Source organism: Populus nigra, chromosome 1 (genome assembly GCF_951802175.1).
Source record: "Populus nigra chromosome 1, ddPopNigr1.1, whole genome shotgun sequence".
In the NCBI taxonomy this organism is placed as follows: Eukaryota; Viridiplantae; Streptophyta; class Magnoliopsida; order Malpighiales; family Salicaceae; genus Populus; species Populus nigra.
Genome location: NC_084852.1, coordinates 12,563,257 through 12,635,345, shown reverse-complemented (window position 1 = coordinate 12,635,345; position 72,089 = coordinate 12,563,257). Strand labels below are relative to the sequence as shown.

At 32.5% G+C, this 72,089-nt stretch overlaps 3 protein-coding genes across 3 annotated transcripts; all 3 read right to left on the bottom strand.

Annotated features, from left to right (window-relative positions):
- Positions 1 to 29,652: 29,652 nt before the first annotated feature.
- Positions 29,653 to 36,653, bottom strand: LOC133700640 (glycerophosphodiester phosphodiesterase GDPDL3-like). Its single transcript, XM_062124229.1, has 9 exons — positions 36,319 to 36,653; positions 34,975 to 35,268; positions 34,175 to 34,284; positions 33,502 to 34,003; positions 33,036 to 33,074; positions 32,642 to 32,926; positions 31,830 to 31,972; positions 30,645 to 31,128; positions 29,653 to 30,304 (listed from the first exon to the last, which is right to left on the bottom strand). The coding sequence occupies exons 1-9, from the start codon at positions 36,428 to 36,430 to the stop codon at positions 30,006 to 30,008; spliced, it is 2,268 nt and encodes a 755-aa protein (XP_061980213.1). The 5' UTR covers positions 36,431 to 36,653; the 3' UTR covers positions 29,653 to 30,005.
- A 10,401-nt stretch (positions 36,654 to 47,054) lies between these two features.
- On the bottom strand, positions 47,055 to 54,600 carry LOC133688718 (glycerophosphodiester phosphodiesterase GDPDL3-like). The gene is made up of 9 exons (XM_062108300.1): positions 54,319 to 54,600; positions 52,934 to 53,227; positions 52,133 to 52,242; positions 51,460 to 51,961; positions 50,993 to 51,031; positions 50,599 to 50,883; positions 49,203 to 49,345; positions 48,018 to 48,501; positions 47,055 to 47,684 (listed from the first exon to the last, which is right to left on the bottom strand). Exons 1-9 carry the CDS (start codon positions 54,428 to 54,430, stop codon positions 47,392 to 47,394), a joined length of 2,262 nt encoding a protein of 753 aa, XP_061964284.1. The 5' UTR covers positions 54,431 to 54,600; the 3' UTR covers positions 47,055 to 47,391.
- Positions 54,601 to 56,765: 2,165 nt separating this feature from the next.
- On the bottom strand, positions 56,766 to 63,838 carry LOC133688711 (glycerophosphodiester phosphodiesterase GDPDL3-like). Its single transcript, XM_062108288.1, has 9 exons — positions 63,498 to 63,838; positions 62,115 to 62,408; positions 61,302 to 61,411; positions 60,629 to 61,130; positions 60,165 to 60,203; positions 59,771 to 60,055; positions 58,960 to 59,102; positions 57,773 to 58,256; positions 56,766 to 57,432 (listed from the first exon to the last, which is right to left on the bottom strand). Exons 1-9 carry the CDS (start codon positions 63,607 to 63,609, stop codon positions 57,134 to 57,136), a joined length of 2,268 nt encoding a protein of 755 aa, XP_061964272.1. The 5' UTR covers positions 63,610 to 63,838; the 3' UTR covers positions 56,766 to 57,133.
- Positions 63,839 to 72,089: the final 8,251 nt, after the last annotated feature.

The window sequence follows — 72,089 nt, the reverse complement described above, 5'->3', positions numbered from 1 at the left end:
TCATTAAATTCCCTAACTTAAACATGTTTTATAATAACAAATCTGATAATATAAAATAGCTTTAATTTATGGTAAATACTCATTTTAAATGCAGGCCTATCACATAAATCAAAGGATTGATTGATGAGTTCAATTACTGAAACTGAGAAGACAAAAAGAGGGCTAAGCTTAGAAAAGAGATGCTGGTTCAGTCCAAATTAGAACACTATTCAGTCATTGGGTCATATCTAGAGCTGTAGATCTTGGATTTCAGTTTGGTTTATATGGCTAGAAAGCTAAGACATAGGCTTAAAACATTCATGAGGAGTCCAAGACTCAATTCTGCCTTTTGGAATCCAAATCTTAGCATCAAAAGAGAAGTTTGAATCTGTTCTGCAGCCCAGACACTGTTTAGTGTTCAGCCTATATCTCGAGTTCTAGAAGTCTAAATGCAACAATTCTTTTTTTTTTTTTGAAAGCTGAGACAATTTCCTAAAACTTTCATGAAGACAATTTGTTCAAATTCTGACGTTAGCAATGATGTTTTGTTCAGACAAGAAGATAAGGATTGTCACCAAATGAAGATGTGGTCACCCACTCAACAATTAGTCATCAAATCAATTGTTCCAAATTTTGGCCTATAAAAGGAGGCATTTGCCATGCATTGAGACATCTTGATTTTCAGATCAAGATCATGTTCTTACTCTCTCTCTTTATATTTTTGCAATGCTTAAGTTTTGCTTTCATTAATCTCTTGTTTATACTTTTCATTTCATTTCCTTTACTTAGTTAACTTATATCTTATTTATGTTCTTATTTTGTTTATTTATGTTTCTCTCTTTCATTATGTTTAGTTAAGTTTATTATGTCAAGGTGAAAAGGTTACACTAATGGTGTAAGAATAAGTATAGTATAAACTCAACATGGACTTTAATGTTTGATACTAACATGTTTTGTATTTGTTATGTTGTTCACTTTTAATACTTTGCTTGTTAAATGATTAATCTAGATTTATGTTGTATATTCCTTGGTACAAGAAATATTTGTCACTTTCATAGCCCAACCGTATGGTATAAGTGACACCTCTGCTATGAAATGAACTTGATTTGTTGTTAACATAAGTTATAATCATGAATACCTGACAACATTTACAAGTACTAGCATTATTCGAATAAGATAACTAATGTAATCATGTTAACAATTTATAATTCGATTGGAACCTCCTTTGTGTGTGGTTTCCAGTTGAGTAATAAAAATAATTTATACTATACTTGTTTGAAATACCATTAGTGGATCCTCTCACCTTGACAATTATTTTATCCTTGTTTAATCCTTACATCAATATCACATCTCAAAGCTCTCTTCAACTCTTTTTCTGTTATTATCTTTTTTTGACACGACCAAAAGATTGATGTCTTCTCCCAAGTACAGGAGTGTTGAAGTAATAAATAACCCGGCAAGACCAGGGTCGAACCACAGGGAGGTTAATTGTATAAATTATAAACAACAATAATACAACAACAATAGTAACAATAATAACAACAATAATAATAATAATAATAACAATACTAGTAGTAGTAGTAGTAGTAGTAGTAGTAGTAATAATAGTAATAGTAATAGTAATAGTAATAGTAATAGTAATAGTAATAGAAGTAATAATAATAATAATAATACCAATAATACTATTAATAATGATAATATTATATATACCATTACCAGTTTAGGCATGACATTGACTTATGTGAGGAGTTGCATTGGGAGATGAAAATGATGATGACTTTAGGAATGTTAAGAATAAGGAACAACAATGCTAATCTTGAAATAGGCATAGTGGCATCTTAAAAGGGGAATGATATACTGGTTAAGGTTAAAAATGAAGTGCAAAAACAATAGGATGCTAGGTTTTGTTTTTTATTAAAAAAAGTGGTCAAATACCTCCAATAGGTATCTAACATCATAGAGGTCCTTAAAAAAGATAACAATATTATGGTATGTGTGGACTTTAGAGGTATGAATAAACCTAGCTTAACAGATGATTTCCATTAGCTCTATATAAATGTCTTTGTGGATAATGTTGCAAAGGCTCCACTCATTCCATTATAAATGAATTTAGATACAATCAAATTAAGATGGATGAAGAGGACAAATACTACATTTGTTACCTATTGGAGAACTTTCTGTTACAAAGTCATGCCATTTGGGTTGATGAACACTGAAGTGACCTCCAACGAGCAATGATGATTTTTTTTATGATATGATGCATAAAGAGATCAAAATTTCCATGGAGAAAATGATTGCTAAGTTTAAAAAGGGAGATGATCATGTTCAAACTTTGATGAAGTTATTCAAAAAACTAAGGAAATATTATTTGAAGTTAAATCCTATGTAATGCATATTTAGGGTAAAGTCTAGAAATAAAAAAAATATTCTAGGATTTATTGTGAGCAACAGAGGAATTGAAATATATCCTAACAAAATTAAGGCTATACAAGCCATGCTTGCTTCTAAGACCAAAAATAAAAATAAAAATGAGAAGCTTTATAGGGTAGTTGAATTATATAACCCATTTCATTTCTCAACTGACAACTACATATGAACCAATCTTCTGGTTACTTTAAAATAAGAATCCTAGAATATAGGATGAAGACTACCAAGAAGCCTTTGACAAGATTAAGAAGTATTTGCAAAAATCATCTTTTTTGGTACCACCTATACCTAGAAGACCTTCATATTGTATTTGACCATGATTGAAGTGGCTATGAGTTGTGTATTAGGCTAACATGATAATTTTGGAAGAAAAGAGCAAGCTATTTATTACCTTAATAAAAAGTTCACTGATTATGAGTATTAGTGAAGTTAGCTAGATAAGCTATATTGTCGCCTGGTATGAAGCGCTAAACAACTTCGATAATACATATTGTATTATACAACTTGGTTGATCCCAAAAATAGATCCTCTTAAGGGCATCTTTAAAAAGTCATATATGTCAAACCAAATAGCAAGATGACAAATGTTACTAGCATAATATGTGACTTCATCTATATGATGATAAAGGTAGTAAAAGAAAGTGCAATTGCTGATCACCTTGTAAATAATGACAGTAATGACTACAGACCTTTAAACTTTGATTTCCCATATGAAAATGTCATAATAGTGGAAAAGAAATAGAAAATGAATGGTGGATGATGGACTTCAATTGCGCAATAAATATACGTAGAGATAGAGTTGGCACTATGATAATTTATTGAGAAAAATCTAATCTACCAGTATAGCTTACCTAAAATAATAGTGACACATAATGCTCATACCTTCAATAGGAAAGTGGAAAGTCAAACATACACTAACTTTTCTCCATACAGGTTTGAAATGAATGGTGTTATAAAGACAATAAATAAAAACATCAAGAAGATCATCTAAAAGATGGTGGTCATATACTAAGACTGGTATACGATACTTTCTTTTTTTATTTATGCATACTGTATTGTGGTAAGGACATCAATATGAGCTACATATTACTCACTAGTTTACAAGATGGAGGCGGTGATGCCTTTATAGATAGAAATACCTTCACCGAGATTCCTAATGAGATTTGAGTTGGAAAAATCTGAATGGGCTTAAATATTGTATAAACAACTAAACATGATCAGTGAGGAAAGGTTAGCTATAATTTGAAACCATCAATTGTATTGGAAAATGATTGCTAAGGCAGATAATAGAAAGGTCCAACTAAAAGAATTCAAAGATCCTGCCATTAAATGGTTAATCTAGATTTATGTTGTATATCCCTTGGTGATGCCTTGTTAAATGGTTAATCTAGATTTATGTTGTATATCCCTTGGTACAAGAAATACTTGTCACTTTCATAGCCCAACCATGTGGTATAATTGACACTTGTGCTATGAAAGGAACTTGATTTGTTGTTAACATAAGTTATCATCATGAATACCTGACAACATTTACAAGTACTAACATTATTCGAATAAGATAACTAATGTAATCATGTTAACAATTTATAATCCGATTGGAACCTCTTTTGTGTGTGGTTTCCAGTTGAGTAATAAAAAGAGTATACTATACTTGTTTGAAATATCATTAGTGGATCCTCTCACCTTGACAATTATTTTATCCTTGTTTAATCCTTACATCAATATTACATCTCAAAGCTCTCTTCAACTCCTTTTCTGTTATTATCTATTTCCTTATTTGTAGTTTATACAGTTAACCTCCCTGTGGTTCGACCTCTGTCTTACTGGGTTATTTATTAATTCGACACTCCTACACTTGGGAGAAGACATCAACTCTTTGGTCGTGTCACTCTCTCATGCTTAAATGATTGCACTCTATCCTTCTATCCACACTCTCCGACACAACCAAAAGGCCCTCACTCCTTTCCTTGTCATCATTTCTTTCACCACTACCCCTCTCAATACTAAAAAAAACATTTGAAATCGCTATAAAAGAAAGGAGAAGGAGGTCACTCAATTATGATTTTTATGACGGGAGAAATGATATTAAAGACTAGGATTTGTTCCAATGGACCAAGGGTCAATCAATCCACCTAAGAAAGCTTCTAGAAGCCCTTCCCTTTCTATAAATAGAGGAAAAAGAAAAGAAAGAACAAAACTTAAAGGTGGATAAAGAAATTGCCAAAATAGAAAGAGAGAAGGAGAAAAAGAGTTTATATAGAGAAAATGGTGGTTATTTGAGCCAATATATAAGAGAGGAGAAAAAAGGAGGAGGGAAGAAAAAAGAAGGAAAAGAAAGATAATAGGTATCTCGTTGAAAGCAGGCGAGAAAAACCCCTCTATCATAAACACCATAATAGTCTCCGCCACCAATAGCAACACTAGCAACTCTGCCTTGTATGGAACCCCCTAAGCTAAACCATGGTCTTTTTTCTTTTCTTATGGATGAAGAAGAATTTTACTATTCAAAGACGCAAAACAATGTAATATTACACTATTCATGCATGATTGCTATTCATCCCTGTATTTTTATACACTTCACATTAGCTTCAATTCATAAATTGTGTTTTTGCCTTTTTACGTATGCATGTGCATATAAAAAACCATTTTTTGAAAGTAGGTTACTATTTAAAATGCAAACTAATGAATTTTTCACTATTTATGCATGTCACTATTCATCCGCATGTTTATTTTATTTTTATCGACTTTGCATTTGTGTTAGCTTAATTTTGTAAAACTTTGCTTTCTCATTTCTACGTATGCAAGCACACATATAAATTCATTTTTGAAAATAGATTACTATTCATCCATGCAATTTTTTTTAATTGGCTTCATATGAAAGTTAGTTTCATTTTGTAAAACTATATTTTCATCTTTTTATGTATACATGTACATGTAAATATTTATTAAAAAAACAATAATATTAATAAGCTTTCATCTAATTAGCATTGTGTTTTGATTATGATTGGATTTGAACAATTAAGTCAACATGTCTCCTTGTTTTTAAGGACCAATGTAGGCATATTGCGACATTGTTAACTGTTACACAACTTTAATAATGAGTCGATGAATTTTCCTGAAATCAAGGACCAATGTAGGTTTCATATCCTTATGTGAAAATTAGTTGAGTTGCAAAACTCTTGATCCAAGGTTTGATGTTAGCTCAACAATCATCTATCAACAATAAATAACTTGTGAATAAGTTTAGAAAATAATTGGCAATTAATGGCCTACATGAAATGAATTTAGAAAAAAATATGGCTAAGATAACATTTCATTTGAAATTACCTTTTACTTAAAATTACCTTAGAACTAATGTCTATCTTAGGATTCTTAGTCTCCTTAAAGAACTATAACTAACTCTAGCCATTAAACAACCACAACGTATACACTAGTAATTTAATTCAATGACAACCTTAAGAACTAGATAGGTTGATAAATCTAAACAACATAATTGTATGTAGTCTATATTTGATTTAATTGAATGTTTTCCCTAAGATTAACAATATAGATCCACCATAATTATTAAACGTAGTCGCTTCACAAGTTAAATATCACAACTCCAGTTTTGATAGCAAACTTAACAATAAATTAGTTCGAATAATAACTTAGAGTCCGCTCTAACAATCCAGCTATATAATCATATGAAATAAGCATAGGAAAACATTTATGCTCGTCATATAAACTAAAAATAAAAGATAAGACAAATCTCATAATTTTTGAAATCTGAAGGCTTCTGTATCCTTTTTACTAGGAAAAACTAAAAAAAAAAGATGAAAACATAATTTTGGGTGTAGAAAAAAAAGTGAGAGTTTCTTTCTTCTTATTGGTCGCCACCTTTTCTTTTCTTTCTCTTTTTATTTGATCAAAAACCCTATTCCCTACACTCTGACTAGTCTTTTTGTATCATAAAAAAATAGGAGTCCTTCCAAAGTAGATAATTAATATTTAAGTATTATAATAACTACTTTTCTATAAAGAAAGAAAAGTAGTCTTCCATAAAATCTTCAAGTTTTGACTTTGGACTTAGTGAAGTCAATTTGCCCAAATAAAGACCTTTTCCATACAAAGAAATAATTGTCATGTCGGTTTGGATGCTTGGGAAGTAAGTTAAACTTGTTTCTTCACAAAACCTATCTGGTGGCAGAATTTATGGGTTGTCTTAGAAATATTATATCTCTCATATGAGCTCATTTTCTGATGAAATTTGATAAGTTGATAGGTCTTTGAGTCATAAATCTAAAACAATTGAGTTTTCATCAAACAAACTTCTCTAACTTAAGATATTCAAATCAAAATGACTGAAGGTAAAATTGACAGAATGCAAGACTTGTCTTTGAAGACTGAGATTTCCATGCTCTTTTTTTTCTTCCCCCCCCCCACACAAAGATATAGATGTTAGCTTTCTAATGCCAATTCATTTTGATCTCTACAGCTCAAACTCTGCGTAAAACATCAATCGAATGTCAAATCTACTCATATTCAACACGAGTTGGAACATGGTCAGAATTTTATCTTCAAATTACTTCCTTTTGAATCTTACATCCAAAATTACCTTCAAAACATAAAATAAAAAATATCTAGGTATTTTATATATAAAACATAGGCAAAATACTAAGTAAATATGAGTAAAACTATTGAATGTTATGATTGCATCAGCTATGAACAAGTATATGTTATAGAATTATCAATAGTTTATGAGATATGCATCACACCATATATCATACATTTATCAATATATGGGTTTTTATCAAATAATAAAGTACATAATGTAATTAAAACAAACTTAAAAGATAAAAGAATGTCTTAGTATTATCATTAAATAATTGTACTATAATTATACCCATAAGCTAATATCTATTGGCTACTAGGAAGTAACATTTTCAGTGTTATCCTCACTACATCAAGTCTTAATGTTCTGGTTACTTAATGGATCCACTAATATCATTAAAGTTGATGACAAACCATTTATGATAAATTTATGAATGACATATGCATGGCTCTATAGTCGTGATGTTGGTCTAGACTAGTTTATATGAATCAACCATATAGGTCGTCTTATTGACTTTATTATAAGCAAGAAAATAGTGCGAATGAGGCTATAGAAACACAAATTTTCTACCAATCAAATTTCACCATGTGTTATTTTATTCTTTAAAAGAAAGGATAAAATAAAATTGAAATAAATGACATGGAAAATAAATGAGCCTTCATATATTTCTTGTTCAATGAAAAGTTGACACTTGGTATGAGATATTCAAGATATCTTGTCATAAATACAAGATCTCAACATATATCTTTTCATAAATGCAAGATCCCGTCAATAAATATCAACCAATAAAATTATGCCATGTGGCATTGAAAAAGGACATGAGAGCCCCTACAGATCTCTATAAATAGAGGACCTCAACCTAAAGGGATGGGATTCCTGGAGATACAAATTTCCTCAAAGACAAGCTCTTCAAGCAAGGAAGTTCTCTATCTCCCTTCAAGCAAGGAAGCTCTCTCAAAGAGTTCTCAAGCCTCCTTTATCTATGCTTGAAGTCTACAAAGAACGAAGCTCTGTTGGATCAAGCCTAAACGTCCCATAAGAGTTCTTCAACAACACTTTGAAGACAAATCAAAGGTACTCTTCAAAGCATCAAATCACCAAATCTCACTAAGCTCTATTGAATCAAGCTTAAATGCCCCATAAGAGTTCTTCAGCAACACTTTGAAGACGAAACAAAGGTACTCTTCAAAGCATCAAAACATAAAATCACTAAATCTCGCTTCACAATACACGCCCAAATTCACGTTCTTGCAAAGCACAAATCTTGGCTTGATTACTCAAATAAATCAAGTCACCATACATCAAATCCAAGGGAAGAATAAGAGGATTGTCTTGTTCTTTTGAAAGAATATATTAGATAGAGATTGTACCCATTCATATATTTAATAAAATCATATATTTGTACACGTGTGCTTGTTTAATTTCAGGTGCATAAAATTGTGTCTACAGAGGCAATTAATAGTTGACTTCGCAAGGCCAAATTCTTTACAAGTGGAAGATGATGGCCAAGAGTTTGAAATATGAGATTAAATAAGTCATAATAACTTATTTACCTATATAAAAGCCTTAAAAAAGGCCAACAATAAATATTAGGCATTAGAACACAATTTGTTCATTATAATTGAGCGAAGATGGTTAATCGACTATAATTGATATAACAACTCTTTCTCCAACACCACTAAAGATGGATAATAGAAAGGTTGAGTTCAAGACCCTTCACTCTTTCCTCTCTTTTTCCCCTTTTAATCCATTCCTATAATCAACAGAAACTATCGATGTTCAATGTTTGCCCAAAAAAAAAGTTGTGTCAAAGAAGAAATCCCAGTCATTGATCTCTCTATTTCCACTAGAAAAAAAGTTCGCCCAAAACTGATGAAGGAATCCCAAATCTCTTTGTTTCCACTTCAAGTGACACAAAAGAAGTTTTGTCAAAGATTGGAGAAGCGTGCAAGAATTAATTAAGACTAGTTTGCCTAAAACTAAGGAGATGCATATAGAGAACTAACTAGAAAAGCCAAAATCCACAAAAGCTAGAAAGCCACAATGAAGATCCATTGTTGATTTAATAACCAAAAGAGAGATGGGGACAAAACCTGGTATGGCTTGCCTTGAAGTTTTTTTCGTGTGGCTTAAATTCCTCTACTCTTCTTCGCAATTGATATAACAAGATTGAAGAGATTAGGTTTTTTGTCTTCATCATTTTAGCCTTTTACTGTCAAACTATTTTACAGTAAAATGATAAAACGGTGATGTTTTATTTATATATATATATATATATATATATATATATATATATATATATATATATATATATATATATATATATATATAGCTGGGTCTCACCTGGGTTTACCCAGGTCGACCGGGTTTGGCCGGGCCAAATCCCTGACTGGTTTTTTCATCAACCTGGCCCGGTTCTAACCTCGAGTCAGCTGGGTCCTGGGCCGACTTGCTGGGTCGGTCTAGGTTTTAAAACACTGATCATTACTCTATACTTATAAAGATTGTTTCACTTGGGATTAAGATAAGATGCCTAGGCTAGATAGAAGCTTGGTCGAACATCTATTTCCAACCAAACCTGGATTTAAGCCATATAAGCAAACTTTAAGAAAAATAACTAATGTGATCCAACCATCAAAGGATCCATTGGATGTTCTAATTGGTCCAGTTACTAGACTTAGGGCTAAGAAGTTCAAAGAAGCTTTCAATGGACTTCTTCAAGAAATATGAGCTAAGGTGGACTTCAAGAGGATTTGTAATAATAAAGAGCAATCCTTGATTAATCTTATTCATGTTTAAGAGGGGCTTGTTGGTGGAACCAAGACCATTACACAAGGATTGGGAGAAGAAGACTAGATTCGGACAGTTTGACCTTTTTTTACTCTTGTGGTCATAAATAAAGCTATAAATATAATTTTGATGTGATTCTAGTTGAGTTGGAAACTAGACTTTTATACCTTTCCGACGGTACATGGCACACTTTCTAATTCATTAAGACGAGAGAGAACCATCCGTTTTAAGTTGGGATTTTACTGTTGCTAGACAAAATGCGGAAACAACGAACTTGTCTTATTTAATTAGTTGGGCTATCAAACTTTATTTATTTTGAGAGGAGACATTTTATTTGGGTCTTAGACTTGTTTATTTTGTTTATTTTAATTAGTTTGGGCTAGTTTTAGCATGTGTTGATTATTATTTAAATTGGGCTTCTTTGAGACCCATTAGAAAAACTAGGGTTTTGGCCTTGAGTTTAAATACTCATTAGAATAATTTTAGGGCAGACTTTTTTTTATGATATTTTCAGAATTGTAGTCGACTTCTTGGTTGCTCAATCTTAGTTCTTGATTGAACTTTCAACTCTTAAAAGAACTGACCATTCTTTGTTGTGAATTTATATTTTATTTGCTTGTCTCCAAGTATAGGCATTGTGATCGAGTTGGTTTATAGTCTTGTTGCCTTGGAGCAAGTCTTCCATTATGATAAGCTCATTCAAATCTCAACAAACTTAGATTAGATTGATCTTGGGGTCGTGAATTCCATTAAATTCTGCTAGGGTTCGCATCAATAACTATAGATATGATTGATCATGTAAATGAGGAATTAAAATGGCTATTAAAAGTTAGTTTTATTAGTCCAATAAGATATGTTAGATAGATTTTTAACATTGTGCTAATGTTAACTAGAGAATGGTAAACTAATACTGTATATAGATTTTAGAAACCTTAATCGTGTAACTCTAAAATATGAATATTCAATATCAATGGCTAATATATTTATCAATTTAGTAGTTGGAAGCGAGAGCTTCATAGATAACTATTAATGTTATAGTTAAATTTTCATTATAGAAAAATGATATTGCTAAGACTATTTTTAGATTTCCTCGCTCATTAGAAACATATGAGTGGATATTATTTTATTTTATCTTAAGAAATGTTGGTTCCACTTAGCAAAAAGCCATGAATTTGATCTTCCATAATATGATCAATCACAACTTAGAGGTGTATATTGAGATATCATGGTAAAGTCAAAATTTAAATAAAACCACTTTAATGAGCTATGTCTACCTTTAAAACAATATGAATAAATAATTTCAAGAATAATCTGTTAAAATATACCTTTGACATGCAGGTAGGGAAATTATTAAGATTTATAATACACCAGGATGGCATAAAGGTAGAAAAATCATATCGAAGGCATTGAAGCATGACCTTCACAAACAAAAAAGAAGTTATGAAACCTTATTAGAAAATCAATTTTCTAAGAAGGTTCACATCAAACATTGCAGGAAAGATCAGGCCATTTCTTGAACTCTTAAAAGAAAATAACATAGATAAGTTTCAATGTATTGAGAAGTGTTGTAACCCAATTTTGGCCCATTGGCTTTTAATTTAATTTTTACAGGGTTTAAAATGAAAAATTAAAAGATCAGAGATTTATTTCGATGAAAAGTGTGATTTATCAACTTCCATGAAAACTAAGGACTACAATGTGCTTTTATCATTCTATCTTTATCTTCAAGATAATCCCTATCTTCAAGATAATCCTTATCTTCGAGATAATCCTTGTCTTCAAGATAATGATAGTTATCCGCTTTCAAATTTGATTCTTAATCAAATTCAAACTTCAAATAAGAGAATGAGTTTGATTGAAACTTGGTTTCTCACACGCGAAGGGACTCTGGCACTATAGATACAGATCTCAGGGTATGAAAAAGAGGGGGAAGATTAGAGAGAAAAACCCTAAATGAAGAGACCCCAGAGGAGGCCATTACCAGAAACCCTAAAAGAGAGAAACATAAAAAGAGAAGGGGGTGGCGAACCCTATACTAGCCGCCCCCCCCCTCAACCCTTCTTTTTTTAACCCAGTCTCCCTCGACTTTGCCTCCAACAGCCGCATGCCTAGGTAAGTTTCCTTCCTTCCTTGTTAAAATAATTAGCTGGTTACGGTTGCATGCATGTGTGAACCTTTCACGCATGGCTCGGCTAGATCCAGCCCAAAAAGAATAAAAAAAGAGAGTGGACTGGGTCTGGGCTTTAGGCCTAACCGACCCAAATTGTGTTTGCTAAGGGTGTGCTTGGCAAAACACACCCTTATGCCTTGGCCATAATATTTATGCCCATTCTAATTTGATATTTGACCAAACGAACCCCTTTTCGATAACATAAAATTCCAAAAATATTTGGGGCCTTCGTTGATTTATTTGTGAGCCCCTCACACTTTGTTTTACTTTTTTTTTTCTTTGTGTTTGTATTTTTTGTAGATGTGCTCAATCTGTGGACTATTACTATTAAATGCAAATATGTCGTGCAATTTTTTTTTTAACTTCCATCTAAAAAGGGCAAATAATAATAAAGAATAAACAAGAAAAAATGACATAGAAAATTTCTTCTTCAAATTCATTTTTTACAAAAATATTCATTGACGCCAAAGTCAGGAGTATCGTATTTTTTGGATTTGTGCGATATTTACCAATGCCAGAGTTGGAAATATTCATAGGAATTGTTCATTGACGCCAGAGTCAGGAACATGAAAGGAAGAATAAAAAAAGGGAAAAAAGAGAACAAATTCTTAGCAATTTTAGACAAAACCAGCAATGTAGCCTGTCTTAGATAGGACGCTTAAGGGGTGATAACATCTTTCCTTTTGCGTAACCAGTCCCGTACCATAGAATCTCTGTTGACTAGTTAGGGTTTCTAGTGACCATAATACTAGGTGGCGACTCCTTGAACAATATATTTTCCCCTAAAAAAACAAGATGTCATATATGTGTTCCTTTTCCAATCGAGAGATTATTTTTAATTGGTCGTTGTGATGTCCGGGTGTGACATAATGGCTACTCCACTAGAGACTTTAGGACTAAGCTTTGCTATTTTCCTTTTTTATTGCAAAACTGTATTTGTCGTACTGTTTTTTTCCCTTGTTATGGCTATGTTGAGTTTATCAAGTTTTATTTATTTATTTATTTATTTTTGCTCTTTTTTACTGTTTTAACATGCATTGTTTTTCATGTTTATCATGCATATATATTGGATATGGATCTAAGGTCTTCACGCATCACTTATCTCATTTTTAAATACATGTGGTATCAACTTTAAGATAAGTGGAGTAACGACACCCCAATGGCTTTAGCCTGGGTAAGGCTCGCGAAACTATTCAACTCTCACATGATTGTTTACTCGACAATGGTTGATATGCCGAACTGATATTACTCAGAGCCTCTATCTTCACGCTGCTTGTAAACCTCATATCAACCTTTCGAGGGTGATTACTGAGCATGCAAAAGATTGTTGAGACTAGATGGCAAAACTACCCTGATGCATTTAATGACTATAACCTATCCTTTAGGTTAATCCTTGCGTAAATTCACTGAGATAAGCTTAAACGTGCTTTCGGGTGATGTAATGACCGTTATTCTTAAGATAACAACTGTTGAGCATAGACTCGAGTCTGAATCCTTACAAATGACTGAGGGAGACTGTCCTAGACTGGATGTCGATGAGATACCGCTACTCAAAGACATTAGATGCATAATGAAAGACACCAAGAATGTGGCTGAAAGCTCAGATGACAAAATGCTAAACAGATCTCCTCTCGGCATTGCAATGAATATGGGATTCAGATCTGACCACACATTTAAATAATAGCGATCGTTATGTCACCCCCCAAAAGGCGAATCCATACCCAATATGTTGTATTCATCTTCATGCATGTTTGAACATATAATTATGACCTGTCATAATACCGCACACCAGGTGAAATATAGGTCCCCCATACCTATAACACTTGACTGGAAAAAAAAAGATAAATGGAAAACGAAGAAAAAAGCTCAGTTGGAAGCCCAACACCAAAAATAGATGGAAAGTCTTAGAGAAGAAGTGCAAGGCTTATTAGCCTACACGAATAGGCCTTGAGATCTAAACTCGAAGAAGCAAAATTTACAGCTTAGCCTGAACCTATACTCGCAAATCCACAGAATCTGAGGGCAAATAAGGCGTCTCAAACAGGCTATGTAGTCCCAATTTGCTCAACCAACATATCCCATAAGAATGTCATCTACCATTGACCTTACAAAGAAGGAATCTCAAAAGAACAAGATGGTAAAAGAAGATGGCCTGGACAAATGAGTTGCCCTTGAACAAAGGCTGATGGCATTCGAGGGATCTAACCTACATGACTATATAAAGGTTGCTGAGATGTGTTTGGTATCTAACGTAGTCATTCCTAAGAAGTTTAGGGTGCTAGAGTTTGTCAAATATACAGGAACTTAATACCTTGTAACTTATCTCAAGGGATACTGCAACAAAATGGCTGAGGTGGTCCATGACAAGAAACTGTTGATTCACTTCTTTCAAGACAGTTTAAATGACGTTACCCTTACTTGGTATATGTGCTTGGACGATACCAAGATAAAGAAATGGAAGGACTTAGTTGATACCTTCATTACGCAATATAAGTTCAATATGGATGTGGGCCATGATAGGTTAAACTTGCAAGCTATGGAAAGGACATCAAGAAGTCTATAAGAGAATACACTCAAAGGTGGCGTGAGGCTGCCACACAAGTTAATCATTCTTTATTAGAAAATGAGATGATCAATTTGTTTGTCAACACTTTCAAGGCCCCGTACTTTGAATACCTGTTTGGAAACTCTGCACAATATTTTTCTAACTTGGTCGCTATAGTTGAGAGGATCGAACAAGCTATCCATTTAGGAAGGGTTGCTGACTCGACTGAGAAGAAAACATTTCTCTAGGAAAAAGAAAGAAACTGAGGTTCACAATATGAAAGGTGGTTACAAAAACGTGAGAAAGAGCTACCAAAACAAAGACATCTAAAGGTCACTCGTCCTGAAGACGAAGCTATAGTGTCACTAAGCCAAGAGTGGTCTATGTGTGACCTTAACTGACTATTGAAAAGGTGCCCCTGTCAAGGAATTCAAAAGAGAGGGATGGTTGGAAGATTCTAGAAATTCCAATCGATGATTACTAGCCCTTTTTATGTGTCACCTTGCTAGTATAAGGTCTTTGTTTTTGTCCCTCAATTGTGTCTCTTCTTTTGATTTACAATCAAAATATCCTGAAAGGGATTCCCCAAGCACTCACAAATACACTTTTGAAGACTCGCGTGATCTTATAGACTCAATTTATCTCTTTTACCAAAATCAGTTTCCACATTGGAATTTTGAAAATTGAACTTGCATTTTGATTTCAAAAATAATTTGATGTTTATTTAAAACGATATTTTTGACATTCTACTTGTAGAATGACACATGAATCAAACAACTCTTTTATTGAGGTGACTAAACTCCGAGTGCACGAATAGAAAATGAATTGTCATCCTCACACCATGACTCTTGAGACATATTGTTTTAAATGTATGAATAATGGTATATAGTAAACTCATTGCTCATAGACTCATGAAATGCATCTCTTTGCAAAGCCCAAAACATCACATTGGACAAGGCCAAAGTTTATTGATCTTAACTACTTGCGTTTGAAATGAGGAAAGGCTATCTTTGTTATTTCTTTCACATTCTAAAAAGTATATCCCTTGCAGTCTTTTTTTGAGCCTGAGTAATTTTTCTTTCATGAAAAATCCCGACTAGGATCACACCCCACACTGGGGGCAAGTGAAAATTTCAAGGAGAAAAGATGAAAAAACCTTGAAAAAGCCGAAAAGGCAAAGCATAAGAAACTCAATGACTAGGGGGCATGCCCAAATCACAAGAAAGAGTGGTAACCAAGTTCAAGTGAGCATGCCCTAGAAAAGCAAAAAAAAAAAGGCGAATAAAAGAAGAACGGCAAAAGAAAAGATGAATGACACAAAGAGTCGAACTGCTGATAGTGATCGTTTGTTTTTGAAACCCTGAAACACTCTTTGAGCCTTATGAATCCTTTTCTTTTATAGCAAAAAAAAAACCATAGCCTACATTACGTACCTGTAGAAGTCCTTTCTAATCAAATAAGCAAGCAACCTGGATTAATAAGCAATGCTCTCAAAATACAAAGAGTACTTCTTTATTAAAGTCATGACATTGAGAACAAGCTATTCATTATTATTCATGCTGATAAAATAAGTGTTTAAAAAGAGACAAGTTTTTCTCAAACAAAACCTCGAGTTTTTTCTCGAGCCCTTCACTTTGGAAACCCATAAGAAACAGAAAGTCACCTCATGACATACTTTCACCAAAGACAATATCGCCAAACACAAGAGCAAATAATCTCTTTTCCAAGAAAAAAAAAAAACAAGGAGTTGCAAGAATTCAAGAGCAAATTGTTTCAAACTTTACATCAAAATAATTTTTGTTTTCAAAATGCAAGATCAAGATTTCAAGATTCATTCTGAACAGATATTCCTTCACCAAACTAAAAAGGAGAGAAATGAGATAATGGTTACTTAAAACCATTATTTGTCTGAGTCGTTGACAGAACACACTTAGAGGCAATGACCAATACAAGGGGGCAACATCATGTTTAGAAGGAAAATCGATCCCTTATAGAAAAAAAAAAGAAAAAAAAACAGAGAGAGGAACATTTCCTACAACAAGACAAGGGGGCATTGTTGTTTATAAAAGGCAATTTGATCCTTTCAGCAAGTGACACCGAATGTTTTTAGCAGTGAGACTGGGAGTAATGAATGATCCTCTCAAATTATTTGACGAGACAAAAAAAATCTCTAATAAGCAAGTAGGTCACGATGGGCACTATGAAGGCTGAGTTGTGTAAACAAATCCGGGAAAAGACTTACATGGGTCAACTCGAGTAGGTTAGAAGCTAAACGATGAAAATGACCCAAATAAGAGATAGCAAGTCCTTATCCATCAAGCAAACAAGAAGATTAAGAAGAAATGGGGACCTATATTTCAAATCAGGTAAAGATGCATGCATATCATCTAAACTTTGTGACATTGGACAACAAGTTTTGCAAATCTCACAAGAGAAATCTCTAACGAGATCCATCAAATGGAAGGCCACCTTGAAATGGCCAATATTGAAATTGCTTTTGGAAATTTTAACCTCGGTAGGCCGCCCACGAGAATTAGGCAAATTTTTTTTTTCCACCAGCTTTTCTCAACCATCCAAGGTAGTGCATTTCCTAACCCTACCTCCTTTCGAACGTGCCTCTGAGCCCTCACTTCCTTTTTTAGCGTGCCTCTGAGCCCTCGTTTCCTTTCGAGCGCGCCTTTGAGCCCTCGCTTCTTCCGAACACGCCTTAGAGCCCTCGCTTCCTTGCAAGCGTGACTTTGAGCCATCGCTTCCTTTTGAGTGTGCCTTTGAGCCCGCAACCATTTAAGGTAGTGCATTTCCTAACCCTACCCCCTTTCAAGCCCTCGACTTTTCTTTTGAGTGCACCTTTGAGCTCTCACCTCTTTTTTGAGTGTACCTTTGAGCCCTCATCTCTTTTTGAGTGCGCCTACAAGCCCTGACCTCCTTTGAAGGCGCCTTCAAGCCCTCAACCATCCTTTTGAGTGCGCTTTCGAGCCCTCAATTTCCTTTCTTTTTTTACTTGGGTAGGTCACCCATTACAATGAGACATTTTTTTTGTATTTTTTCCACCTGGGTAGGTCACCCATTACAATGAGACCACTTCAAAAAAAAAATTTCTCTCTGTATTTTCACCATCGAGCAGGTCATCTGGAACAATGAGACCACTTGCGAGTTTTCTCGTATTTTATCATCGGACAGGTCGCTTGGAAAAATAAGACCACTCGCGAAACCCTTTTCACATTTTATTCTTCATCTGGCAGGTCACCTAGAAAAATGAAACCACTCGTGAAATCCTTCGCGTTGCTTCTTCCTATCGGGCTGGTCGCCTAGAATAATTAGACCACTCGTGAAACCCTTTTCGCATTTCATTCTTCATCGGGCAAGTCGCCTGGAACAATTAGACCATTTAAAAAAAACCCAAAAAAAATTAAAATTAAAAATAAAAAAATAGAGAAAAAAAGGAAAATAGGAAGGGTTTTCACAATTATTCTTCTTTACAAAACTTACTATACAAAGTCAAAAGAAAATAAATTTTCTAATGCATTTGCACCGTAAGCATTGTAAAGAGGAGGCAACTGTTGTAATCCAATTTTGGCCCATTGGCTTTTAATTTAATTTTTACAGGGTTTAAAATGAAAAATTAAAAGATCAGAGATTTATTTCGATGAAAAGTGTGATTTGTCAACTTCCGTGAAAATTAAGGACTACAGTGTCCTTTTGACTTTCTATCTTTATCTTCAAGATAATTCTTATTTTCGAGATAATCCTTATCTTCAAGATAATGATAGTTATCCGCTTTCAAATTTGATTCTTAATCAAATTCAAACTTCAAAGAAGAGAATGAGTTTGATTGAAACTTGGTTTCACACACGCGAAGGGACTCTGGCACTATAAATATAGATCTCAAGGTATGAAAAAGAGGGGGATGATTAGACAGAAAAACCCTAAAAGAAAAGACCCTAGAGGAGGCCATTACCAGAAACCCTAAAAGAGAGAAACATAAAAAAAGAAGGGGGCGACGAACCCTATACTAGCCGCCGCCCCCCTCAACCCCTTTTTTTTAGCCTAGTCTCCCTCGACTTCGCCTCCAGCTGCTGCACGCCTAGGTAAGTTTCCTTCCTTCCTTGCTAAAATAATTAGCTGGTTACTGTTGCATGCATGCGTGAACCTTTCACGCATGGCTCGACTAGATCCAGCCCAAAAAGAAAAAAAAGAGTGGGCTGGGTCTGGGCTTTAGGCCTAACCGACCCAAATTGTGTTTGCTAAGGGTGTGCTTGGTAAAACACACGCTTATGCCTTGGCTATAATTTTTATACCCATTCTAATTTGATATTTGACCAAACGAACCCCTTTTCAATAACAGAAAATTCCAAAAATATTTGGGGCCTTCGTTGATTTATTTGTGAGCCCCTCACACTTTGTTTTACTTTTTTTTTTCTTTGTGTTTGTATTTTTTGTAGATGTGCTCAATCTGTGGACTATTACTGTTAAATGCAAATATGTCGTGCAATTTTTTTTACTTCCATCTAAAAAGAGCAAATAATAATAAAGGATAAACAAGAAAAAATGACATAGAAAATTTCTTCTTCAAATTCATTTTTTACGAAAATATTCATTGACGCCAGAGTCAGGAGTATCGTATTTTTTAGATTTGTGTGATATTTACCAACGCCAGAGTTGGAAATATTCATAGGAATTGTTCACTGATGCCAGAGTCAGGAATATGAAAGGAAGAATTAAAAAAAGGGAAAAAAAAGAACAAATTCTTAGCAATTTTAGACAAAACTAGCAATGCAGTATGCCATAGATAGGACGCTTAAGGGGTGATAACATCTTTTCTTTTGCGTAACCAGTCCCATACCATAGAATCTATGTTGACTAGTTAGGATTCCTAGTGACCATAATACTAGGTGACGACTCATTGAACAAGACATTTTTCCCTAAAAGAACATGATGCCAGATATCTGTTCCTTTTTCAATCGAGAGATTATTTTTAATTGGTCGCCGTGATGTCCGGGTGTGACAAGAAGCATCATTTAAATAAATGAAAACTTATCTAGTCAAACATCTAGTTTGGCTCCACCAAGGCCTAATAAGCCTTTAAGGCTATACATTTGAATTGCACAAAGGTCAATTAAAAGCATGTTAGCATAGAAGAATGAAGCTAAACATAACAAGTTGTATATTATCTTAGTCCTTACAAAAGTTGAAAAATGATATACTTTAATAGAAAATGTCTATCTATCATTGTACTTTATATGTGTTAAGTTATGTAGATACATATTACCATTTGATGTATATGTAATCTATAAAATAAATATAATAAAATGGATGTTGTCTAAATCTTTCTTAAGAGGTCAGATTGGCAAATTAACATTAGTATTGTTTGAATCTGATGAACATTACATGCCATAAAGAGAATTTAAAGGATAATCTTTAACTAATTTCTTTGCTAATCACTTTTATCTTGTTTCATCTTCCCATGATTTTTTTAACAACACCTTAAGTTCCTAAGCTTCTTCATAACTTATTTGTAACTTTAGTACAAATGGTATCTTGGCCTAATGATTTTATGAATCCTTGGGATAGAATGTTGTCCACTAGTTGTTAAAGATGCTATATTTTGGTTTGGTCGCTAAGGATATGCATTTATTGCCTAGGAAACTCTAAAATCTCCTTGGCATTCCCCACTAGAGCCTTTTTTTTTTAATCATCCTTAAAATCTACTTCTAAACTAGACATCTTCCATGCAATTATAGGATCTAGGAGAGCTATTAAGTCATTCAAAGTTTCTTGGCAAGACAAAGGAAAACAATTTTTATTAAAGATGATTGTTACTTAAAACTAAATAAAAGTAAACTTAACTAATAAAAATGAATTACCTTTTGATTTGAATAAAGGGATGCCATAATAGTCTTCTTAGCACTCATAGCCAAGTCATACTCAATCTCCAACACAGTGGAGGGACCAACATATCCAAGGGAAACAATTAGTTTTGTAGCTAATTCTTGCTCAACAAGGGATGAAACAACAACAATTGCTAGTTTTTCTTTTGCAATAGGAGCACTTTTTACTAGATTGTCTTCCATATCCATCTCATGTTATGGCAACAGTAGAGTATGTCTACTTTTATCTTCACATGATAAGGGGATTATAGCAGCATTAGTATATACTTCTTTAATTTACCTTATGAAAGTTCCATTGATGTTAACTCCTTAGACTTCTTCCTCACTAATATCATCCATGCTGAAATCACTAGTTAGGGAAGATTTTTCTTCTAGGATCACATCCAAATTGGCATGGCTATAGTCAGTGGCTAATGAACACACTCTCATAGGCTCTTTATAAACAATAGGGAGTAGCTACAAGTTCTAGATATCCATTTAAAGATGACGATGGTGATCTAGCTTTAGCTTGTGAAAGAGTAGTTAAAGGAATGGCTTTGGGAACTAGTACCTGAAAAAAAAAGTGATAATGGCTAAGTACAAATGTTAGAGGAGTAAGAAAAAAGGAATTTATCAATAAAAATACTAACCCTTGGTCTTTTTTTCAACTTATAGATAAGAGCATCATCTTTTTCTTTTTCAATAATAATGTGCTATAAATAATTGGTAGGTTGAGGACCTTTAGAGAAGGAGCCTTTATAGATTATGATGCTAAAAAATAAGAAAATATATTAGAAGACAAGTTATCCAATAGGGTATAATGAATAACTAAAGTATAAAGATTTCTCACCAAAAGTTTTTTTTGCTCAATTTCCTAGCTAATCTACTGGCTAAATTTTTGGTAGGCCTTATCTTACTGTCTTTTGTAAAAGGTTCTTCATCATATAAAAGTTTATTATCCATCTTTTCTAAAGAAGGGTTTAAGATGACATATATATAGCTTTCTTGTACAATAGGAAAAACCTTAATGAATTTCTTAATATTAGCATAAAGTCTCTTCCACTATAGAATCCAAAATTAAGTTTTGTTAACTATGTTACATTTTTCACTTCTTTTAGAATTTTGAAAATTATTTTCTAGATTAGAATTATTAGTGGTATAGTATATTAGAAATGGAACATATTATACAAACTTTGATTGTCTTGCCACGAAGTAAAGGTTGTAAGGCTTATAAGAACAATAGTTTTTCCTTTATAATAAATCTATCACTAAACTAAAGTCTAGATCCTTATAGGTTAGAATAATTTTTCACACTATAGTGTTCTCCTCTCCCTTACAATTTATCCTTTGATGTTTAAGAATCAATAGCCATCTAGAGCATGTTCTCATTGACACTAAAATGACCATGGATCGGTCACTCCTCCTTGTCATGGATAGAAAAATCTTTAGGTATCTCTTGAAAGGAAAGTTATGGAAAGGGATCATCATCAAATTTTGTCCTCTATAAATTAATAGGGAGTCCAAATTCGACTGCAAGATACTAGATTCATGGAAATTTATAGTTTCCCATGCTTAAATCCACCATAAAATTCAATAAAAGTTTCCTTGTATCATGGAAGGGTGGTTGGTCTTCACCTCTCACTTGGCATTCCTCTAATACCGTATATATATGATTTAACATAAAAGGTCTTAGGAAAATGGCCCTACTATTAGCCAAGGTCACCACTATATTTAACTAGGCTTTATTTCATTTATAAGACCTAGAAAAAAATTAAATATCTATATACCCAAAAGAGAAAAAATGCCACATGTTCTATCTAGAAAGAAAATTTGGTTCCTTTCTTCTCCTTCTTAAAAAGAACACTATATTTAGGAGTACTTACCAATAAATCTTTAAATTTACCTGTAATAAATTATATGGATGCACAAAGCTAACCTTTTGGGTATAGGCTCCTATTAAAGCCAAATCATATAGAAATATAATTTGCATCCTATACCTAAATACAAATATGTTATTTGATTAGACTAAAAAATGATAAAGTTATCACATCTCCTTGCTACGCTTAGTGGTAATCCTATATAGTTGGATTACGTCAAAAATCTATTAGCATTTTCATTCTTTGTCAAAGTGTAGTTCTACTCTCTTTATATATTAAGGTTCACATGATTTTTCTAGAGTGGAAGCCTCTCTTTATATATCTAAGGCAAACAAGTTATCTTCTTCTTATAGAATTTCTTCTTGATATTGCCCAAAGACATTTTTGACTTAGTTTTTTTTGGGAAATATTGATGATATATTAGTGTACATTAGTGATACAATCTATGTAATGATAGAAGTGGGTGATAAGAGAAGGATTTTATTTTGCAGAGCTTGAAGATGTCATTTATGTGTTTAAAGAGAGAAGGTTAAGGTTTATCGTTTTTTTAGAAATCTTTGTTTTCTTCAAATATGGATTGGATTGAGGGCTTTTTAAAAAAGATGAAAGAATAGGAAGTTAATTGATTGAATTGATAAATGAACTATAAATCAAAATTATAGTTATTGTAATTGTAATATCATGTTGAAAAGCTAGAAAACATTTTATTTTAAAATTTCTTAAATGTCGGACATGTTAGACAGTGAAATATGGTGGACATTTTGGAAAAACAATTCTTGATTTTCCATGTCATTCATGGTCAATTTTTTTATCGATTGAAATATAAAAGGTAAATCAATATTCTTTCATTTATATTAAATAAAGAAATATGGATTCATTATTTATATTACATTTAAACCATTTATGTATCATGTGATTAAGAACAATACAATTTATTGTTAGTTTTTAAGAAAAATAGTGAAGAAAGATAAAATTGACCATCAACTAGTAAAGAAGGGTGAGCTCAAATATCGTCTAGGAGATTAAGTTTCACATTAAGTGATTGATTAATCAAATCCTATATGTTGAAACATTTGAGGGAGAAGGGGGTTTCAAGGAGCAGAAAGCACAACTAGGACAAACCTAAGATCTTCCTGGAATAATTTCAAACGTTCTGTGTAAGTTGCATGCAAGAAAACAACAGCCCTAGGTTAAGTTCTTGAGAAAAAATGAAGCGGCAGTGAGCGACTCTTCTTCTCCCTTGTTCTTTCTTTTCTATCGTTAGCTCTCTTCCTTCAAGGGATGACAATTTTCTTCTCACCCCCCCCTTTTTTTTAATTTTTATCCCTCATTTATCCATACCTTTTAAGTCTAGTCCTCCCCTCTTTGTTTCTTCCACTTTAGGTCTTCAAATCTCTCTTTTCTTTTTGTGTAGATTGCCAACTATCTTCTTTTTCTTTATTTAATTACACTATTATTATTATACTCACCATATATATATAGTGTGTTTCTCAGGATTTTAATTGATATGAGCATATGTGACTAATAGAAAGATGTGTGCAAGTAAATGAGTGCAAATTATGCTAGAATTAAGATTGTATAGTCTTTATATGTTATAGATTGTTTGTTTAAGATTAGGATTTGCTGTTTATGTGAGATTTTATCTCTATAAAAATATAAATAGATCATTTAATAGCTTAAAACAATAATCAGTCTCATATACATAATTTATTATACAATTTACTCATAATTTTATGCTACTTATTGCTTTCTTTTACCTATGACAATTTATTTCTTTTCCTTACAAATTTTACTAGTCATCTTACACGTACTTCAATTCGGTTCAAATCGAAAGTTAATTATTAACATGAAAAATTGTTCAAGCATTTTAAGTGTCTTTTAGCTTAAAGAAAAAATTTATTTGTTAAATAAAAAGTTAACACATGAGTTTAATAAAATAAATAAAAAATTATATGTGCAAATAAGTGTTAAAAAGAGTCATTAACGCTAATTAAAAAATAAACAGGAAATTCAAGTTATAAATACAAATTAAGAAAGTTGATCTTGTGCCAAGAGGAGCTAATCAATTTTTTTATTTAATTATATGTCAATTTTTCTTATAAGAAAATTAATAATTTAAATTTCATTGAAAAAAAGTAATTTGCTTGTATAATTACTTCTTTTCTTATAAATCTATTTTTCTCTAAAAAATATAGTTTTGTTTTTCATTATATGCTTTATTTGATAAAAATTGAAAGCAATTAGAATAATTATCAAAAACAAATTTGGACGATTTGAAATAATGATAAAAAAGGTATTTCTTCTATTAAAACCTATTCATCTTTTTAATGAGCTTTTTGTTTTTACCATAATACTTATTTTATTTAAAAAAAAAAGCTTATTAGAATCATAAAACACAAGTTTTAATTAAATATTTTTTTTGATAATCTTGACATAAACATATTAAAAAAATATAAGAATAATACATTGCTCAAGTGATTTCACAATGAACTTTTTAGGTCTATTTTTTATTTAATTATACAATAATAAAAATAGACATGTATAGAAAAGTCAATGAATAAGAGTTTTTTAAAAAATCATGAAAGAATGTATAAAAAAAGCACTCACTAATATTATAAAAAGAACACTATAGTCTTAGTTGAAATCCAAGTAAAAATAGAACAATATTTAATAAAATGATGTCCTTGATATATTTTTAAGTAATTTATTTAAATAAAATTTAATTAAAATAGAATGAAAAAACCATAAAGACCTTAACAAAAAGAGGTTGTGTAATTGGGCTTGGGTGGCCAACACACTTGGCCAATAACAAAGGAGGCCAAGTCCACATGCTTGGCCATCTTAAAAAATAAAAAATAAAAAACAAATAAGAGAACGATGTGGCGTCTATAGTGGTAAATGACGCGTCACTTACTAGTAGGTTTTAGGCCACTTGATGCAACTAGAAAGTTAGGTCCTTATTTATTAGACCAAAAAAAAAATCAACCCGTTTTTTACTTGAAAATACCAAAGAAACACCCTATAAACCCTTTATTTGTCAAAAAACCAAAACATCATCCTAAATATAAATAAAGATCCAGAGATCTTATCTATTTTTTCTAGCAGGATCAAAGGTAAGAAACACCTCAATAAAGCTCCTTTCATAAAATAGAACTCATTGACATAAAGATTAATTTTTTTATTGTCAAAATATTATTGATCGATAACTTTCTCTCACCTCCCTCATTTTCCTTTGATTTTTCTCTTATTGCAAACCCAATGACTAAAACGTGAAAAAAATAGTTTTGGACCAAAACATAAAATGTTAAAACTAAAGGAACCAAACGAGGAGTTAATGGAGAATATGTGAATAAATGATGCAACCATATTATTTGTTAGTTTTACCCACATTTACCTAGTATTTTGCCTATGTTTTATATATATAATACCTTGATATTATTTGTTTATATTTTTAATGTACTTTTGGATGTAAGATTTTTTTTTAAAAAAAAAAGTAAATTGGAGATAATTCAAACCATGTCTCAACCCATGTCGAACATTGATAGATTTGACCTCCGATCAATGTTTTGTGCAAAGCCTGAGGTCTAGAGGTCGAAATGAAGTGATTCTAGTAAAATTAGAAAGCTAAAATTCATACCTTTCTATACATATATGGAAAGAAATTTTTTTTTTTTTAAAAAAAAAGCATGGAAATCACAGCCTTCAAAGATAAATCTCACATTCTGCCACTGTTGACTTTCAATTATTCTGACTTAAATATCTTGAGTTAAAGAAATCTATATGATGCAAACTTAATTTTATTGGATTCCTGACTCGAAGATCTATCAACCTACCAAGTTTCAGCAGAAAAGGAGCTCAAATGAGAGAGATGTGATTTTTCTAAGACGATTTATAAATTCGACCAGCATACAAGTTTTGTGAACAAACAAGTTCAATTTACTTCCCAAGCATCCAAACTAACATCCAAGTCTTTATTTAGGAAATTTAACTTCTCTAAGTTCAAAGTCAAAGCTTTAAGATTTTATGCAAGACTATTTCTTCTTTTTTAGAAAAATAGTTGTTGCACTATGTAAATGTAAATTGTCTACTTAGAAAGGACTATTTTTTAGGGAAGTAGGGATTAGGGTTTCCTATCAAATAAAAAAGAAAGAGAAAAGGGAAGGGAGGGCGGCCAGAAAGAGAAAAAAAACTCCACCTTTTCCTCCTATACCCGAAATCATGTATTCATCTTTTCTATTCTTTAGTTTTTCGATAGATATGCAAGGCTAAGTTCTTTTTCTTGATTGCAAAGACATAAAAACCTTCTGATTTTAAAAACTGTGAGATCTATTTTACCTTTTCTTTTCAGTTTATATGATGAGTATGTTTGTTTTCCTATGATTATTTCCTATTATTGTTTAGTTTGATTGTTAGAGCGGACTCTAAGTTATTATTCTAACCCATCTATTACTAAGTTTGCTATCAAAATCAGAGTTGTGATATTTAAACTTGTGAAGCAACTAAGTTTAATAATTATGGTGGATCTATATTATTAATCTTAGAGAAAACATTCAATCAAATCAAACATAGATTGCAGACAATTATGTTATCTAGATTTATCATCATATCTAGTTCTTAAGGCTACTATTGAATTAAATTACTAGTACGGACACTATGGTTGTTTAATAGTTAGGGTTAGTTGCATTGCAGATCGGTTAACTAACTAATGTTAAGAAAAGATAAATATTCAGAATATAAATTGATGTATTGTTTCAATGATCAGTTCTGATTTTTATAGGTAACCATTTACTTAGACCAAGATTTTTCTCTTGATAAGTTTCAGATTATTTAATTCAGCCTGATTGTTTTATTTTGTTTACCATAGCATAACCTATATAACTTCAAAACCCTTTCAATTTCATATTATCTAGCGTAAAAACTTGAATTAAACCTTTCTCGTGGAATCGACCTCTTGCTTACTTATACTATCTTGTTTATTTAAGTTAAAATAATTAATTTATGTGACCGTAACATCACAATAATAAAAGTGAAATTCTTCACCCAAATTTCAAATGAGCCACATTTGTTTTTAGCTCGGTCATTTCTCTTTTAATTCAAACTTTATCTCATTAAATCGGCCTCTAATCAAGTTTGAAAATCCGACTGAAACCTTGAACTTCCGAGAATATACAAATAGAAAAGACTATATATATAAAAAAAGAGCCATAAACTACACATGCAAAGTTGCAATAAAAAAAGTTTTGAGGACAAAAAAAAAACTAATATAATCCACTGTGAACTATAAAGAGATGAGTAGTAGAGCACGTTATAACGAAATCATCACATCTTTTAGTATTTCTTGTAACTAGAATTTACATGCTTTCTTTTCCCTGTGTTGTGGTCAATTTCTTGAAACTTTATATTTAAATTTTAAATTTTTATTTAAATTGAATTGAATTGATTCGGATCGGTTCGTATAAATACTCATTAATTTAGATAAAATTATCATTTCTTTCTAGAAATTTGCATGGAAAGATCCAATCCCCAGGATGAACATTACGAAGCTAAGCTAGTTGAGGGCCAAAAAGATAAGCTGTCTTGAATGGACAGCCAACCTGCTATTTGGGCTGGCCTAAATGGCTTGACTGTTCTTTTATTTATTTATTTATTTATTTTGGCCTCCTGCCATTTGAGCTGGCCCAAACGGCGGTAGCGATCGATTTTTTTGTATTATCGATTTCCGAGAAAGAAGTGTTTATATATGTGTGTAGATGCCCGTGAAATAACCTCAAGGACGATGTTTTATGTAAAATTATACGAAGAGTTTTTTTTTTAATTTGTTTAAAAAAATTTAATTATTTTTATTTTTTAAAATTAATTTTTTATATATTTTCAAAATATTTTAATACACTGATGTTTAAAATAATTTTTTAAAAATAAAAAAACACTATTTTGATGTATTTTCGAGCTAAAAATACTTTAGAAAATAACAACTACCACACTCTTAAACACCACTAAACGATTTTTTTTGCCTTTTCTATCCATTTGTGTTTTATTTTTAACACAACTTTCAATTTATTTTCATTGAATACTTTAATATATACACACTCTAATATATAAAAAAAATTACATACACCCTCAAATATATATTTTATATTTTTCATATTGAATAATAGTATTCAAATAATGAATTTTGAGTGGATATTTGAAACCCAATAAATCAATATAAACATTCAAATTTCTTATTCAATGGTTAATAAATATGAAATTAATATTAATCTGGATTTTAGAAACAGGGATGGAACCACAAACTTTCTAAAAAATAGTTTGGGAACGCGGTGTAACCTGTGTTTTTAAAAAAATTATTTATTTTTTGTTAAAATTTAATAAATATATTTTAAATTATTTTAACGTGTTGATGTTAAAAATAATTTTTTAAAAATAAAAAAATATAATTAACATGCATTTTATCATAAAAATTTATTTAAAAAATAATGGCTACCACTCTATCCATTCTCTAAAAGTCGGTCCTTGTCGCATGGTTCAAAACTCAAAAGTCACGTGACCTATGTTGAGATTTTGGTCTGATAACGTGTCACAGCATCAGTGGCCTGTCATGTATTTTCCTACTCACTGACAATCTCTCTCATCCCTCTCCGAAAATCAGCCTAAAATCATCCATCATCATCAACATCAGCGCTCGTCTCCTTCACAAACAAATAACACAGACCAAAAGCCGCCAAATGCCAAACTAAAACCCAAAGCCCACAGAGATCAGATAAAAACAGCAACAGAACTACAAATAAAAAGCGTAGCCATTTTTACTTTGGTTAAAGCTAATCAAATGGCATTCTCCGCTGCTTCGATCTCCAATACTTCACGCACTCTCTCTTCTCCTTCAACTACATTTTCTCAACTCAACAACAAGATCTCTCCTTCTCATTTCTCCTCCTCTTTATCTCTTTCTCCTCGCTCTTCTCCCTTCAGGTTCTTTTCTTTATATTCAGATCCAATGTCGATTGGGAAACAATGCTTCTGTTGTAGTTTCAGCGATTGGGTTATTCAATTCTGATACCTAATTTAAGTTTTTGTATTAAATTGATTTCAGGAGGGGTTTTGTTTCCCAGTGGGGAAGAAGGGAGTCTTTGCGCGGCCATGTCTCGAGCTCAGTTAAAGGTTTGGTGCTTGTTCTTCTCTCTACATTTCATTTGATTAGCTAGAATTTACATTTCATTTGACTTCTTTGATCAAGATTAAGTTTTTAATTATAATTTTTTTTTTGGAAAAAAAACGAAAAATTGATAGCATATTAATTAAAGAATTAATTATCAATCAACAAATCACTTTATTTATTAGATCAACAAATGAAAATAATTAAATAAGACATTTCAATGAAAATAATTGAAAGAAAAAATAGATTGATTCGTGTACCACGTCAACGTTTCTTCCATACCACCCATATACTTTACCATCAAAGAATAATAATATCTTACAACCATGAAACAGGCAGTCAATTCACCATTACATCTTCCGTGTCCTCTAAGGAATTTGTTTTTTCACAATACGTAGGGAATTGAGGAAGAAAATGCCTACAATGCTACATCCAAAAGAAAGCTTCACAGCCGTCCAATAAATAAACCCAAATGAGGGGGGAAAGAACACAAAAGATTAGCTTTGAACAGTCGTTCAACCAAAAGCTCCAAGGTGCTTCATCTTTCACCAAAGAGATTGGAAATGACAAAGCACATAATGATCTTGAATAGAGTGATCATGTTAAAGTTTCAAAGCAGCAGAAGAATGGTGATGAGCATAGCCAAATTGGACAGGAAGATGCACGCACCAATCTTGGGCAGTCCATTTGGAGCTCCTGGTGGTACTGCTGTAGCTCCACCACCTGGAACTGGGGGGGGACTTGCTGTATGAGAGGGCAAGGGTCCTTCCTCAACATCAGGTGCAGTTAACACTGGGTTTGGAGGCTCAGCTGGGGGCAAGGCAGCAGGTGAGATTAGCTGCATGAGACCGCCAGGCTGAGCAGGGCTCATGTAAGGAGGTAAAACATTATAGCCCAAGCATCGGTTCCCTGCAATAAAATGGAGCAATGTGTTAGTAAATGGCAAACAGATATCACTACATGTCTGGTGGATAAATTTATTATGGAATTTCCCTAAAATCTGAAAGGAGACTAACACAAATAATGGCAGTTAAATATACTCTCAAGTCATATTGTATGATCCTAACCTGGTTTCTACACATAACATGTAATATGCGAACCTATTTTTCTCAGCCTGGTACAGTATAAAATTAAACTGACATTTTCATGAGAACAAGATCATCTAAGGAATAATTTGTCCAGAACATACAACTTCGTCCAGGATTCACTCTGTATTGTTGCATATAAACTAGAAACATCAGTGACTTACTCTTGTATCTGGCAGAAGTCAGAGGGAATTCTGTGATAACACCGCTGATGTTGGCTACCATGGCGTAGGAGTTAATTTCAACTGTTGAATCTGAGAAGAAGTCCCATGCCTGAGATACAAACTCATTGCTGAAAGTTTCCACATAAACTGAGAGCCCATGCGATTGCAGCTTTGGCACAACATTTGTGACACCAGTGAGGAATAAAGAACTTTCAGGAAAGACAGAGATCTTGCTGATGACCACAGAATTAGCAAAGTCTTTGATGTCCTTCAGTGCTGCATCTTCAGCATCTTGAATATCCTCTTCAATCTGGTACACAAGCTCATAAATTTTTTTGTCCCTAAATTTCATTAGAACTGAGCTGTTGGTGGACTCAATCATAACTTTCTTGGAAGTTGGATCATCATAACCAGCTTTGCTCAAGACATCAAGTACTTTGTCAGTAACGGCTAATCCCTCTTCCTGTATAAGATAGGCTGCATTCTGAAATGAACAGAACAGACAACAAACATCAGTCAGGGTGGGAACAACCTTCATTTTTTCTATTGAGCTGCATGAAATGTGGACAAAACTAATAATCACATATTCTTCTTTTTTTGGCTGCTGTTGAAGACCTTATTCTATTATTCAATGAGAGAAATCCCCAGGCGTGCAATTATAGCTCAAAGGTCTGTACTAAGCATGTGAGCTACTCATGAGACTAGAAGCATGGCAGGAAGTTACGCCAAAGGATGCGGTAATACAAACACAGGAACCAATGTCATCTTTATTGCTACTAAAGAAATGAAAATGCAGATTGCTAGCAGATGAGATATCTGATATGAGCAACCATTGAATATGATGGTCCATTAAGTTTCATCAACCATGGAAACTAACACCATGTGTGAAATGGTTTCCAAGTTGGGGACGAAACATAGAAGAGATAATATGTTCCACTGACAGAACTAACCAATTAAGCACTGCTTTGTTTACTAATAAGGTGTAGTGTGATGATAAATTTGATTTTGATAACATGCTTTGCATCCAACAGGAAAAATGTAAAATTTCCACAAACAATCAAAGGAATATTAAGTTCAAGCAGTTTATGCAAGTTCAGAGTAAAAATGCAGCAAATGCTATAGCAGGAATCAGATGATTCAAATGAAGGATCATGTACGAGTAATGTGAGCTTAGCAAAAACCCACCTCAATGCTAATCAAGACACCAGAGAGCGAGCTAGTGTTCTTTGCCAATGCTAAGAAATCAGACAATGTTAGAAAGTTCCCTGAATTTCTGAAATTGGGATTCCGTGACAACTCATATTTTGAATATGGATTGGACATCACCGCTACAATGAAAAAAGAAAAAGATCAACACAAAATCATTATCTTCTATGAAAACATTTGGACAATCATACATCCACAAAGAAACATAAAATGGAATTCAAACAACAACTAGATTACAAAGCAGAATTTAGAGTTGGGCAGGAGTCAAAAAAAAAAAAAAGAGCAGAGGAATATTTCAGTTCCTTTTCTCACAAAATTCTACCTTTCAAAATGTAAAGAGAGCAAAATCAAAAGAATGGTGCCAGGCAACGGACATTTGCGTTTAGTATTGTTCCAAGAATTGTAATTTCTGTAATTCTTTTCATGTATTTATTCTCAAATCTCAAGTGGTGGGAATGGCTGGTTATGAGATCTTGCCTTGTGACTCCCACGACCAAGACATGATTTCCTTTGAGCCCTAGATGGATGTGTTTTTTTTGGCTGGCCACTCTTTATTTCTCTTCCTCAATGTCCTAAATTAGTTTAACTTTGTGATCCAGTACTGAGCATTCTATTTTAACAGAATGTGAGGATTGAGTAATGCCCCTCCATGTAATTGTTTGTTCATAGGCCAAACTTTGTCCCACAATAAAAGCATAAAAGTTTATAAAAAAAATCATGTTTTATTGGGAAGAGGGTGCAACCGAAGATTGAAAACGCAATGAAGTAAAAGCCAACCAGTTTGAACTTACGACGTAAGTTCTGAATCTCACTCCATGTTAAGCTAAAGGTGAATATCCCACGGCCTGCCTTAATCTGTGGAATATTCTGTGAACGATTGCTGTAACTTGATTGGGCAACTGTTGTACTATCATAAAGATTTATAGAGCCCAAGCAAAATGGTATCCCGTCTTTTGATATTTGAACAGGACAATCAATAACATCAGCACCATCTAAAATAGCATTCTGGTAAGCCAAATCAGTGCAGCCAGGGTAGTCTCCACTTGCACCATTTTTTGAGATGACCGAAAGGTTCACTGAACCATGAGAAAAGGAGGACGGAAGAGGTAAGTACTAATGTTCAAAAAATGCAATATCCTTTGAAGTTATATCTCATATAAAAAGAATCAGAAAATAATTTTGCACCTTGAGGTGTAGCATTCCTGCCTAGACCAGAAAAACAATCTGCAATACAGAAGGAGAAATCAGAATCTCAAAATATTTATTCTCCGGATTAGGAGAAATATCCAGACAGAACTTAAGCATTATAATCTTTAACTCCAACCGAAAGATTACAGCTAGGATAAGAAGAGAAATTGTCTCAATGGTTCTATGAGTCAATGATAACAGCAGTCACAGTACTAAACCTTTTAAGTTTGTCCAAAATTTGAATCATGCAGTGATAAGGAATCAAGTATCAAGCATGTTCTGACATGAGAAACTAGAAGTAGCAACAGTTGAAAGTTAAATGATGGTAGGCAAGCTAACAACTGCTCCCATAAAGAAATTACTGCCGAATGTCCAGTTATTTAAGTTGAAAAACACTAGATTGAACCAATAGTTCACGGTTTATTCAGATCTATGATGCTTAAAGAGAAGGATTACAGCTTACCAATAGCCGCAGAAGGAGTTACTGGAAAGTCAGAGAGCACGCCATCAACAGAGAAGACACCATTATCAACAAAATTGAGATACTCAGTTACAGGATCATAACTGTAATTGTAACTCAGTGGAACATCATTATAAAATTCTGATACAAAAACCTCTAGCCCTGCCTTGTGTGCATCCGAGACGATAGAAGTATGAGGCTGCAAGTAATTACTTGCATCTAAAGGCCATATGTATGACTTAGGGATAAGAATTCCAGATGCAAATGTCTTGATGAAAGTAAAGTTCTTTGAGAGAGAACCATATGTCTCATTTGTTGATGGCTCGATGACATTTGGTTCCAGAAACCGGAAGACCAGTTTTGTTATATTTAGGTTAAATCTCTTAGCAATACTTCTCAAGAAACCCGCTTCTGGTGATGAGAGATGATTAATGACAACCCTTCTGGATAGAGACAGTACATAGCTTCTCATACTCAAATTGTGCTGTGTGAAGAATGCATCATGCTGCGAAAGTATCACAACAAAATGATTTGGTTGAAATAATAGATGGTAGTGCACGTTCCACTGAATTAAAGGGAAGGGAAGAATAGCAACAGCAGTAAAGAAGGCTTCATGTTAATTAGTTCGTAGAAGGTACTGGTGTAAGATAAAACAGAAATTATATTGTTTCTCTACCTGAATATTCAACCATAAGCCTGGTGGTTTTAAGTTCGCCACATCCTCAACAGTTTGGATGGCATAACCGTTATCAAACCTTTCACTCCGAGAATAGATCCCCTGAATCACTGTCAAGGAAAAAAATGTCAGAATCAGAAATTCAAGGTAGGAACTGAGAAGTTAAGAAACTGTTGATTCACGCAGACTGGTATGCTAAGAAAATTTTCATAGTCAATCTCATGAAGATCAAATTAGATAAAACCTCCTTCGGAGACTAATGAGCAGGTCCCTATCAGTAAAATCTGAAGATCAACAATTGGATATCCAAATCCAAAAACAAAACAACCCCCATTGGTTTTTTCTTCAAATATTTGATTGCAATAAAACTATCAGTGTCTCTAAATGACCTGATGTTATTAACTGTCTTTTATGCTTGACCATTACTAACTACCACTTATACATCAAGCAAACTTTACAAACAAAAAGACTATAACAACAATAATAAATAATAAGAATGGAGAATAAACAGCTTGTATTTTTGTGTTATTCTTATGCAAATAAGAGGGGTAAGGTCTTGAGTTTGACTCCCCCCTTTGCACTTCACTGCTAATTTCAACAAAAAATGAAAAGAAGGAAATGGCAGTTGATTCACTTGATTCATGCAAATTTTTAGCAATCAACAATAAGAAAATCTGGATATTTCAAATGATCACTTCATGTAATAATAATACTTTACAATAAGTATAGAAATAAACAGGCTACCAAAAAATGACCAATAACCATATGAAGCAAGTTGTTGAAATCTTAGCCGAACTCACAGAATACAAGTGACAATTCATTGAGAGTGAAATCCACTGTGAACCATCCTCGGGTAGGAATTCCATTAACTAGGTACAACTTATCCTTATTTTTCATAACTTGTGCAATGCTAGTAGAATTGTCAAGCCTGAGATCAGGGGCACAAATCCCCACACCATCTTTAGTTAACTGCACATCACACCATAGGACAACATTCGGCAAACTTGTAAGCGTTGCAAACTGGAAAGCAACTGAGCTAGAATCAGGAAATACTCCTGAAAACCCGCCACGTGCTATGACTAAAGGGGGATTTCCTGCAGAATGAAATTAATTAGTGAGCTTTTTTCATTACAAGGTCGATTGACTCTACTCAAATGTGTTATAGGGTCATATTTTTATCCATGCAAATTTACTGCAACACAGATTGCAAGTTCACTAACCAAAAATTGTTATTGCAACACAAATCACATCAAATTATTTTGTGAGCATGTAAGAATTAGTTAAGTTGCAAGTTCAACATTTTTTGGGTATTCATAATAGAAATATTTTGGAAAGCACCAAGAATCTTATGAGTAGCCATTTTTCTTGAAAGAATTTTATTGACCAACATTTTTTTTTTTTTTGTCAATTTTCTCAACAAACTCAGATTTATAGAAACCTCCGGTTTTTGGAAAGCCAGGTGGGGAAATGTAAAAATAAAAATGAAAAACCACCCACAACACCAATATCCAAAAGCCTGTAATTCATGAAAAAGAAATGCATGCACTTTTTTTTTTGTGTGTATAATGAACTGAACTGGTAGGAATTTCATATAAATTGAAGGTTTTCCATAAATGACATGATGTGATTTCTCCAAGAAAAGAAAGAAATTCAAGAATTCATTTTGCATAAGCCCATGATGAAATCAAAATCAGCTTCCGAAAAAGAAATCAATTTTACTCTTTGAATTTAAAGTAATCTTCAAGGCCCAATACAAACAAGTGATCTTATTCTAGAAATACTAACCATGTTGTTCCTTGCTATTTTCTTAACTAAAGCTTATTTAAAACGGTGTTTAACGATCTAAGATACCATAAATAAAATTATCACAAATTCTACTCATTACTCATTTATCATAAATCAAATGTAAAAAAAAAAAAAAAGAGAGAGTAAAATATTGCATCTCTTATATATTTTCAAAATTTATTTAAGGCCAAATCTTCAAAGACGGAAAGCAAACTTCCCTACAAATGCAACTAGCTCCTAAGCTGTAATTCTAAAATAGAAAATCGAGCATCACATGCATTTTCCTAGCAAACAAACACAAAATCTAGAGGGAGAGAGAAATCTGAGTGCGTGGTAGTGAGAGAAAAGCAAAGACAGACCGGTGAGTGTTTGCCAGGTAGTAGCAGATCCCTCGGCAGAGACAACAACCACCAATGACTGAAGTAGTAGCACAGCTAGTAGAGGAGTGAAGAACGAGCGTAAGTTACACATTGCCGGAAAATCTAGCCGGCGACTTGTTGGAGGAGCTTAAGCAAAACTCCGGCCAATATATATATATAGACAGAGACACCGACCATTAATCTCACTAAAACAAACATATCAGATAATATGTGGTAAATTAACAATTGAGTTGGACTAGAGATCCCTATCTGCCCACTCAGTGATGGAATCGGGATGGCTCGAGCCACTGAGTAAAAGGTGACAAGTGCTGGTTGGAAGACAGCAAGAATGGCGTCCACATCATGAGCACAAACAATCTGGCAACAGTCCACTTGTCATGATATGATTGGTTCTCCTATTTTAGGAGAAGGTGACTTGTCAGCACGCAAAGAGAAAAAATAAAACATCCACGAACGATAGAAGATATTGGGAAAAGATGATGGTGAACCAATTGGCAGCAATAGTTTACATTTAGGAGTCAATAAATAGACTTATCATTTTAACATGACTCTTTTAATAATGACCCGTTGTTTTTTATAATAATTATATCTATAATTTTAAATATATATTTATTTACTAATTCTTTGTGTTTATACATATTGTGGTTTTCTTGAGTTTTTTTATGGAATATATATATATATATATATATATATATATATATATATATATATATATAAAAGAACTAAGCCTAGAGGTCATTTACTGGACACACATGCATTATCCATCTTTGTACATATCATTATTGATTAAAGAAGCGGTTTTTTTTTCATTTTAATCTCTATTTTTTTACTGAATCCTGCCAAGTTGATGGTCAATTATTTTAAAATTATTAACAAAAACTAAAATTAAAAGATAAATGGCCAAAGAGAAAATGAGTGGTTGTTTCTATTGATCTTTAGGTAATATATATATATATTGATGATGATAATAATATCAAAATTGTATTAATAATATGATTGATTGAGAATAAGCTTTAAACATGTAAGAATACATCAACAATCATGGATCAAGTCCAACAAGAAAGCAAAATGAATTTTTCATTTTAGTGCTCATATATAAATCTTTATATCCTACTTGATAACACTAACAAAAATAAATTTACACACTTCACTTTGCATACATTTTAAAATGATTGATAAAATGGTTTTAAGAATTTATTAGGTTTAAAACTATCAAAACTAGAATTATGCGTGAACTAGTTGATCGTTTGGTGATACCAAATGTTATTTAGTGAGTTATAGACATTATAGTTTTTAATTGTATTATGTACTCTTTGAAATAATGTTGTTACATTTCAAATAATTGTAAACTTTTAAGAGTTTAGAAGAAAAACTCTTGGTCATTGGTGAGATGCATCACCAAGGTAAAAAATCTTGCAGTTGATATTTCTTCAAGTGGTGAGAAAAAAAAAGGGGCTCAATAAGGATTCATCAAGGACATTGTAATCTCTGGCTTGGATTCGTTAATAATATAATACTCAAGGCCGCTTGGTACGTGAGGTGTGGATGTAAGTTTGTTGAACCACATAAAAATCGAATTTGCAATCTCTCTTCCTTATCCTTTTACTTTACACAATTTAATTATATTGTTGGTTAATTGTGTTGTTTTTTTGAATTAATTGCAATATTTGTTAATATTAGTAGAACATCTAATTCACCCTTTTAGATGTTATTGTTGCCTTAATCTTATAACAACAATTGGCATTAAAATTCGATTCTCATTTATATAAGTTTGCTTAGACTTTAAGTAGAATTGTAACCATTAATTTTAATGTACAAAATGAAGGATCATCAACCTCTAGGCCACCTTTCTTTGATGGTAATGACTATGCCTATTGGAAAGCTATGATGATTATAGATCTTCAATTCATTAATTATGATTTATAGTTATCTATAAAGAATGGACCTTATAAACCTACCAGAACTAAAAATGATGTTACAATTTGTAAGGCTATGAGTGAGTACATGATGAAAATAGTATTACATTATCCATTGCATGACAAGTGTTAAAGACTCTTTATGGTACTCACACTCAAGATCGTATTCAACAAATCAATGGCGAGATACAGTCCTTGAATAAATGTACTTATTTTTTAAAAGATTATTTACACAAAGCAAAATCTTTAGCTTTGTCTTTCTATAGTGCAGGAAAACCAATGGATGACGATAAGTTCATCATCTGCATTTTTCGAGGATTAAAATCTGAATTTGATCTTATAGTAGCAACATTGAATGCAAAAGATATTTTTCCATCTCTTGAAGGAGTTATTGGCAAACTCCATGAATTTGAAATTCAACTTCAAGGAGCACAAACAACTACTTCCAACATTGCTTTTTATACAAATCGTAGCTGAAAAAACTCAAAGCCATGGGTGAACCCCAGCACTCAAGGCTGCAATAATCACAATTTCACTAGAAGAAATTCCATAAGCAGTACTTCATCATCACGAGATAAAAAGACTCGATTCCCTCACTTTAATATAGGCTCATGTGGAACTTGTCAGAAACAATTCTCACATCATGGTGGTCGTGGATATGGTGTCATCACTTGTTTTCAATGTGGGGGGCCTAATCACAAAATAGACAGATGTTTTGCTTCTGATGAAGATCAATACAAAGCTTTTACTACTATCAAAATTGGAGAAATTGCAGAAGAGATCTGGTATTCTGACACTAGTACAAACCAACATATGACCTCTAACACAAATGAAGTTCAAGGTATTAACTATTATCTTGGCAACAATTCTGTCATGGTTGGTAATGGTCATGACTTGCCTATCACTAGCACTGGACACATTATTTTTCTTACCACTAATCTGAAGTTAAATGATGTTTATATGGTTCCTGCAATTAAAAAGAAACTACCATCTGTTTCTTAATTTACAAGAGAAAATAATTGTTAATTTCTGTTTTATCCATAGGGATTTGTTTTCAAGGACATGAAGGTGAAGTAGGTAGTCCTTAAGGGTTCCATAAAGAATGGGTTGTATCCGACCAACCTACAACTTTCAACATCTCTAGTTAGTTTTTTAGCCAATAAAGTATCTAGCAACTTGTGGCATGCACGACTTGACCATCCTCAAGCTCAGATTCTTATAAAGTTATGTTTACCATCTATAAATAAACAAAATGCTTTATATGAAGGCTATATTTTGGGAAAGTCAACAAAGTTACCATTTGAATCTCGTAAATCCTATGCTACTTTTTTTTTACATACACTTCACACAAAATGTATGGGGTCCTGCATTTGTTTCTTCTTATGATGGCTATCAATTTTATTTAATCATTATTGATGAATATTCTTGATATATATGGTTCTTTCTTATGAATCGTAAATATGACGTAGCAACAATATTTTCTACATTCCTTAATCAAACGGAAAAACAATTTGATGTTTATGTTAAAATAACTCAAAGTGATAGGGGTGGTGAGTTTGTTAATTAAAGCCTGCATAATCGTTTCAAAACTAATGGTATCATTAATAGATTCTTATGTCCATAAACACCAGAACAAAATGAATTGGTTGAACGTCGTCAATGGCATATCGTGGAATCTGGATTAACATTGTTATCACATGCTTATGTTCTGATACAATTCTGAACAACAACTTTTTTTACCATAATATTTCTAATAAATCATCTACCTACTTCTGTTCTTGGTTACAACTCACCGCATGAAGTTATTTTCGGTTATGCTTCTGCTTATAATTCCCTACGAGTTTTTTGGTGTTCCTGCTACCCATTACTTGCACAATTTGATTGATCAAAATTCGACTTTAAATCCACATGGTGTGTATTTCTTGGGTTATTCAAATAATCACAAAGGATATCTCTGTCTTGAACCTTAGACAAGTCGCCTCTACATATCTCGTCATGTGAAATTTAATGAATCTCAATTTCTGCATGCAGAAACCTGACACACATGTTTCTCAATTATTTAAAGTCAGAGCACTTCATCGACTACTCAAGACCATGACTGAAAAAACAACTATCTCAGATCAAAAAATAATACATCATGTTTCAGCAAACAATTTTCAAAGTGTATCAGTATCTCAGTCTCCAATTCCTCCATTCACTACACCAGAATTCAATACTTTAGCACCAGAGGCTTTTCCTATACTTGCTCCACAACGATATCATCATATGGTTACACGGGCTCAAATAGGGAAGCTAAAACCCAAGGTATTCTTCTCTTCACAACATCCAATACCTGTTTGTTTTGTTGTTAACCTTATCACTCAACAACAAGAGCTAGCGTACTTCAACATCTGCAATGACATCAAGCAATGCAAGCTAAAATGGATGCTCTTCACACTAACAACACCTGGACTTTGGAACCTAGACAACCAAATATAAATGTTCTCAACAGTAAATGGGTGTTCAAAATCAAAACACGATCTGATAGCTCTATTGAAAGGTATAAAGCTCAACTAGTGACTCGTGGATTTACACAACAACGAAGCCTAGATTATAATGAAACCTTTAGTCCAGTCATCAAACCAAGTACTATTTAGTTAATCTTTACCATTAGGTTATCTCAAGGCTTGTCTATCAGACAACTAGATGTTAGTAATGCCTTTCTTCATGGTGACCTACACGAACAAGTATATTTGGCTCAACCCTAGGTTTTGAGGATTCCTTTTATCTAGATCATATTTATCATCTCCATAAAGCTTTGTAAGGTTTAAAGCAACCTTTCACGCCTAGTACCTAAAATTCAATACTTATATCCAGCAAATGAGATTCACATAATGTCCCTATGATTAATCTTTATTCTATCACACTCAAGGGTCATGCATTCTTCTTTTACTCATTTATGTTGATGACATTCTTTTAATAGGAAGTTCCTCTTCACAGAGACAAGTTTATTGCACACCTATCTTTCATCTTCTATGTGAAAGATCGTGGTGACATTCATTACTTTTTAGGTCTTCAAATAGCTTACGATGAGTCCACTGTCACTCATACAAGGTATTTACTGTCTCTTCTTTAAAAGTTTGGTCTTGATGGCACCAAACTTGTAAGCACTCTACTAGCATCGGGGCCTTTTATGTCTACTTTTAATGGTGCTCCCTTAGTTAATCCTTTCCTTTATCATCGTTTGGTTGGCTCATTATAATATCTCACTCTAACCAGACTCAACATCTCCTATGTTGTTCATCAAGTCTATCAATTTAGACTCAACATCTCCTATGTTGTTCATCAAGTCTATCAATTTATGCAAGCACCCCATAATATTCACCTTATTGTTGTTAAGAGGATACTCTCAATATTGGTCTTCACTAAGTCTGTACCCCTATTCATAAACTTTGTGGTTTTTGTGATGTTGATTGGGCTAGTTGCAAGGATGACAAACATTCCACTACTGATTTTGTTATCTTTTTGGGCGATAATTTGATATCTTAAGGCGCTAAGAAACAAGCTATTGTGTCTCGATCGACAACCGAGGCTAAATACCATGTCTTAGCCTCAACTACAGGTAAGTTTATGTGGTTTATGCATTTACTCAAGAATATTGGCTATTGTGTCCCTCCTTCTATGTTGTATAGTGACAATCTTAATGCCATTCATATGGGTAAGAATCTAATGTTCCATCATCGTACAAAACACATCAAAATTGATGTTCACTTTGTTTATGAATGGGTTGTGAGTGGTGTTCTCTCTTTGGTAATACATTCTAGAATCAGATTAAATTGCAGATATTTTTACCAAATCCCTTTGTGCTACAAAATTTATTCCAAATCATGGCAAGCTCTATCTTAGTCCAACCCTGCCTTAAGCTTGAGGGGGGATGATGAGATATAGAGATATGCAGATGCAAAGATCTTGCTGAGATCTCTTTACTGAGAGATCCTCTGTTGGGATCTCTCTGCTAAGATCCTCCTTATTTATTCACTTCATGATCTCCATAATATTTATAATTCATTATGTTTCTATAATCTCTGTAGACAAATCATATATATATATATATATATATATATATATATATATATATATATATATATATAATCAATCCTGCATAAATGTCCTGTAATGCTTATTTAAAGGTAATAACAATACATAGAAATATAAGTTCAGCTTTTCCTATAAGCATTATCTTTTTCTTTTTCAACAATAATGTGCTATATATAATTGGTAGGTTGAGAGACCTTTAGAGAAGGAGCCCTCATAGATTATGATGCTAAAAAATAAGAAAATATATTAGAAGACAAGTTATCCAATAAGGTATAATGAATAACTAAAGTATAAAGATTTCTCACCAAAAGTTTTTTATGCTCAATTTCCTAGTTGATCTACTGGCTAAATTTTTAGTGGGCCTTCTCTTACCATCTTTTATAAAAGGCTCTTCATCATATAAAAGTTTCTTAGCCATCTTTTTTAAAGAAGGGTTTAAGATGACATATATATAGCTTTCTTGTATAATAGGAAAAACCTTAATTAATTTCCTAAGTTAGCATAAAGTCTCTCACACTATAGAATCCAAAACTATGTTTTGTTAACTATTATTTTTCACTTCCTTTAGAATTTTGAAAATTATTGTCTAGATTAGAACTATTAATGGTATAGTACATTAGAAATGGAACACAATATACAAACTTCGTTTGTCTTGCCACGAAATGAAGGTTATAGGGCTCATAAGAACAATAGTTGTTCCTTTATAATAAATCTATCGCTAGACTATATTGTAGATCCTTTTAGGTTAGAATAATTTTTCACACTACAATGTTCTCCTCTCCCTTACAATTTATTCTTTGATGTTTAAGAATTAATAGCCATCTAGGGCATGTTCTTATAAACACTTAAATAACCATGGATCGGTCACTCCTTGTCATAGATAGAAAAATTTCTAGGTATCTCTTGAAAGGAAAGTTATGGAAAGGGATCATCATCAAACTTGTCCTCTACAAATTAATAGGGAGTCCAAATTCGACTACACGACACTAGATTCATGGAAATTTATAGTTTCCCATGCTTAAATCCACCATAAAATTCAATAAAAGTTTCCTTGTATCATGAAAGGGTGGTTGGTCTTCACCTCTCACTTGGCATTCCTCTAATACCATATATATATGATTTAACATAAAAGGTCTTAGGAAAATGGTCCTACCATTAGCCAAGGTCACCACTATATTTAACTAGGTCTTATTTAATTTATAAGACCTGGAAAAAATTAAATATCTATATACCCAAAAGAGAGAGAGAAAAAAGCCACATGTTCTATCTAGAAGGAAATTTTGGTTCATTTCTTCTCCTTCTTAAAAATAACACTATATTTAGTAGTACTTACTAATAAGTCTTCAAATTGACCTATAATAAATTATATGGATGCACAAAGCTAACCTCTTGAGTATAGGCTCCTATCAAAGCCAAATCATATAGAAATATAATTTGCATCCTATACCTAAATACAAAGATGTTATTTGATTTGACTAAAAAATGATAAAGTTGTCACATATCCTTACTAGGCTTAGTGGTAATTCTATATAGTTGGATTACGTCAAAGATCTATTAGCATTTTCATTCTTCATCAAAGTGTAGTTTTATTGTCTCTATATATTAAGGTTCGCTTGATTTTTCTAACGTGGAAGCTTTTCTTTATATATCTAAGGCAAACAAATTATCTTCTTCTTATAGAGTTTCTTCTTAATATTACCCAAAGACATTCTTGAATCAGTATTTTTAGGGAAATGTTGATGATAGATCAGTGTACATTAGTGATACAATCTATGTAATGCTAGAAGTGGGTGATAAGAAAAGGGTTTTATTTTGCAAAGCTTGAAGATGTCATTTATGTGTTTAAAGAGAGAAGTAAGGTTAAGGTTTATCCTTTTTTTAGAAATCTTTAGTTTCTTCGAATAAGGATTGGGAGCTTTTTAAAGAAGATGAAATGATAGGAAGTTAATTGATTGAATTGATAAATTAACTATAAATCAAAATTATAGTTATTGTAATTGTAATATCATGTCAGAAAGCTAGAAAACATTTTATTTTGAAATTTCTTAAATGTCTAACATGTTAGACAATGAAATATGGTAGACATTTTGGAAAAACAATTCTTGATTTTCCATGTCATTCATGGTCAATTTTATGATTGATTGAAATATAAAAGGTAAATCAATATTCTTTCATTTATATTAAATAAAGAAATATGGATGCATTAGTTATACAAAAATTAAACCATTCATGTATCATGTGATTAACAACAATATAGTTTATTGTTAGTTTTTAAGAAAAATAATGAAGAAAAATAAAATTAAACACCAACCAATAAAGAAGGTTAAGCTCGAAAATCATCTAAGAGATTAAGTTTCACATTAAGTGATTGATTAATCCTATATAAAAAAGAACTTAACTTATGGATATTATAAATTGATATAAGCATATATTATTGTAGAGATGTCTGCCAGAAAAATATGTGCAAGTAAATAAGTGCAAATTATGCTACGATTAATATTGTACAATTTTTATATGTTATAAATTGTTTGTTTAAGATTAAGATTTTATGTTTATGTGAGATTTTATCTCTATAAATATATAAATATATCATCTCATAGCTTAAACACAATGGTTAGTCTTATATACATAATTTATTATACAGTTTACTCATAATTTTATGCTACTTATTGCTTTCTTTTACCTATGACAATATATTTCTTTTCCTTACACATTTTACTAGTCATCTTACAAGTGCTTCAATTCGAGTCGAATCAAAATTTAATTTTTAACATAAGAAAATGTTCAGGCGTTTTAAGTGTGTTTTTTAGCTTAAAAAAACAAATTAATTGTTAAATAAAAAGTTAACACATGAGTTTAATCAAATAAATCAAGATTTATATGTGTGAATAAATGTTAAAAAAAATTCATTAACGCTGGTTAAAAAATAAATTGAAAATTCAAGAGATAGATACAGATTAAGATAGTTGATCTCGTGCCAAGAGGAGTTAATCAATTTTATTTATTTAATTATATGTCAATTTTTATTATAAGAAAATTAATAATTTCAATTTCAATGAAAAAAAGTTATTTGCATGTATAATTCCTTCTTTTCTTATAAATATATTTTTCTCTAAAAAAATATAGTTTTTTTCACTATATGCTTTATTTGATAAAAAAGTTTTTGAATGATTTGAAATAACGAAAAAAAAAAGATCTCTTTAATTAAAACCCCTTCATCTTATTAATGAGGTTAATATTTATTCTATTTAAAAAAAAAAGCTTATCAAAATCATAAAGACAAGTTTTAATAAAAAAATATTTTTTTTGATAATCTTGACATGAATATATTAAAAAATATAAGAATAATACATTGCTCGAGCGATTCCACAATAAAATTTTTAAAGTTTATTTTTTATCTAATTATACAATAATAAAAATAGACATGCAGAGAAAAATCAATGAATAAAATTTTTTAAAAAATCATGAAAGAGTGTATAAAACTCACTAATATTATAAAAAGAACATTATAATCTTAGTTGAAAACCAAGTAAAAATAGAATAATATTTAATAAAATGATATTCTTGATATATTTTTAAGTAATTTATTTAAATAAAATTTAATTAAAATAGAATAAAAAAGCCATAATGACCTTAACAAAAAGAGGTTGTGCAATTGGACTTGGGTGGGCTACCACACTTGGCCCATCACAAAGGAGGCCAAGTCCACATGCTTTGCCATCTTCTTCTTTTTTAAAAAAAATAATAAGAGAACAATGTGGTGTCTATAATGGTAACCGACACGTCATTTACTAAGAGGCTTTAAGCAACTTGATGTGACTAAAAAGTCAAGTCCCTACTTATTAAATCAAAAAAAAAATCAACCCATTTTGTACTTGAAAATACTAAAGAAACACCCTATAAACCTCCACAAACCAATATATAACCTCTACTCAACCATTTATTTATCAAAAAACCAAAACATCATTCAGGATATAGAAAAAATTCAGAAATCTTATCTATTTTTTCTAGCAAGATAAAATGTAAGAAACACCTCAATGAAGCTCTTTTCGTCAAATAGAACTCATTAGTATAAAGATTAGTTTTTTTCTTGTCAAGATGGTATTGGCCGATAACTTTCTTTCATGTCTCTCATTTTTCTTTGATTTCTCTTTTATTACAAACTTTATGATTGAAACATGAAAAAAAATAGTTTTGAATCAAAATATGAAATGTTAAAACTAAACCATCTAGGTGGTGGTCCAGTGGTAAGAGTTTGGGACCAAGAGGTTTGCTCCCTCTGTGGTCTCAGGTTCGAGTCTTGTGGTTGCTCATATAATGGCCACTGGAGGCTTACATGGTCGTTAACTTCAGGGCCCGTGAGATTAGTCGAGGTGTGCACAAGCTGGCCCGGACACCCACGTTAAACTAAAAAAAAAATGTTAAAACTAAAGGAATCAAATGAAGAGTTAATGGAGAATATGTGAATAAAAGTGAAATTATTCATCCAAATTTAAAATTAGCCACATTTTTTTTTAGCTTGGTTATTCCTCTTTTAATTGTGTATTTACACTACAAATTCAAACTTTGTTGGCCTCTAATCAAGTTTAAAAATCCAACTAAAACCTTGAATTCCTGAGAATCCAAATCTTTTTTTGGTTCCTTAACATATTGAAGTCAAGTTACGAACTCTTTGATCAAGATTAAGTGTCTAATTATAATTTTCCTTTGTTGGAAAAAGAATGTAAAATTGATAGCATATTAATTAAAGAATAATTAATATCTTACAACCATGAAACAGGCAGTCAATTCACCATTACATCTTACGTGTCCTCTAAGGAATTTGTTTTTTTTTTTCACAATACGTAGGGATTTAAGGAAGAAAATGCCTACAATGCTACATCCAAAAGAAAGCTTCACAGCCGTCCAATAAATAGCCCAAATGAGAGGGGAAAGAACACAAAAGATTAGCTTTGAACAGTCGTTCAACAAAAAGCTCCAAGGTGCTTCATCTTTCACCAAAGAGATTGGAAATGACAAAGCACATAATGATCTTGAATAGAGTAATCCTGTTAAAGTTTCAAAGCAGCAGAAGAATGGTGATGAGCATAGCCAAATTGGACAGGAAGATGCACGCACCAATCTTGGGCAGCCCATTTGGAGGTCCTGGTGGTACTGCTGTAGCTCCACCACCTGGAACTGAGGGACTTGCTGTATGAGAGGGCAAGGGTCCCTCCACAACATCAGGTGCAGTTAACACTGGGTTTGGAGGCTCAGCTGGGGGCAAGGCAAAAGGTGAGATTAGCTGAATGAGACCGCCAGGCTGAGCAGGGCTCAAGTAAGGAGGTAAATCTTTGCCCAAGCATCGGTTCCCTGCAATAAAACGGAGCAATGTGATACTAAATAGCAAACAGATATCACTACATGTCTGGTAGATAAATTTATTATGGAATTTCCCTAAAATCTGAAATGAGACTAACACAAATAATGGCAGTTAATTATACTCTCAAGTCAAATTGTATGATCCTAACCTGATTTCTACTCGTAATATGCGAATCTATTTTTCTCAGCCTAGTACAGTATGAAATCAAACTGACATTTTCATGAGAACAAGATCATCTAAGGAATAATTTTTCCAGAACATACAACTTCGTCCAGGACTCACTCTGTATTGTTGCATATAAACTAGAAACATCAGTGACTTACTCTTGTATCTGGCAGAAGTCAGAGGGAATTCTGTGATAACACCGCTGATGTTGGCTACCATGACGTAGGAGTTAATTTCAACTGTTGAATCTGAGAAGAAGTCCCATGCCTGAGATACAAACTCATTCCTGAAAGTTTCCACGTAAACTGAGAGCCCATGCGATTGCAGCTTTGGCACAACATTTGTGACACCAGTGAGGAATGAAGAACTTTCAGGAAAGACAGAGATCTTGCTGATGACCACAGAATTAGCAAAGTCTTTTATGTCCTTCAGTGCTGCATCTTCAGCATCTTGAATATCCTCTTCAATCCGGTACACAAGCTCATAAATTTTTTTGTCCCTAAATTTCATTAGAACTGAGCTGTTGGTGGACTCAATCATAACTTTCTTGGAAGTTGGATCATCATAACCAGCTTTGCTCAAGACATCAAGTACTTTGTCAGTAACGGCTAATCCCTCTTCCTGTATAAGATAGGCTGCATTCTGAAATGAACAGAACAGACAACAAACATCAGTCAGGGTGAGAACAACCTTCATTTTTTCTATTGAGCTGCATGAAATGTGGACATAACTAATAATCACATATTCTTCTTTTTTTGGCTGCTGTTGAAGACCTTATTCTATTATTCAATGAGAGAAATCCCCAGGCGTGCAATTATAGCTCAAAGGTCTGTACTAAGCATGTGAGCTACTCATGAGACTAGAAGCATGGCAGGAAGTTACGCCAAAGGATGCGGTAATACAAACACAGGAACCAATGTCATCTTTATTGCTACTAAAGAAATGAAAATGCAGATTGCTAGCAGATGAGATATCTGATATGAGCAACCATTGAATATGATGGTCCATTAAGTTTCATCAACCATGGAAACTAACACCATGTGTGAAATGGTTTCCAAGTTGGGGACGAAACATAGAAGAGATAATATGTTCCACTGACAGAACTAACCAATTAAGCACTGCTTTGTTTACTAATAAGGTGTAGTGTGATGATAAATTTGATTTTGATAACATGCTTTGCATCCAACAGGAAAAATGTAAAATTTCCACAAACAATCAAAGGAATATTAAGTTCAAGCAGTTTATGCAAGTTCAGAGTAAAAATGCAGCAAATGCTATAGCAGGAATCAGATGATTCAAACGAAGGATCATGTACGAGTAATGTGAGCTTAGCAAAAACCCACCTCAATGCTAATCAAGACACCAGAGAGCGAGCTAGTGTTCTTTGCCAATGCTAAGAAATCAGACAATGTTAGAAAGTTCCCTGAATTTCTGAATTTGGGATTCCGTGACAATTCATATTTTGAATATGGATTGGACATCACCGCTACAATGAAAAAAGAAAAAGATCAACACAAAATCATTATCTTCTATGAAAACATTTGGACAATCATACATCCACAAAGAAACATAAAATGGAATTCAAACAACAACTAGATTACAAAGCAGAATTTAGAGTTGGACAGGAGTCAAAAAAAAAAAAAGAAAAGAGCAGAGGAATATTTCTGTTCCTTTTCTCACAAAATTCTACCTTTCAAAATGGTGCCAGGCAACGGACATTTGCGTTTAGTATTGTTCCAAGAATTGTAATTTCTGTAATTCTTTTCATGTATTTATTCTCAAATCTCAAGTGGTGGGAATAGCTGGTTATGAGATCTTGCCTTGTGACTCCCACGACCAAGACATGATTTCCTTTGAGCCCTAGATGGATGTGTTTTTTTTGGCTGGCCACTCTTTATTTCTCTTCCTCAATGTCCTAAATTATTTTAACTTTGTGATCCAGTACTTGTCAAAGGAAATACCTACACATTTAATGCCAGCAGATTCTTTGCCTATTTATTCCCCTACAAAGCAAGCAATCACCAAACATTAAAACAAAAGTAACTTTACATTATGCACTTACATATACAATGCCAAAAGTCGAGAGAATGGCAACGAAGAGGCACTGCTTGCTTTTCTTTCTTTCTTTTTTCCCCAAAAAGAGCCTTAAACATCTAAGACTAATTAGATGATACTGATATCTAGGAACAAGCAGTTTAACATTAGCACCATACTTCAACAAAAACTAAACATAGCACACATCTAAGACTTAATTACATAAACCAAAATCCACCATCTGCCGCTCCTACTCATCAACATCATCACCACTGTCATCCTTTCCATCCCCTTCAAACCCACCTCCTAACTCACAAACTCTCTCCCAAACCTCCTTTGAAACCGGCACAACTGACAATCTAGGTTGCCTAAACAATTGAAAACCCTTTAACCCTTCATCACCCTTCAATTCCTTCAAATCCAATGGCCTTCTCATCTCCCCCAGTGCTTTGACATCCACCACTCCTTCGCCACTTTCATCATACCATTCTCTCAGTATTATTCCCTTTGACAGTACTGAGTATTCTATTTTAACAGAATGTGAGGATTGAGTAATGCCCCTCCATGTAATTGTTTGTTCATAGGCCAAACTTTGTCTCACAATAAAAGCATAAAAAATTATAAAACAAAATCATGTTTTATTGGGAAGGGTGCAACCGAAGATTGAAAACGCAATGAAGCAAAAGCCAACCAGTTTGAACTTACGACGTAAGTTCTGAATCTCACTCCATGTTAAGCTAAAGGTGAATATCCCACTGCCTGCCTTAATCTGTGGAATATTCTGTGCACGATTGCTGTAACTTGATTGGGCAACTGTTGTACTATCATAAAGATTTATAGAGCCTAAGCAAAATGGTATCCCATCTTTTGATATTTGAACAGGACAATCAATAACATCAGCACCATCTAAAATAGCTTTCTGGTAAGCCAAATCAGTGCAGCCAGGGTAGTCTCCACTTGCACCATTTTTTGAGATGACCGAAAGGTTCACTGAACCATGAGAAAAGGAGGACGGAAGAGGTAAGTACTAATGTTCAAAAAATGCAATATCCTTTGAAGTTAAATCTCATATAAAAAGAATCAGAAAATAATTTTGCACCTTGAGGTGTAGCATTCCTGCCTAGACCAGAAAAACAATCTGCAATACAGAAGGAGAAATCAGAATCTCAAAATATTTATTCTCCGGATTAGGAGAAATATACAGACAGAACTTAAGCATTATAATCTTTAACTCCAACCGAAAGATTACAGCTAGGATAAGAAGAGAAATTGTCTCAATGGTTCTATGAGTCAATGATAACAGCAGTCACAGTACTAAACCTTTTAAGTTTGGCCAAAATTTGAATCATGCAGTGATAAGGAATCAAGTATCAAGCATGTTCTGACATGAGAAACTAGAAGTAGCAACAGTTGAAAGTTAAAATGATGGTAGGCAAGCTAACAACTGCTCCCATAAAGAAATTACTGCCGAATGTCCAGTTATTTAAGTTGAAAAACACTAGATTGAACCAATAGTTCACGGTTTATTCAGATCCATGATGCTTAAAGAGAAGGATTACAGCTTACCAATAGCCGCAGAAGGAGTTACTGGAAAGTCAGAGAGCACGCCATCAACAGAGAAGACACCATTATCAACAAAATTGAGATACTCAGTTACAGGATCATAACTGTAATTGTAACTCAGTGGAACATCATTATAAAATTCTGATACAAAAACCTCTAGCCCTGCCTTGTGTGCATCCAAGACGATAGAAGTATGAGGCTGTAAGTAATTACTTGCATCTAAAGGCCATATGTATGACTTAGGGATAAGAATTCCAGATGCAAATGTCTTGATGAAAGTAAAGTTCTTTGAGAGAGAATCATATGTCTCATTTGTTGATGGCTCGATGACATTTGGTTCCAGAAACCGGAAGACCAGTTTTGTTATATTTAGGTTAAATCTCTTAACAATACTTCTCAAGAAACCCACTTCTGGTGATGAGAGATGATTAATGACAACCCTTCTGGATAGAGACAGTACATAGCTTCTCATACTCAAATTGTGCTGTGTGAAGAATGCATCATGCTGCGAAAGTATCAAAACAAAATGATTTGGTTGAAATAATAGATGGTAGTGCACGTTCCACTGAATTAAAGGGAAGGGAAGAATAGCAACAGCAGTAAAGAAGGCTTCATGTTAATAAGTTCATAGAAGGTACTGCTGTAAGATAAAACAGAAATTCTATTGTTTCTCTACCTGAATATTCAACCATAAGCCTGGTGGTTTTAAGTTCGCCACATCCTCAACAGTTTGGATGGCATAACCGTTATCAAACCTTTCACTCCGAGAATAGATCCCCTGAATCACTGTCAAGGAAAAAAATGTCAGAATCAGAAATTCAAGGTAGGAACTGAGAAGTTAAGAAACTGTTGCTTCACGCAGACTGGTATGCTAAGAAAATTTTCATAGTCAATCTCATGAAGATCAAATTAGATAAAATCTCCTTCGGAGACTAATGAGCAGGTCCCTATCAGTAAAATCTGAAGATCAACAATTGGATATCCAAATCCAAAAACAAAACAACCCCCATTGGTTTTTTCTTCAAATATTTGATTGCAATAAAACTATCAGTGTCTCTAAATGACCTGATGTTATTAACTGTCTTTTATGCTTGACCATTACTAACTACCACTTATACATCAAGCAAAGTTTACAAACAGAAGGACTATAACAACAATAATAAATAATAAGAATGGAGAATATACAGCTTGTATTTTTGTGTTATTCTTATGCAAATAAGAGGGGTAAGGTCTTGAGTTTGACTCCCACCTTTGCACTTCACTGCTAATTTCAACAAAAAATGAAAAGAAGGAAATGGCAGTTGATTCACTTGATTCATGCAAATTTTTAGCAATCAACAATAAGAAAATCTGGATATTTCAAATGATCACTTCATGTAATAATAATACTTTACAAGAAGTAAAGAAATAAACAGGCTACCAAAAAACGACCAAATAACCATATGAAGCAAGTTGTTGAAATCTTAGCCGAACTCACAGAATACAAGTGACAATTCATTGAGAGTGAAATCCACTGTGAACCATCCTCGGGTAGGAATTCCATTAACTAGGTACAACTTATCCTTATTTTTCATAACTTGTGCAATGCTAGTAGAATTGTCAAGCCTGAGATCAGGGGCACAAATCCCCACACCATCTTTAGTTAACTGCACATCACACCATAGGACAACATTCGGCAAACTTGTAAGCGTTGCAAACTGGAAAGCAACTGAGCTAGAATCAGGAAATACTCCTGAAAACCCGCCACGTGCTATGACTAAAGGGGGATTTCCTGCAGAATGAAATTAATTAGTGAGCTTTTTTCATTACAAGGTCGATTGACTCTACTCAAATGTGTTATAGGGTCATATTTTTATCCATGCAAATTTACTGCAACACAGATTGCAAGTTCACTAACCAAAAATTGTTATTGCAACACAAATCACATCAAATTATTTTGTGAGCATATAAGAATTAGTTAAGTTGCAAGTTCAACATTTTTTGGGTATTCATAATAGAAATATTTTGGAAAGCACCAAAAATCTTATGAGTAGCCATTTTTCTTGAAAGAATTTTACTGACCAACATTTTTTTTTTTGTCAATTTTCTCAACAAACTCAGATTTATAGAAACCTCCGGGTTTTGGAAAGCCAGGTTCAAGAAAATTAACTATCACATAAAACAATTGACTTATCAGAACTTAGAGTGTGGGGAACAGTAAAAATAAAAATGAAAAACCACCCACAACACCAATATCCAAAAGCCTGTAATTCATGAAAAAGAAATGCATGCACTTTTTTTTTTTTTTTGTGTATAATGAACTGAACTGGTAGGAATTTCATATAAATTGAAGGTTTTCCATAAATGACATGATGTGATTTCTCCAAGAAAAGAAAGAAATTCAAGAATTCATTTTGCATAAGCCCATGATGAAATCAAAATCAGCTTCCGAAAAAGAAATCAATTTTACTCTTTGAATTTAAAGTAATCTTCAAGGCCCAATACAAACAAGTGATCTTATTCTAGAAATACTAACCATGTTGTTCCTTGCTATTTTCTTAACTAAAGCTTATTTAAAACGGTGTTTAACGATCTAAGATACCATAAATAAAATTATCACAAATTCTACTCATTACTCATTTATCATAAATCAAATGTAAAAAAAAAGTAAAATATTGCATCTCTTATATATTTTCAATATTTATTTAAGGCCAAATCTTCAAAGACGGAAAGCAAACTTCCCTACAAATGCAACTAGCTCCTAAGCTGTAATTCTAAAATAGAAAATCGAGCATCACATGCATTTTCCTAGCAAACAAACACAAAATCTAGAGGGAGAGAGAAATCTGAGTGCGTGGTAGTGAGAGAAAAGCAAAGACAGACCGGTGAGTGTTTGCCAGGTATTAGCAGATCCCTGAGCAGAGATAACAACCACCAATGACTGAAGTAGTAGCACAGCTAGTAGAGGAGTGAAGAACGAGTGTAAGTTACACATTGCCGGAAATTCGTGCCGGCGACTTGTTGGAGGAGCTTAAACAAAACTCCGGCCAAGTTGGGTTGTGGAGAGAGAGAGAGAGGGATGGGAGGTGCGGAACCTTTTCAGACAGGCTTTTAACAGATTTGTTAATGTAACGAGCCTTTTCTTTCTTCTTTTTTTAGTGTTATGATTTGTTATTGCAAGTGCTTGACCGATGTTTTAACATGGATTGTCAACAGGGCCGCAAGGTTTCGAGGAAACAGATAATTATTTAAAAAACAATATTAAATTGATAATATTTGTAATGATTTTAATAAAACAATAAAAAAATTATTTTAAAATGTTTTTACATATTAATAAACATTTTTTACACAATTATTATGCTGCCATCAACTTTTACATTAAAAAATATATAACTCTCTTTGACTATAGTCAAATAACCCTTGAAGGTTTATCCTTTTAATAAATTATTGTATTTACTATTAGTTGACCTTAAAAAAAATTATATGTTTTTTATACATATCATCAACAAGTTTGGTTTATTAGCTTTTATTGCAAACTAAATTATCTTCTTCTTCTTCTTTTCTATTGATACTTAACATATGAATTTTAAAACGTTTATTTTTATTTTAAATATAAACAAAAATAATGCTATATAATTGATTAATTTTTAGAATTAGAAAAAATATTTAATTTATTATTAAAATAAAAACCAAGAGACTAATTTATAATTTATCGTGTTATTGAGTTTTTTTGTCTAAAAATAGGCAATGTGTATTAATGATATGTTAAACCGTTTATTATTGTGCTAATTTTTATTTTTTTATTTAATTATAAAGAAAAAATTATTTGATTAGTAAAATAATTTATATTTTTAAATTGAACCCTAAATATAATTATATTTCAAACATTAATTATGAAAAAACTAAAATAATTTATTTTTCTTACAGCAATTTTAATTGAACAGTTTGTATTTTTAACATTACTAATAAAATTACTTATTTAAAATATTTTTTTTTAATTCTAATTGCGCAAGTTAAACACTACCTAATCCAACTTGTGTTTTGAATTTTGTTATCTTGACGGTGAAAGATAGAGGTTTCTGTCGTCGTTACGCATCCCGTTAATCAGAGACTGCACCGTCCATTTTAGATGGATGTATATGACTGTTGGCACTGTATTTGAGTGGCTTGTCCGTCACCCAAGCATCTCGCCAGAACCAGCCATGTTTTCCGATGCCTACAACCCATTTAGCTCCATGCTTCACTAGTTCCCAGCTCTCATTTATTTCTTTCCAAATGGTTGATGCCCTTTTGCTATTATGTCCCGAATCCACTCCAATCGGTGAGCGAATATGAGTTTTCTGTGATTATATATGATATTCATTTTCGCAGATGAGTTATAGCAAATCCGCTGTCGCAGATCCGCTGTGCTTTCTATCTTTATAGAGTATGTTGCATATCAGCTGTTATAGTCGCATTGTCGGCGGTGGTTCAGTAAACTCACATCTACACCTCACGCATAAAGCCGATTTTGAGTATTATATTATTAACTAATCTAAGTTAGAAATTACAATATTTTTTGATGAATTCTTATTAAACTTTTTTTTTTCATCACTTGAAAAAATATTAACTTTGAGATTTTTTATCTTAGTGATGTATCTCACCAATAAAGTTTTTCTTCTAAACTCTTAAAGGTTTATAATTGTTTAAAATATAATAACACTCTTTTAAAAAGTAGATAATACAATTAAAAACCATGATGTTTATAACTCACTAAATAACATTTGGTATCACTAAACGACCAATTAGTTCACGCATAATTTTAGTTTTGATAGTTTTAAACCTGATGAATTCTTTACTTTGTGAATGGAATGAATTTGTAGTGTTGTGATAGTTTTAAACCTAATGAATTCTTTGCTTTGTGAATGGAATGAATTTGTAGTGTTGAAAGGTGGTTCAACCTTTTATTTGGCAAAAAACCAAAACATCATCCGGAATATAGAAAAAATTCAGAGATTTTATCTATTTTTTTTAGCAAAATAAAAGATAAGAATAAAGCTCTTCTCTTCAAATAAAACTCATTGATCAATAACTTTCTTTTCTTGTAATTATAATTTACATGCTTTCTTTTTTTGTGTTTTTTTCGGTTTCTAGTTTTGACATTACTTTTTTTTTTCTTAACATATTGAAGTCAAGTTATGAACTCTTTGATCGAGTATCTAATTATAATTTTCCTTTGTTGGAAAACGAATGAAAAATTGATAGCATATTAATTAAAGAATGAAATATCAATCAATGATCACTTTATTTATTAGATCAACAAATGAAAATAATTAAATAAGACATTTCAATGAGAAAAAATAGATTGACATTACTCTTTATTTATTAAATCATATACTTTACCATCAAAGAATAATAATATCTTACAACCATGAAACAGGCAGTCAATTCACCATTACATCTTCCGTGTCCTCTAAGGAATTTGTTTTTTTTTTCACAATACGTAGGGAATTAAGGAAGAAAATGCCTACAATGCTACATCAAAAAGAAAGCTTCACAGCCGTCCAATAAATAAACCCAAATGAGGGGGGAAAGAACACAAAAGATTAGCTTTGAACAGTCGTTCAACAAAAAGCTCCAAGGTGCTTCATCTTTCACCAAAGAGATTGGAAATGACAAAGCACATAATGATCTTGAATAGAGTGATCATGTTAAAGTTTCAAAGCAGCAGAAGAATGGTGATGAGCATAGCCAAATTGGACAGGAAGATGCACGCACCAATCTTGGGCAGTCCATTTGGAGCTCCTGGTGGTACTGCTGTAGCTCCACCACCTGGAACTGGGGGGGGACTTGCTGTATGAGAGGGCAAGGGTCCTTCCTCAACATCAGGTGCAGTTAACACTGGGTTTGGAGGCTCAGCTGGGGGCAAGGCAGCAGGTGAGATTAGCTGCATGAGACCGCCAGGCTGAGCAGGGCTCATGTAAGGAGGTAAAACATTATAGCCCAAGCATCGGTTCCCTGCAATAAAATGGAGCAATGTGTTAGTAAATGGCAAACAGATATCACTACATGTCTGGTGGATAAATTTATTATGGAATTTCCCTAAAATCTGAAAGGAGACTAACACAAATAATGGCAGTTAAATATACTCTCAAGTCATATTGTATGATCCTAACCTGGTTTCTACACATAACATGTAATATGCGAACCTATTTTTCTCAGCCTGGTACAGTATAAAATTAAACTGACATTTTCATGAGAACAAGATCATCTAAGGAATAATTTGTCCAGAACATACAACTTCGTCCAGGATTCACTCTGTATTGTTGCATATAAACTAGAAACATCAGTGACTTACTCTTGTATCTGGCAGAAGTCAGAGGGAATTCTGTGATAACACCGCTGATGTTGACTCCCATGACATAGGAGTTAATTTCAACTGTTGAATCTGAGAAGAAGTCCCATGCCTGAGATACAAACTCATTGTTGAAAGTTTCCACATAAACTGAGAGCCCATGCGATTGCAGCTTTGGCACAACATTTGTGACACCAGTGAGGAATGAAGAACTTTCAGGAAAGACAGAGTTCTTGCTGATGACCACAGAATTAGCAAAGTCTTTGATGCCCTTCAGTGCTGCATCTTCAGCATCTTGAATATCCTCTTCAATCCGGTACACAAGTTCATAATTGTTTTTGTCCCTAAATTTCATTAGAACTGAGCTGTTGGTGGACTCAATCATAACTTTCTTGGAAGTTGGATCATCATAACCAGCTTTGCTCAAGACTTCAAGTACTTTGTCAGTAACGGGTAATCCCTCTTGCTGTATAAGATAGGCTGCATTCTGAAATGAACAGAACAGACAACAACATCAGTCAGGGTGGGAACAACCTTCATTTTTTCTATTGAGCTGCATGAAATGTGGACAAAAATAATAATCACATATTCTTCTTTTTTTTGGCTGCTGTTGAAGACCTTATTCTATTATTCAATGAGAGAAATCCCCAGGCGTGCAATTATAGCTCAAAGGTCTGTACTAAGCATGTGAGCACTCATGAGACTAGAAGCATGGCAGGAAGCTACGCCAAAGGATGCGGTTTATGCAACCACAGGAACCAATGTCATCTTTATTGCTACAAAAGAAATGAAAATGCATATTGCTAGCAGATGTGATATCTGAAATGAGCAACCATTGAATATGATGGTCCATTAAGTTTCATCAACCATGGAAACTAACACCATGTGTGAAATGGTTTCCAAGTTGGGGAAGAAACATAGAAGAGATAATATGTTCCACTGACAGAACTAACCAATTAAGCACTGCTTTTGTTTACTAATAAGGCTTAGTGTGATGATAAATTTGATTTTGATAACATGCTTTGCATCCAACAGGAAAAAATGTAAAATTTTCAAAAACAATCAAAGGAATATTAAGTGCAAGCAGTTTATGCAAGTTCAGAGTAAATATGCAGCAAATGCTATAGCAGGAATCAGATGATTCAAACGAAGGATCATGTACGAGTAATGTGAGCTTAGCAAAAACCCACCTCAATGCTAATCAAGACACCAGAAAGCGAGCTAGTGTTCTTTGCCAATGCTAAGAAATCAGACAATGTTAGAAAATTCCCTGAATTTCTGAAATTGGGATTCCGTGACAAGTAATATTTTGAATATGGATTGGACATCACCGCTACAATGAAAAAAGAAAAAGATCAATACAAAATCATTATCTTCAATGAAAACATTTGGACAATCATACATTCACAAAGAAACATAGAATGGAATTCAAACAACAACAACTAGATCACAAAGCAGAATTTAGAGTTGGGCAGGAGTAAAAAAAAAAAAGAGCAGAGGAATATTTCTGTTCCTTTTCTCACAAAATTCTACCTTTTAAAATGTAACGAGAGCAAAATCAAAAGAATGGTGCCAGGCAAAGGACATTTGCGTTTAGTATTGTTCCAAGAATTGTAATCTCTGTAATTCTTTTCATGTATTTATTCTCAAATCTCAAGTGGTGGGAATAGCTGGTTATGAGATCTTGTCTTGTGACTCCCACGACCAAGACATCATTTCCTTTGAGCCCTAGATGGATGTGTTTTTTTGGCTAGCCACTCTTTATTTCTCTTCCTCAATGTCCTAAATTATTTTAACTTTGTGATCCAGTACTGAGCATTCTATTTTAACAGAATGTGAGGATTGAGTAATGCCCCTCCACGTAATTGTTTGTTCATAGGCCAAACTTTTTCCCACACTAAAAGAATAAAAAATTATAAAAAAAATCATGTTTTATTGGGAAGGGGGTGCAACCGAAGATTGAAAACGCAAAGAAGTAAAAGCCAACCAGTTTGAACTTACGACGTAAGTTCTGAATCTCACTCCATGTTAAGCTAAAGGTGAATATCCCACTGCCTGCCTTAATCTGTGGAATATTCTGTGCACGATTGCTGTAACTTGATTGGGCAACTGTTGTACTATCATAAAGATTTATAGAGCCTAAGCAAAATGGTATCCCGTCTTTTGATATTTGAACAGGACAATCAATAACATCAGCACCATCTAAAATAGCTTTCTGGTAAGCCAAATCAGTGCAGCCAGGGTAGTCTCCACTTGCACCATTTTTTGAGATGACCGAAAGGTTCACTGAACCATGAGAAAAGGAGGACGGAAGAGGTAAGTACTAATGTTCAAAAAATGCAATATCCTTTGAAGTTAAATCTCATATAAAAAGAATCAGAAAATAATTTTGCACCTTGAGGTGTAGCATTCTTGCCCAGACCAGAAAAACAATCTGCAATACAGAAGGAGAAATCAGAATCTCAAATTTTATTCTCCGGATTAGGAGAAATATCCAGACAGAACTTAAGCATTATAGTCTTTAACTCCAACCGAAAGATTACAGCTAGGATAAAAAGAGAAATTGTCTCAATGGTTCTATGAGTCAATGATAACAGCAGTCACAGTACTAAACCTTTTAAGTTCGACCAAAATTTGAATCATGCAGTGATAAGGAATCAAGTATCAAGCATGTTCTCACATGAGAAGCTAGAAGTAGCAACAGTTGAAAGTTAAATGATGGTAGGCAAGCTAACAACTGCTCCCATAAAGAAATTACTGCCGAATGTCCAGTTATTTAAGTTGAAAAATACTAGATTGAACCAATAGTTCACAGTTTGTTCAGATCCATGATGGTTAAAGAGAAGGATTACAGCTTACCAATAGTCGCAGAAGGAGTTACTGGAAAGTCAGAGAGCACGCCATCAACAGAGAAGTCACCATTGTCAACAAAACTGAGATACTCAGTTACAGGATCAAAACTGTAATTGTAACTCAGTGGAACGTCATTATAAAGATCTGATACAAAAACCTCTAGCCCTGCCTTGTGTGCATCCGAAACGATAGAAGTATGAGGTTGTAAGTAATTCCTTGCATCTAAAGGCCATATGTATGACTTAGGGATAAGAATTCCAGATGCAAATGTCTTGATGAAAGTAAAGTTCTTTGAGAGAGAACCATATGTCTCATTTGTTGATGGCTCGATGACATTTGGTTCCAGAAACCGGAAGACCAGTTTTGTTATATTTAGGTTAAATCTCTTAACAATACTTCTCAAGAAACCCGCTTCTGGTGATGAGAGATGATTAATGACAACCCTTCTGGATAGAGACAGTATGTAGTTTCTCATACTCAAATTGCGCTGTGTGAAGAATGCATCATGCTGCAAAAGTACCAGAACAAAAAGATTTGGTTGAAATAATAGATGGTAGTGCACGTTCCACTGAATTAAAGGGAAGGGAAGAACAGAAACAGCAGTAAAGAAGGCTTCATGTTAATAAGTTCATAGAAGGTACTGGTGTAAGATAAAACAGAAATTATATTGCTTCTCTACCTGAATATTCAACCATAAGCCTGGTGGTTTTAAGTTAGCCACATCCTCAACAGTTTGGATGGGATTACTGTCATCAAAGCTTGGACTCCGAGAATAGATTCCCTGAGTCACTGTCAAGGAAAAACAATGTCAGAATCAGAAGTTCAAGGCAGGAATTGAGAGGTTAAGAAACAGTTGATCCACACAGACTGGTATGCTAAGAAAATTTTCGTAGTCAATCTCATGAAGATCAAATTAGATAAAATCTCCTTCAGAGACTAATGAGCAGGTCCCTATCAGTAAAATCTGATGATCAACAATGGGATATCCAAATCCAAAAACAAAACACCCCCCATTGGTTTTTTCTTCAAATATTTGATTGAAGTATCCTATCTGCAATAAAACTCTCAGTGTCTCTAAATGACCTGATGTTATTAACTGTCTTTCATGCTTGACCATTACTAACTATCACTTATACATCAAGCAAACTTCACAAACAGAAGGACTATAACAACAACAATATATAATAAGAATGGAGAATAAACAGCTTGTACTTTTGTGTTATTCTTATGCAAATAAAAGGGGTATGGTCTTGAGTTTGACTCGTGCCTTTGTTTCATTGCTAATTTCAACAAAAAATGAAAAGAAGGAAATGGCAGCTGATTCACTTGATTCATGCAAATTTTTAGCAATCAACAATAAGAAAATCTGGATATTTCAAATGATCACTTCATGTAATAATAATACTTTACAAGAAGTATAGAAATAAACAGGCTACCAAAAAATGACCAATAACCATATGAAGCAAGTTGTTGAAGTCTTAGCCAAACTCACAGGATACAAGTGACAATTCATTGAGAGTGAAATCCACTGTGAACCATCCTCGGGTAGGAATTCCATTAACTAGGTACAACTTATCCTTATTTTGCATAACTCGTGCAATGCTAGTAGAATTGTCAAGCCTGAGATCAGGGGCACAAATCCCCACATCATCTTTAGTTAACTGCACATCACACCATAGGACAACATCCGGCAAACTTGTAAGCGTTGCAAACTGGAAAGCAACTGAGCTAGAATCAGGAAATAATCCTGAAAACCCGCCACGTGCTATGACTAAAGGGCGATTTCCTGCAGAATGAAATTAATTAGTGAGCTTTTTTCATTACAAGGTCGATTGACTCTACTCAAATGTGTTATAGGGTCATATTTTTATCCATGCAAATTTACTGCAACACAGATTGCAAGTTCACTAACCAAAAATTGTTATTGCAACACAAATCACATCAAATTATTTTGTGAGCATATAAGAATTAGTTAAGTTGCAAGTTCAACATTTTTTGGGTATTCATAATAGAAATATTTTGGAAAGCACCAAAAATCTTATGAGTAGCCATTTTTCTTGAAAGAATTTTACTGACCAACATTTTTTTTTTTTTGTCAATTTTCTCAACAAACTCAGATTTATAGAAACCTCCGGGTTTTGGAAAGCCAGGTTCAAGAAAATTAACTATCACATAAAACAATTGACTTATCAGAACTTAGAGTGTGGGGAACAGTAAAAATAAAAATGAAAAACCACCCACAACACCAATATCCAAAAGCCTGTAATTCATGAAAAAGAAAAGCATGCACTTTTTTTTTTTTGTGTATAATGAACTGAACTGGTAGGAATTTCATATAAATTGAAGGTTTTCCATAAATGACATGATGTGATTTCTCCAAGAAAAGAAAGAAATTCAAGAATTCATTTTGCATAAGCCCATGATGAAATCAAAATCAGCTTCCGAAAAAGAATCAATTTTTCTCTTTGAATTTAAAGTAATCTTCAAGGCCCAATACAAACAAGTGATCTTATTCTAGAAATACTAACCATGTTGTTCCTTGCTATTTTCTTAACTAAAGCTTATTTAAAACGGTGTTTAACGATCTAAGATACCATAAATAAAATTATCACAAATTCTACTAATTACTCATTTATCATAAATCAAATGTAAAAAAAAGGTAAAATATTGCATCTCTTATATATTTTCAATATTTATTTAAGGCCAAATCTTCAAAGACGGAAAACAAACTTCCCTACAAACGCAACTAGCTACCAAGCTGTAATTCTAAAATAGAAAATCGAGCATCACATGCATTTTCCTAGCAAACAAACACAAAATCTAGAGGGAGAGAGAAATCTGAGTGCGTGGTAGTGAGAGAAAAGCAAAGACAGACCGGTGAGTGTTTTCCAGGTACTAGCAGATCCCTGAGCAGAGACAACAACCACCAATGACTGAAGTAGTAGCACAGCTAGTAAAGGAGTGAAGAACAAGCGTAAGTTACACATTGCCGGAAAATCTAGCCGGCGACTTGTTGGAGGAGCTTAAGCAAAACTCCGGCCAAGTTTTCTCGATAAATGCGACAGATTTCCCGGGGGGGGGGAGAGAGGGGTGTGGAACCTTTTCAGACAGGCTTTTAACAGATTTGTTAATGTATCGAGCCTTTTCTTTCTTCTTCTTTTAGTGTTCTTATTTGTTATTGCAAGTGTTTGATCGACGTTATAACATGGATTGTCAACAAGAGCCGCTAGGTTTCGAGGAAACATATATTTATTTTAAAAAAATATATTAAATTGATAATTTTTTAATATTTTTAATGATTTTAATAAAAAATTTAAAAAATTATTTTAAAGTGTTCACAGTTATTACGCTGCCATCAACATTTACATTAAAAAAATATATAACTCTCTTTCACTATAGTCAAATAACCCTTGAAGGTTTATCCTTTTAATAAATTATTGTATTTGGTATTAGTTGATCTTAAAAAAATTATATGTTTTTTATTCATATAATCAACAAGTTTGGTTATTTTCTATTTCCATAGCCGATTTTATCTTATGATAATATTACAGAGAGAGGTTTATTAGCTTTTATTGCAAACTAAATTCTTTTTTTTTTCTATTGATACTCATCTAAATTTTAGGCTAACATGTGAATTTTGAAACGTTTATTTTTATTTTAAATATAAACAAAAATAATGCTATATAATTGATTAATTTTTAGAATTAGAAAAACTATTTAATTTATTATTAAAATAAAAACCAAAAGACTAATTTATAATTTATTGTGTTATTGAGCTTATTTGTCTAAAAATATGCAATGTGTATTAATGTACTTTAAACTGTTTATTATTGCGGTAATTTTTATTTTTTTATTTAATTATAAAAAATTATTTAATTAGTTAAATAATTTATTTTTTAAAATTGAACCCTACATATAATTATATTTCAAACATTAATTTTATAAAAACTAAAATAATTTGTTTATCTCAAAACAATTTTAACTAAACAGTTTATTTTTTAAAAATTACTTATTTAAGTTTTAAGAAAAAACTGCAATCGCGTAAGCTAAACACTACCTAATCTAACTTGCATTTTGAATTTTGTTATCTTGACGGTGAGAGCAGCTAGCTTAAGGTTATTAAATTATTTGACTGGATGATGAGCTAAAAGAGGTTTCTGTTTTCGTTACTTGTTATTTTAGGCTATGTTTGTTTCCTGGAATTCACTTTCCGAAAAATCACTTTCCAAACTTTCCTGTGTTTGTTTGCCATTAGAAAAGTTGGTCAACGAAAAACACTTTCCAGTCAAAGGAAAATTTGGCTTGGTTTTCAGGAAAGTGTTTTCTTGAAAAATTTGGGCAGAAAACACTTTCAAGAAGTTGTGAAAAATTTAGAAATGTCATATTATTTGTTGATTATATCAAATTTGGTCCTCAAACTTTTAATTGCTATATATATTTTGTTTTGAATATTTATTTTTCAATTTCATCTCTTAAAATTTAATTTTTATATCAAATTTGGTCCTCATTCTTTTGATTGTTACTTATTTTATTTGAAATAATTTATGAAATGTTAATTATTATTATTTTAATTTCTTCATCTTTCATTTTTTTTTTTATTTTTTAGATTTGATCTCTATTATTTTGATTATTATTTATCTTATTTGAGATAATTTAAGAAATTATATTTTTTTTCAATTTCATTCTCATTCAATTTTTTAATTTGTAAGATTTGTTCCTCATTATTTTAATAAACTTGAGAAAAATAAAATATTAATAAGTTATTTTCCAGCTCATTTACCATGACATAACCAAACACTGGAAAGTGTTTTCCAACTTATTTCTCATTACACTACCAAATATCGGAAAATAATTCACTTTTCCGGAATTCACTTTCCAAAAAAAACTACATTCCTGCAAAAAAATAGGGCCTTAATAAAAGCTTCGTGTATATCTGTATAATGACAATAATGTCCTGAGATAAAAGAATTGGTGAGGGAGTTCCATTTGTGTTACGGTGAACCATCTTGTTCTAACCTTATTTTTATTTAATTGTTTTAGTTCTTCATTAGTAATTGACCAATTTATTTTTATATATTGGATAGTATTCTTAGACATGTTCATCCTTATATATTTATTATTTTCTTCCATATATTTTTTTTCTTATTATTTTTTTTTTTAAATACCCCTCAAACTATAAAAACATAAAAAAGGGGGTGAAAATTAACTATAAAAAATTAAAGAAACTTGAAAACTTTAGGGAAAAAACTTATAAAACATAATAACATTAAAAAGAAAAAAGAAAAAAAATAAAACTACCCGATAAAATCTAAAGGTTAAAAAGATGTTTTTTCTATATTTTCTATAAATTATTTTAAATTTTTTGAAATGTTCAAAGTTTTTGTCTTTCTGAATTTTTTAGTTTTTTTAGTATTTTTTTTCTTAGATTCGGTTAATTTTTTTTAAAAAAATCTGATTTTTATATTTTTAAAATTAACTTTTCCTTTAATAGTATAACAGGCATTTTATGTCCAAAAATAACAAAACAGCATGACAAGAAAATATGAATATATAAGGATATATGAAAGGAAGAAAATTCTTAAAAATCACACGGAGAAGGATCGATGAATATAATGTCCTTAAATCATATCTCTCTCTTTTTCTAAATTGAAATTCACTTGCCAATAATTATTCTTCTAACTTGAATTTTGATTTTCAATTATGTAATTTTCTTTTTTTTCTTTATTTTTTCCTAATAATATATTTAGAAAGTTTGTTTTCGTGTTAATAATTGTAATGTGTTAATATATATATATATATCAACAATCGGGATGGCTCGAGACACTGGGAGAAGGTGATGAGTGCTGGTTGGAAGACAGCTAGAATGGGGTCCATACCATGAGCACTAACAATCTGGCAACAGCCCACTTGTCATGATATGATTGGGTGGCGCGGAGGGAAGCAAAACGCGTAGAATGGTTCTCCTATTTTAGGAGACGGTGACTTGCCAGCACGTATGGTATTTATTTCATTTTAATCAGCATTGAATGACAAAACATAGGTTCTCGCTGTCCCCGTAAAGGATTTATTTACCTTCTCCTGCCCCCGAAAGCAGAAAGCACGACGTTCTTTTTTCTTTTTTTCTTCGATATAAATTCAAGAAAGTTAACTGCCGTGAGGGCTCCTATTAGGTCACATAGATAAAGCACAGAGAAATAAAGAACGAAAAATGATAAAGTGTGGAAAAACCTCAAATTAAAATTAGCCTTTCCATGACTACTAGTGCAATGGATTTTAGAAGATTTTTGTTTTTTTAGTTGGATTGTATTGGTGTTTCACGAACCCTTCAACAACGAGTTTTTTTTATTAGGAGAGAAAACTCTCCAATATTTAAATTAGTGAACTATGAGAAGTGAATAATATATAACAAAAAAAATAAAAACATAAAAGAGTGCATGTCGTGTTTATTGTGTGTAGTGTTATATCGTGACTTGTTATTGTTACTTGGTAAGATCAGATATTTATACACCTTGGTTACATGAAGTTGCTCCAAGGAGAGTGGATTTACAGATATATCATGCGAGAGTAATCATAAAGAATAATTACTTTTACCGCGTAGGCAACATATAAAATGAGTCATTGATTGTTGCATCACACTATTAATTGGTGAGATAAAGTAGCATCATAGTAGTCATTGGTGAGACATGTTGACGCCCACACTAATATCTCTATAATAAAGAATTATGTATGTGTTGTTTAACACTAGTAAGTGGTTGTGTGGCGTCGTACTAATAAGTTGTGTGCCCATGACTTTCATAACTTTTACAATAGAGAATTAGGTGTGCTTCATGTAACATCAATGAGTGGTTGCGCGATGTTGTGTTGATAAGGCATGCACTCATAACTTGTGCCAACTTAGATGTGTTAAGTGCTTGGGCGGCAATAGTACGTGCATGATAATATTTTATCGTTTTTCATTTCTTCTTCCCTCCCAACCTTGCATGATGTCCATTCAAATAAAACTGAGAACTGAATTGAAGGAAAAAAAAAAGAATAATTGGTTAGCCAGTGTATTATAGGTGCCTATATATAAGCGAGCCCCATTAAGTTATGATGGTGCATTTGAGATCGTCCTATCTCTGACGATGTCATTCTTTGATGTTATTGGATTTGTCTTGATGAGAGCTTTCTCATAGTACAACATGTTACATCATTGAAGTCACAATGTTGCTTCAATGACTTATCTTTCCTTTCTCTTATTTTTTTATTTTTTATTTTATTTCAATTAACGAGCTGGTCTTTTTCTCTCCTTTTGTTGTCCGATCTTCTTCTTCTTCTTCTTTTTGGATTGAAGACTAGCCCAATTATTTGGTCTTCCTTTTTTATTTTAATTGGGCCTCTGGCCCAACCAATTTGGCTAGATATGTTATTATTCGATCTTAGTTGTTGAGCCTCTAGCCCAATAGCTTCATCAAATAGGTATTTGTTTAGAGCATTAGGCCTTTTGGGCATCATAATCCATATATCATTGATATTAAAGAGAAATTATTGCTTAAATCTTATTAAAAACAGGCATCGAGTATGTCTTAAATAAATAAAAAATAATTAAACATCGAATGTGATCGAGATTTTAGTGTTGATGCTTTGCATTTTGGTGACAATTTATTCTAGAAGTTTCTACGATAATCGATGTATAATAACACATTAAAAATCAATATTCTAAATGGTTAGTTTCCTATTTATCATAGGTTATTATTTACTTATACAATTCTAATTGCATTAGTTATTCAATTAGAGTTTTTTTTAATAATATCAAGTTTTGTAAATTTATGTTTGCAACCTACATCAAAGACAAGTTTCAAATATGATGAAATGATCACAATACCTTAATATATATTGTAACAAAAACACCAAAAAACATATCATTTTTCCATCTCTCTCTTTCTCTTTGAAATATATTTGTTTTTCATTTATTTTGCATACAAAAATCCATCTCATAACAATTTTAATTAAACATATTTTTTAAAACCGCAACTAAAATTATTTTTCTTAAATCTATTTTTTAAAACCGCAACCATAAAAGCTATCATAATACTAAACATACATTTAAAGTGAATTTAATTTTGTAGTAGCTTTTGTGGTTGTAATTTGAAAAAATTAGGTTTAGAAAAATTACTTTTAATTGTAGTTGGTTTGATTAAAATATATGTATTGTTAAAAATATGGTTGAAATTGTTGTTTAATAAAAAATATATTAAAGATGTTTGGTTGAAACTATGGTTGAAATTAATGTTGCTAACAAAATGATAAAAAAACATGTATTAATTTCTTATTTTGCAATTATATTAATATATATTGGATTATTAATACATAGTAAATACAACAATGCAAATTACAATCCCACTTTTATTTTCCTATTAAACTTGCTACAATCCCATTAAGAACATAATCCATACAAAGCCTCTAGTTTCCATGGGTTTGTGAATACAGAACCACATCAATTAAAAAATCATTAGGAACAAAATTGAAATAGTGATCAAATTTATTAAATTCCATATCTTCCTGTGACTTCCTTCTAATATAGTTATGTATGTATTGTCATTGATGCCACTACAATCTAAACTTGTGTTTTGTAAGGAAATACAAACATATTCTGCTAAATTCTCCACCTTTTTTTTCACACTCCAAATGTATGTTTTATCACATAATGTATTATGAGTAAGCATGATTGAATACTTCTTCCTTACTTCGTGGTTGTCCTCATTGATGAAATTCTGGCAAGTGATATCTCTCACTTTTATATAGACCTAAAAATTCATACTCATTTGGATATTCATAATCAAATAAGTAGTACTTCACTGCGATAACACATAATGACTTTATAATTTATTCCCTAATAATTACAATAACATTAATTTTTTCTTATAGAATTAAATTAAATTGTTTGTTTGTTATTATCTTCTAGTTAGTTTGGAAATTTGATATTAGGATTGCCAATTGCTTTAAGGGGAATTCGCGTATCATTTGCACTATCTTCCTATCTAGCCTAAACAAACATGAATTGCATGTTAAAACTACATGCTACCATCACTTTTTGAGTCGGCACACCTTTTATACCAATAAATGATATTTGATTTTTTTATAGATACACAAGCACACACATGTGTGCAATTGATAACTTCTATACAATTCTACATGAAAAACAAGAAGCATGAAGCATTAATTTCTAAGTATTTTGGAAAAAAAAACTATCCTAATTATTAATGATAAAGAAGTATATTAGAGTTACCTTGAAATGAAGTATCTAACTTGGATTCATCGCAATTTCAAGTGGTATGTTTACAAACTCAAAATCTTTTGGTTTTATAACATCTATTGCGAGAGAAGAAACTATTCTCAGAACTTCATTAAAATATCTTCTAATAGTTTCTCCTGGATGTTGAAATCTTTCCTAAAGTTCTCTATTTGAAGCATCTAATGTTGATGCATACAAAAACATGCCAACCTTTTCAATAACTCTCATCTTTCTTGAAGCTTTTAACCTTCGTTGGCTTTCTAAATCAAAGAATAGACTTTAAAATATCGTTGCATTGATCCTAAATATGTTTACACATATTTCTCAATGTCCATGTAAAATTTCATTTAACTAGCGCATATTTGTGTTGTTTGAAATCATACAAGGTTCTTTATATATGTAATTATTATAGTTCATTGAGTGATCTTTAATTCTACATAATACTAATTTATGATGATCAAAAGCATTTTCATCATCGTTATTATCATCATCCTTTTTATTGCTACCATCACCAACACAATCTATCAAAGAACCATCTCAACCCAATAACTTAAGCTGTTAGGTGAGGTCCCAAAAAATTATTTATATTATTCTCTAACAAAGCCCCTCAAGTGAAAGCCTTTTGGGCTTGAAACTTGCACAGTCCTACATTATTTCATGATGTTTACTTATAAAGAAGAAGGTGAATTCAACATGAGAAACAAGAACAAAACATCTGAAATAAACAAAATTGAAGGGTAAAATTACTTTATGATGTTTACTTATAAAGATCTATTGAGATAAGTGATAATGGAACTGATGGGTTTGTCTTCACCCTAGAGAAAAAGAGAAAAGACAGATATATCTGATGAAAAAAAAAAGAAGGTTCTTGAAAGAAGATAAGGGTATTTTGGTTTTTTTTTTAACAACAGTTCTTTTTCTTTATCTTTTTTTACAAATGCTGTTGGTGCGGAGAGAATAAACTAAGGTCTGACCTCAGGATTTTGATCTACACATTAGAGAAGAAAAGAAATGGTGAAGATGAGGGTTTTTGAAAGAAGATGAGGGTATTTTGGTATTTTTTTTACAATGGTTATTTCTCTTTTTTCTTGTAAAAGTTATTTGTGGTGAGAGAAGAAGTTAAGGTCTAACCTTAGGATTTTGGTCTACACACTAAAAAAGAAGAGAAACAACAGACAACTCTGATGGAATAGGATGAGGGTATTTTGGTTTGTTTGTTTTTTTTTACAATGAATACCTCTTTTTTTTCTTGTAAAAGTTATCAATGATGAGAGAATAAAATGAGTATGACATCAGGAAAAACAAGAGTATAATGCTTCACATAAAACTATGGTTAGACCTTGATTTAAATGAGACCCACACTTTAAAGGAAACTGAACAATTAATTTTTATGGTTAGATCATGATCCTCAACAACTCTGTCACACTACCAAATACCCTCCTATCTAATGAAATTACTAATAAAATAATCATATTGAGCTTATTTAACCATAAAAAGCTACTTCTCAAAATTGACCACAAAATTCCAGTATTAATATTGAGCTTATTATTTTATTTATGCGTGGCATGTAAACATATAGATGCATGAACATTATAAATTTTAAATTTATCAACAAACATTTACAAAATCCCTCTCCATGAAATACTTTTTCGAGGACTCAATCCGCGGCTTTGAGTGCGCTCCATCTGTATATTTCTAGCCTAACGTGGCTCCAGCAACCCAGAAACTTGGTATTATCACGACATCAGTTTCTATGTCATGCAATATCAATCATGGGCGTTATGTCAACTGTCGTGTTTCACACACCATGTGCTGGCCGTGGAGTTTTCCTCACCAACTTGAGAGTTGAGACAGAACCTTCCCAGCTCCCTCACGCACCTCAAATGAGACACAAAATACCAACTTATTAGCGTCTGATACTTAACTGTTTGTTGCTAAACTGATATGATATCATACGATCATTGTCCAATTTGTAAAATATTGTTCTTGTCCAATGAGCTTATTTCGTGGTATAGCAACGCCCGCGGTTATGTCCCAGCAATATTTGACCATGGATTTCTGTCGTTTTCACACTGTTTTTTTTTTTTCTTTTTAATGTAAGAATATTGACTGCGTATGAGATTACACAAGCACAGGACATTTATTATTGGTGAGATGCTCTACATGCAGAGGAAGCACCTTCGTATTGTTTGC

Bases quoted from the DNA above. Each gene is read 5' to 3' on its own strand.
- LOC133700640 (XM_062124229.1), bottom strand. From the start codon at position 36,430: ATGTGTAACTTACGCTCGTTCTTCACTCCTCTACTAGCTGTGCTACTA. The intron at 31,973-32,641 runs GTAAGTTCAAAC...TTTTCATTGTAG, and splicing joins TGAGATTCAGAACTTACGTC to CGGTGATGTCCAATCCATAT. The intron at 31,129-31,829 runs GTGGGTTTTTGC...TGTTCATTTCAG, and splicing joins GTGTCTTGATTAGCATTGAG to AATGCAGCCTATCTTATACA.
- LOC133688718 (XM_062108300.1), bottom strand. From the start codon at position 54,430: ATGTGTAACTTACACTCGTTCTTCACTCCTCTACTAGCTGTGCTACTA. The intron at 51,032-51,459 runs GTAAGCTGTAAT...TCTGTATTGCAG, and splicing joins AACTCCTTCTGCGGCTATTG to ATTGTTTTTCTGGTCTAGGC. The intron at 50,884-50,992 runs GTGCAAAATTAT...CTCATGGTTCAG, and splicing joins CAGGAATGCTACACCTCAAG to TGAACCTTTCGGTCATCTCA.
- LOC133688711 (XM_062108288.1), bottom strand. From the start codon at position 63,609: ATGTGTAACTTACGCTTGTTCTTCACTCCTTTACTAGCTGTGCTACTA. The intron at 61,131-61,301 runs GTAGAGAAGCAA...GTACTTTTGCAG, and splicing joins GCTTATGGTTGAATATTCAG to CATGATGCATTCTTCACACA. The intron at 58,257-58,959 runs GTGGGTTTTTGC...TGTTCATTTCAG, and splicing joins GTGTCTTGATTAGCATTGAG to AATGCAGCCTATCTTATACA.